Raw genomic sequence first — 71,278 nt, forward strand, 5'->3', positions numbered from 1 at the left:
TTTCAGCCCGTCACAGATAAACAATCCCGTTCTAGTGCGACCTCCCGTCACCGCCGCACATGCTACATTATAGGTCTGAAATTATGTAATAGTTGTCATTTCGATACTCTTCATATGCAAATGAACTTCTGAAATTAATAGTTACAAAAAAGTCTCTATGAAACTAGTACTAGTATATTAATATCTCTATAGAAAAACTGATGCAAATTGATTGGATATTGAGACAGTTACTTTCAGGGATAGCTATTTTATTGTTGTCTTATACCGTTAAAAAAAGTAAGTAGGATTATTGTAAAATATTTTGATGTTTTCTATTTTACTCCGTAGGAATTATGCATGGAGGCTCAAGACGGTAGTGGAATATCTTCGGCAACTCAACAGAAGCATCGTGTGTTGCAGGGACAGAATTCCCCACCAGCAAAGCAACTAAAGTCCCCAATTATTCCTATTGTCGGTTCCCCTGGGATACGGATGTTGATGGGAAAATGCTTCGTGTCGCGCGTCCGACGGGAAGACAAACATCGGACGCCAGCTTCCTCTATACTAGTCTAAAGTTGATTCACCTTTCCTGGTGTTTTTCCTGATTTCTCTTTCCCAGTTACTTTTCCTCAGCCGTATGCATGCACAACTTGCATGCAAGTATATAGGAACATGCAAATTGAGACATGATCTTTAAAACCATTTTTCTTCCAAACTAATTATGCGATTCATGATCCGATTACTGTGGTGTATTTGTTGTTATTAAATCTTTACAATGAGATCTTGCATGATTATATTATGACGAAAAAAATATATATGTTTCAATCGTTAAAATTCAGTGTTTGACTCAATGAGAAACAAATGTTTCAATTAGAATTGGACTATGTTGCACTTTAAAGTTTTTTTTTTGTTGCAATGGGTTTTTGAAATGTCACATATGGTACTACCTGTTGTTGCAATAAGCATTTCACGATGTTTCAGTAGTTTTTTTATATCGAAATATAGCCATCTGAGATCTTGTTATAAAGATTTTATTATAACAAATCCAATGATGTAATCAAATCACAGATCAAATATATATTTTAAGAGAAAAGAGTTCAAAGAATAAAAATATATGTGTACATTATAATACAGTACTAGTAGCCGTACATGCTGCATACATAGGCTAGCACATGTGGCTGCATGCTCTTGCGCTTTAAATATAGTGCTAGGTGCGCTGCTACTAAGGGCTATGAGAGGCGTCCGATATTTCGTTTTTTATCAGACGTCCGATGGCCTGGTAGCCTCCTCCATGTTGATGTCATCCAATCAGTAGCTAGCACGAGTAACAAGATCCACATCGACAACATTGCCAAAGTCTCCATCTGAGCAAACAACATTTCTCAGGGATATGGTAAGTGCAAATACATTTGGGGAAATTTAACTATTTGCCACTCTTGTGACATAGCAATTAACGATTTGCCACGCTCTGTCAATGACACGTGGGCCCTCATGTGTCTATGACATGTGGGCCTAGTGGCAAATCGTTAAGGTCCATTCGTAAGAGTGGCAAATAGTTAAAAGCCCCATACATCAGTGTCAATTTGATTTTGTCCTATGACATGACCCTAATCTTTTCCTAGGAAATTCCATGTCAATTTCATTTTATGGCAATATATAGGTCCATCTCGTAGATCTATAAAGAGAAAACTTACTTCGGAGATTTGGAAAGACTTTGAACCCATATATGATGGCATATTGGTGCTTGCAGCTAAGTGTATTCAATGCAACAAATTATTTAAAGCTGATAGGGATGTTGATGTTGAGATTATAGACATATAATGATTTAATCTATCCCATAAATAAATCATGACATTACAGATGAAAACTAGCATGAACGCATCATTAGATCTATACATGTAAACTACACAGTATAACATGAACAGATCAAATATGCGCAACATATTGAACACGTACCGAGGTGACGGAAAGATCGGCTGCTTGGTCGAAACTTTTCGCAGGTGTCTACGAAGGCACGAAACACGCGAGCGAAGAGGAAGGCGAGCCGTCGCGAACAAACAGGGAGCAGTCGCGCGAAGCGCTTCCCAAAAACCTTATTGCCGCCTTCTCCCGGTGCAGGACGTCGAAGGCAGAGGTTCCGGAGACCTGCTCTCCCGATCGACGGTGCACGCCGGCGAGCGGGATGGAGTAGTCTACGAGCGACGGCGCAGTACAGAGTAGGAGGCAAACCCTAGATTGATTTCGCTTGTGTTGCGTGAAGACGGCAGGTCGGTTTATATAGAGAAGAGTCGCTTGATCGGGGCGCCCGCACGATCTCTACTGCGCGTAACCGAACCGGATAAGTCGCGCGTAACTTATCCGGACTCCACGCCGTTTGCACGCACCGGATTTTTCGGAACGTTTCCAAAACAAAAACGAATCTGAATTTGCAGCAAAACAAAACTGCAAAAGGAAGCTGCATCTACGCAAGGGTGAGGAGCCAATTTTTCGGACCATTCGACGCGTACGTCGTGCACGCGCGCCGCCTGCCCGGCCCGGCCCGGCCCGGCCCGGCGAGGCGAGGCGAGGCGAGCGAGCGCGCGCGTGTGTTTCCCCTCTTCTCTCCACCACACATGCTTCAAGTGACTAGGAGGACATCCTCCCTTTTAAGGAGGTCCCCCTCTCCTAGAATAAGCAAGGTGGTACTAAACTCCACATGCATGCCATCCCATGAGGTGGGCTTTTGTGATTTTCCAAAGAATTAATCTTCGAGTGGGCTAAGGCCCATTCATTAATTCCAACAATCCCTCACCAAATCTCAAAATCCCACTAAGATTTGCCTTTTCCAATATACTGTTTATATACCAGCGGTTCGATGGAGACCAATTAAGGTTGAACATCCACCTAGAACTCCAAGCTACACTTACTCACAACTTGAACAATGGACTACGCCTTGAATTGCAAGTCTTGTGCAAGCAAGTTTCACTCAAAGTCTTATCTGGTACTAGACCGTCTGTAGACTACCCCTCGGGTGGAGCGTATAAGTCATACTCCTAGGTCTTTAGTAAGCTTCCTAGAAGATTCACCCAAAATCTTCATAGACTGCGACCAACAGTCAAGCTCACAAAGGTGAGTTCTTTCAAGAATGCTCTGCAGGACAACATCTTCGCTAATTAAAGCCAACAAAACTCATTAAGGCATAGCCAACCTGCCTTGCAGCTCACGAGAGTATATGCATCTTCACTTGGAGAGGGTATATATATTGGTACTCTCCTCTAGTTTATTAATGGTTTGTTCTTCCCAGGATCTAATTCACGGGATCTCCGATCACATAGACTGGGTTACCACCATAGTATAACTCACATGGGTCTCAAACCCATCTCCTTCGATGCATTGTCTATCACATTTCGTGATAGTCCCTTCGTGAAGGGATCTGCCAGGTTTCTCGCTGTTTGGATGTAATCCAACGTTATAACTCCGGAGTTTCTTAATTTCCTGACAGACTTCAATCGTCTTTTCACATGTCTAGACGATTTCATATTATCCTTAGAACTATTCACTTTGACAATTACCGTTTGATTGTCACAGTTCATAAGGATAGTCGGCACCGGTTTTTCAACAACAGGCAGATCCATTAATAGATCACGCAGCCATTCTGCCTCAACAGTAGCAGTATCCAGTGCCGTTAGCTCTGCTTCCATGGTTGACCTCGTCAAAATGGTCTGTTTGCAAGACCTCCATGAAACAGCACCACCACCCAGTGTGAAAACATATCCACTAGTGGCTTTGATCTCATCCACATCAGAGATCCAGTTAGAATCACTATAACCCTCCAGTACCGCAGGATACCCAGTATAGTGAAGCCCCAATTCCATAGTACCTTTCAGATAGCGCATTACTCGCTCAAACGCACGCCAGTGATCATCTCCCGGATTAGAGGTAAATCGGCTCAACTTGCTCACAGCAAAGGAAATATCAGGCCTAGTTGCACTAGCCAGGTACATCAACGAGCCAATGATTTGGGAGTATTCCAGTTGATTCCTAGCAATTCTCTTGTTCTTGCGAAGCAACAAGCTAGGATCATAAGGTGTTGGAGAAGGCTTACTATCAATGTAGCCAAACGATTCAAGATCTTCTCCACATAATGGGACTGCAAGAGTGTAATCCCATTCTCACCTCTAATTAGCTTAATGTTTAAGATAACATCAGCTACTCCCAAATCCTTCATATCAAAATTTTGAGACAAGAATGATTTAACCTCATTTATCACCTCAAGATTTGTCCCAAATATCAGTATGTCGTCAACATACAAGCACAAAATAACTCCCTCACCCCCACCATGGCGATAGTACACACATTTATCTGCCTCATTGACTGCAAAGCCTGCAGATGTCAATGTTTTGTCAAATTTCTCATGCCATTGCTTAGGAGCTTGTTTCAGACCATACAAAGACTTCAACAATTTGCACACTTTGCCTTCTTGACCTTCAACTACAAACCCATCAGGTTGATACATATAGATCTCCTCATCCAGCTCTCCATTAAGAAAAGCTGTCTTAACGTCCATTTGATGAACGAGAAGACCATGTGAGGCTGCTAGGGAAAGTAGCACACGAATTGTGGTCAATCTAGCAACAGGTGAGTAAGTGTCAAATAAATCTTCGCCTTCTTTCTGAGTATAGCCCTTAGCAACAAGCCGAGCCTTGTACTTTTCAATAGTACCGTCAGGCCTAAGCTTCTTCTTGAACACCCACTTGCACCCCACAGGTTTACACCCATAGGGTCGCTCTGTCACCTCCCAAGTCCCGTTAGCGATAATGGAATCCATTTCACTATGGACAACCTCCTTCCAGTAGTCTGCATCAGGAGATGCATATGCTTCTGAAATTGACTTAGGAGTGTCATCCACGAGGTACACAGTGAAATCATCACCAAAAGACTTAGCCGTCCTTTGTCTCTTACTCCTTCGAGGAGCTTCACTGACATCCTCCTCAGAGACAAGTTCATGTGTATGTTCAGTTTGTTCTGGTGGTGTGATTGAACTGGGAATTATTTCAAAGGGTTGGTTCGAACCACTATGTGTATCCTTCATTGGGAAAAAGCTCTCAAAGAAGGTAGCATCACGAGACTCCATAATTGTACCAACATGCATGTCCGGTACCTCGGATTTAACTATTAAAAATCTATAGGCAATGCTATGATGAGCATATCCCAGAAAAACACAGTCCACAGTCTTAGGTCCAAGTTTGCGCTTCTTCGTTATTGGTACATTGACTTTCGCCAAGCACCCCCATGTGCGCAAATAAGAAAGTGATGGTTTTCTACCAATCCATATCTCATATGGTGTTTTGTCCTTATTTCTGTTAGGAACTCTGTTTAACACATGATTTGAGGTCAACAATGCCTCCCCCCACCATGCCTTAGGCAGTCCCGCGGTGTCCAACATGGCATTCACCAAGTCAGTCAGTGTGCGGTTCTTCCTTTCAGCAATCCCATTAGACTCGGGAGAATAGGGAGGCGTCCTCTCATGTATGATGCCATGTTCCTCACAGAATAAGTCAAACTCGTTCGAGAAAAACTCTCCACCACGATCAGACCTAAGCCTTTTTATCTTTCTGTCAAGTTGATTTTCAACTTCTGCCTTATAAATTTTAAAATAGTCTAGAGCCTCGTCTTTCGTTTTCAACAAGTACACATAGCAAAATCTAGTAGCATCATCAATCAATGTCATGAAATATCGTTTTCCACCCTTCGTCAACACCCCATTCATTTCACAAAGATCTGAATGTAGGAGTTCTAGTGGTGCCAAGTTTCTCTCCTCGGCAGCCTTGTGAGGCTTGCGAGGTTGCTTCGATTGCACACAACTATGGCACTTAGAACCTTTGACAATGGAAAAATTAGGAATTAAACACATGCTGGAAAGCCGAGACATCAAGCCAAAATTAATATGACATAAACGTGAATGCCAAACATTAGCCTCATCATCCACACTGCCACAAATATGGTTCACAGACTTATTGCAGAAATCAGAAAGGGAAAAGCGGAACAGGCCTCCGCACTCATAACCTTTACCAATAAAATATCCATGTTTAGACACGACTACTTTATTAGACTCAAAAACCAACTTAAATCCGTCTCTAGTCAGACGGGAGCCACTAACAAGATTCCTGTCGATAGAAGGGACATGCTGCACGTTCTTCAGCTGCACGATCTTTCCCGAAGTAAACTTCAGATCTACCGTGCCAACACCATGAACAGAAGCATGTGACCCATTCCCCATTAGGACGGTGGAACCCCGTGCGACCTGATAAGAAGAAAACAATGAGATGTCAGCACAAACATATACATTGGCCCCAGTATCAACCCACCAATTAGTAGATTGATTAACTGAAAAAACAGTAGGTAAATTACCATACCCGCTTCCATCTCCAGTGTTGCCAATGGTCACTTTAGCAGACTTAGAAGTCTGCCCTGCAGGTGCCTTCATCCCCTTGCGCTGTGGACACTTTCTAGCCAGATGACCAACTTGGCCACACACAAAGCAAGTCCTCTCATCCTGATTAGGATTGTTGTTGTTCTTCTTCTGCTTCTTGAAGTTGGTGGTCTGCTGAGCTTTGTATTTCCCCTTGCTCTTGTTCTGGGCCTTGTGCACAACATTGGCACTGGACTGCCCACCATCGCCCTTAGACGCGGCATCTTTTTCCCGAGCTTTCTCCTCAACATCAAGAGACGCAATCAACCCCTCAACGGAGTATTCCTGTCTCTTGTGTTTGAGTGCAGTACCGAAACTTCTCCAAGATGGAGGTAGTTTTGCAATAATGCACCCGGCCACAAATTTGTCGGGTAAGACACACTTAAGGAGTTCGAGTTCCTTAGCCATCGTTTGTATCTCATGAGCCTGTTCGACTACAGAACGGTTGTCAGCCATCTTGTAGTCATGAAACTGCTCCATGATATACAGATCATTGCTAGCATCAGTAGCACCGAATTTAGTATTCAGTGCATCCCACAACTCCTTAGCGTCGGTCATATGCATATACACCTCGACCAGACGATCGCCAAGAACGCTAAGAATGCATCCCACAAAGAGAGTAGTGGCTTCCTCGAATTGCTTCTGCTGTTCAGCAGTAAGAACTCCTTCAGGTTTGCCAGTACTCACCCAGAAGCATTTCATAGCTGTCAGCCACAGAGTGACCCTGATCTGCCATCTCTTAAAATGCACACCGGTGAATTTATCCGGCCTCAGTGCATCGGCAAAACCAGCCATAGTAAAATCACAGTGCCTATAATAAGGTTTTTGGAATGTTGAGATTATAGACATATAATGATTTAATCTATCCCATAAATAAATCATGACATTACAGATGAAAACTAGCATGAACGCATCATTAGATCTATACATGTAAACTACACAGTATAACATGAACAGATCAAATATGCGTAACATATTGAACACGTACCGAGGTGACGGAAAGATCGGCTGCTTGGTCGAAACTTTTCGCAGGTGTCTACGAAGGCACGAAACACGCGAGCGAAGAGGAAGGCGAGCCGTCGCGAACAAACAGGGAGCAGTCGCGCGAAGCGCTTCCCAAAAACCTTATTGCCTCCTTCTCCCGGTGCAGGAAGTCGAAGGCAGAGGTTCCGGAGACCTGCTCTCCCGATCGACGGTGCACGCCGGCGAGCGGGATGGAGTAGTCTACGAGCGACGGCGCAGTACAGAGTAGGAGGCAAACCCTAGATTGATTTCGCTTGTGTTGCGTGAAGACGGCAGGTCGGTTTATATAGAGAAGGGTCGCTTGATCAGGGCGCCCGCACGATCTCTACTGCGCGTAACCGAACCGGATAAGTCGCGCGTACCTTATCCGGACTCCACGCCGTTTGCACACACCGGATTTTTCGGAACGTTTCCAAAACAAAAACGAATCCGAATTTGCAGCAAAACAAAACTGCAAAAGGAAGCTGCATCTGCGCAAGGGTGAGGAGCCAATTTTTCGGACCATTCGACGCGTACGTCGTGCACGCGCGCCGCCTCCCCGGCGAGGCGAGGCGAGCGAGCGCGTGTGTTTCCCCTCTTCTCTCCACCACACATGCTTCAAGTGACTAGGAGGACATCCTCCCTTTTAAGGAGGTCCCCCTCTCCTAGAATAAGCAAGGTGGTACTAAACTCCACATGCATGCCATCCCATGAGGTGGGCTTTTGTGATTTTCCAAAGAATTAATCTTCGAGTGGGCTAAGGCCCATTCATTAATTCCAACAGTTGATAGGAGCAATTGCCACAGACATTTGGATAGTTGTGATGGTAAAGCTAGATTGGGTCAAATGGTGGAAGTACTCGATCAGGTCATCTACTCATTCACATGCTGCTGCTCTTAAGGATTGGCAATTTGATCAAGAATTATGTAGAAAAGAACTTGTTAAATTGATTGTTGTGCATGAGCTGTCCTATAACTTTGTGGAATACCCTAGGTTTTAAGAGCTTTGTTGCTAGCTTGAATTCGTGCTTTAACTTATTTCTAAAACTACCATCAAGGGGGACTGCATTAGTGCATATGAGCAGCGAAAGCTAGGAGAATATTGCCCCCGGGTATCTAACAGTTGTGCACACCAAAATAAGAGAGTTGTTTGCTGAATATAGTTCACATATATATGAACAAAAGTGCTCATAATGATCAAACAAGTGAGAATGTGGAGTTTCAAGTTGACGATGATAACATCGACGACAACCCATGGGCTGACTGGGGACAGCATGTTGCTTTGAAGCTAAGAAGCAAAGCTAGTCATCTTGATATGTACTTGGAGGAAGAATGTCCCTGCTACTACTGATTTTGATATCTTGCAATACTGGAGGACATTCTAATATCACAACAAGAATCCTGTTAATCCGTGATGGAAAATTTCTGTCACGGATCGCTGAAAAACCATCACCAAACAACATCTGTGATGGTTTCAGAAATCATCATGGATTGAGCGTCATGGATTGACCTGCGTGACGGTTCGTCGAAAACCATCACAGATTAACAGAATCGATGACGGTTTTAAACCGTCACGATGGAGCCCGAGATCTAGTTAGTCTAGCCAAGCCCATTTCCTATGACGAAAAATAACCTTCATGAATAGCTGCCACGTAGACATTTTTCCATCACAGATTAGCTGCCACATAGGACTTTTTTTCCGTCACGGATTCAAATCGCCACATATGTGCCATGGGTACGCCAAGGTGGATGTTGATGTGTCATCAATGCCACGTAGGATTTAGCCCACGAGTTTTGTGGCCCAATTCGGGTTTCCAGGAGCTTTCGGCCCATTTATGCCCATTTATGACCAGCTAGATTTTTTTTGTTTTGGGCCGATTTGTTTTTTTGTGGGGTATTTTTTCGGCCTTTTAGTCATCATTCAACCCAGTTCAAATTGGGCTACTACTAGATTTAGCCCAAGTAAAATTCAGCTGCTGCTAAATTTAGCAAAATACAAATATTTCGTCCATAATTTTAGCAAAATTAATTACAGATCATTAATTTACATTCTCTCATCATCAGCAACAAAATAGTTACAGATCAGTAAAAACACATTCCAACCTTCACATCTCATACAACATTTTTTTTGAGCATATCTCATACAACATAATTAAAACCTGTTCAAAAGCACGTGACAATGCTGGAGCAGCCACCAAAGCATTTTGGCCACTCCTCCATCGAAGTTCGCATATGTTTGAGCCCAGCAACCTGATAGTACAGTACCATATGTTAGATTATTTTTTTATGCGCTAGAGAAACAACAAGAAACAATCCACATATACGATATTAGTTTTTGAATGATAGGTCTACTTTGTAGACCAATCTGATGTCCCCATAATATATTGCACTAACAAAACCCAATGTTCCCATCCCCAACCCACCTCATTTCATTGGCCAAGCAAACAAGCAACTGACGCTAGACTAATAGTATTTGATTAAACAATTATCCAAAAATATGAGAGCAAGTAAAGTGGTACAAGAAAGTGAACTAGAATGTATAGGAGTATAGCACTAAAATTTAGACACTAAAGTATACGAGTAACTTCCTATGCATGCTTCATTTCTACGGACTATAGGCATATAGCATTTAAACATACAGATTTGTATGCAGGACCGTAAAGTGTGGTGTAAAGTTATGGACGCCATTTAAACATGCTTCATTTCTACAAAGTACAGGCATACAGCAGCAGTTCCACGACAACATGGAGTGCAAATGCCAGGCAGGAACCAAAAATGCATCAAAAGAACATTTTCAAACTTCCAAACTTTATATCACCAGTGGCACAATGTGGCAGCAACATCACTAAGTAGATGAGCTTGACACTATGGTTCAAGTGACCATTCTTACCATTTGCTAACAGGAAATCAGAGCAAAAAATTGCCACCCAAAAATTTGTCCATCTTTCAAGCACACTAGGTATAAGGAGCGCTTTATGCGCCCTACCATCAGGCAAACAATATAAAAAAGAGATAATAAGATGCGCTTTGCGTGCCTTACCATCAGAAAAACAATTTAAAAAAGAAGAGAAGTCATGATGACAGGAAACCCACGGGCTACAACCTAGTAATTGTAATAAATTAAAATGTCAATGCCATGCATGCATGCAGCATGTCAACCTAGACATTTCACGCGCGTTGCTCAGGATACACAAAGAAAATCTCACCTAGTCACATGCCAACTATCGTAAATCAACAGACCATGCATGTGTAGTTGAAAACTTTTAAGATAGTTTCAGACTGTGCTAATAGGAAAATTAGCAAAACACCATAAAGGCAAGGCAACCAACTCACAAGCATAGCGCGTGACTTGTTAGCAGCCCCTGCTTCTACTGTAGCTTGAGAAAGTGCATTCTCCACTGCTGAGAGGGTCATAAGTGATTATAGAAGCAGGTTGACCAGTGAGACAATAGAGGCTTTAATCTGCTTGCAAGACTGGATTAGGGCAGAAGGCTTTAAGCTGGAGTGGACGGCGGCCGCTCCGCAGATTTCCGATCGATGAGTGGACACAAGTCGCGTGGTCCTCGCATTATGCTTAGTTTCAACCTCCTGGCCCGGCTTTAGATGGACTCGATGCTAGCCCACTCTCCTTGGTCGAATTTCTGCAAGTTTCTTGTTCAACATTAATTTTTGTTTGAAATTTCGTAATTTAACTAAACCCTGAAAATTTTCCACTTTCCGATGCATTGAACCCTGGCCGGAACCTATCAAAAGTATGTCGTCAGTTGATTGCAAAACCTCATAGATATCGATTTTCTTGCATGACATAGCATCAGGGCAATTTTGCGCAAAGATTATAGAATCTCACCAAAGACTCTTTCATATATATTTGAACACTTTTCTTTGGACGATGCAAGCGTGTGATGGTCCAGACATACTTATTAGCCTACTCCAGTTTAACAATTTGAACTAACATTACTTGCAGGAATCTTCATAGGTGTCGGTTTGGAACTAGTCATGCCTTCATAGGTGCTAGTTTCCCAACCAAAACAAATTTGGGGTAGCTATGCCCTCCGCATATGTTCCGATTCAAACACCGGCACCTATGAAGATGACAGGTGGCGGTTCTTACCCTATAACCGGCACTTATAACCAGTTCCATCAATAAAAAAAGCTCCATGCATTCGAGCCGATGCGTCGAGCATCTCCTGATCCACACCCAATAACCACCCCTATGATCCCCATCATCCCCCATCCAAGAACACATTCATGGAATCGATCAAAATTGCAACAGAAAATGAAAATAAACAGGGCAAGGAATGTAGTGTGGGGCAAGTTGGTAGTGATGGTAGAGGAGCGGGTCGAGGCAATGGAGGTGGATGTTGGATATATATACTACGAGCTTGTGGCTATGGAAGATGAAGCAGTGGCACAGATCGACGAGGGCGGCGCTACCACCAGTGCTCCTCAACCTTGCCACCATCACTCCTCCTCTGCCGCCACCACCAGCATCCTCATTGCATGCGGTCACTACTTGTCGTCGAGCTCGGCGCCAAAGTCAGTGAGCCTGGCCTGTGGCAGCTGCACCGGCACAGCCACGGTGACCACGTCCTCTCCCTCCACCTCCACCTATGGACTAGTGGTTTGGGGGCGGTGGGAGTTTGGAAGGTTCTTTAGAGGGGGTGGGGGTGCGGAGAGGATATGGATGGTGGGAAGTGGATAAGCTCAACTTGGCCGCACACTATAAGGATGTGGTTTGGATAACTGGATAAGGATATCATGTGGGTGCCGGTGTCTCGGCTCGGTTGGCTTTGGGTTTCGGTTTTTTCAAAAATGGATACATATACTAACACCTATAGTTGTTGGTTTTTTAATTAACCGGCACCTATAGTAAGATATTATTGTCGATTCTTTTAAAACAATACTAACACCTATAGTATAGGTGCTGGTCTTTCCTATACCTGCACCTATAGTGCTCAAAGCCGATGGTTCTATAATTTTTCAAAATGTGGAGGTGAGAAAATGCTTATCGGTATCGAGTCCTCTATAAGAGGTTTCGTAGTAGTGTAAATACTCCCTCCGTTTCAGGTTATAAGATATTTTAACTTTAGTCAAAGTCAAACTGCTTTAAGTTTGACTAAGTTTATAGACAAATATAGTACTCCCTCTATTCCAAATTGATTTACGTATAGTTTTTTTTTTGAGGTTATTCCTAAATGATCTACATATTTGTGTTCATTCATTAATTTTATTCGTTATTTGTGCATTGGAGTAAATGGACATTGATGCATGCATCCATGCACACAAGTATTTATAACCCACATGCAATATCTTGATTTGCTATTGGCTAGGAAATAGTGGAGATGGTACATGCATTGAGTTTGTTGCTAGAGTAAATATAGTGTGAGAGAGCTATTAGCTTTTCTTGGTCTTGGTGTACCTATGAAATATGTAGATCAATTTGGAATGGCGGGAGTAATATTTACATTACCAAATTAGTTTCATTAAATTAATAATTAGAGAGAATCCCTTATATGCCACTCCAAATTAACTGATTCCCTTATATGCCACTTCAAATTAGCCCTTCCCTTCTATCACACCGGTTCAAGTTTGTCCTCCCTTCTATGTCATTGCCGTCAATCCTCCGCCAGTTGACCCTTAACTTCATAGCAAAAAGATGCATTTGCCCTTGAGATTTGGTATACAACCAATGAGTTTTTTTTATTTGATAGAGAAGTTAGTCTATGTATATATATAGCATTTTAGTACTAATATAGCTAATGCATACGACATATGAAAATTGATTTTTTTTTGCATCACGTGCAATTTTAGCCATCACCATCACAAATGAATTTTCAATATAAGCACGAAACATGCAGCTTTCCAACAATATTTTTAATACAAAGAGCATTTTTCATTGGTTCCGACAAAATTATGTTCATTCAAAAAGGATTTAAAATAAGCTAGTTATGATTTTTTTAAGTTTACACATTTTTTAGTTGAGAGGGCATAATGGTCATTTAGAAAAAAAAACTAACATTGGACTAACAGTTAACAAACGTTATAGTGCTGGGAGTGGTATAAAAAGGTGGAAAAACTTAAACCAGTGACATAAAAGAGAGAAGCTAATTTTAAGTGGCATATAAGGGAACTAGTCAAATTTGATTGGCGTATAAGGGATTCTCTCAATTTTTTTTCCTCAAGATTAGTGTGACTTGCTTAGCTCTATCAGAGTATCACTACGGAATAATTATGGTAGTTCCAGAATCACGAGCTCTGGGGAGTCTGCATGAAAACTACGTAGAGGTATTAATAGTCACCGGGATGAGTTTAAGGTGTTCGAGGCCACAATGAACAACGGCGATCGGCATGAGAAAAAGGCAGAATTATTTTCTCAAACATAAAATTAGATTTCGTTTCAAATTACAAGCCGTGCGAATTATGTAGCAAAGACTGGGGACACTCTATTTATTCCTTAAGAATATCCTCTCACTTTTACATGTCGCTTGAAAATCATCCAAGAAAATTTGGAAAAAAAAGTACCATATTATTACGTGATATGTCACTCCATAAACATACATGTTTAAATTCAACTTATATAAGTGAAAAAATAACTAATTTGATTATGAATCAAAGACGTAATTCACGGTTAAATTTATTTTGTTATAAAATTGTATAAGTCGAATTTTAACTTACATGTTTGTGGAAAGATATATTATATACTCCCTCCATAAAAAAACGAATCTAAGACTAGATGTGATATATTCTAGTATAACGAATCTGAACAGAGGCATATCTAGATTCGTTATATCAGGAGATATCATATTCAGTATTAGATTGGTTTTTATGGGACGGAGGGAGTAGATGACATTTTAAATGCCTTACACAAAATAAAGGATGTCCTGGCACACACAAAAATCCGAAAATGCTCACACCCGGGCGACCGGCAGGGGTGGAGAAAAATCGAGCGCTGCTTTTGTGCCTGCCAGTGTACGTCTGCATGCAAAGAATTTTTTCTCACATGCAACCATCTCTTATTTCTTCAAAAGATTTTTTTCTCATAAACTATTTATCTAATCTACGATCTGATTGCATCACTAAATTCATTACAATTAAATCTTTACAACAAGACCACACATGATTATATTTCGACAAAAATATTCTAGATTTTTTATTATTTTTTTTAATATTGCATATGGTCTCTTTTGATGTTTCAACCAGTAGTTTTACAATGTTTCAACTAGTATACTTATGATGTTTCACTATGTACGGATCAAATGTTGCAGTGGATTTTGATATTATGGAACGCGCCGTTGCAACAAATCACCCATATATTTTAGAAACCCTCTATTAAGGGAATTTGGTTTATTTTTTGTTCCACCAAAAATGTTTCACCTAGTATACTCACAATATTTCACTATATATAGATTTAATGTTGCAGTGAACTGAAATATTTCATTGCAACAAAAAACCCACATATTTTGGAAACCTCCTATTAAGGGAATTCGTTTCTTTTTTTTCACCAAAAAATGTTTGACTTAATGTACTTATAATGTTTCACTATGTATAAATCTAATGTTGCAGTGAACTGAAACATTCTTTCGCTATTTGCTGAAACATTGTTTTCATATAAGTTGAAACAACACCCGATTTAAACGAGTGAAATATTTTTGATCTACTTAGTGAAACAATTCCGATATACCTGGTGAAACATCATGCAACATTTAAAAATAATTCAATAATAAGCTTTTTTTTCATCGGAATATATCCATGTGTGGTCTTATTTTGAAATTTTAATTACAACGAATTTAATGGTGTAATTGGATCATTAATTAGATAAGTAATTTAAGAGAAAAATCAGTTTAAAGTAGTTTTACACGTAAATCGGGTGCTGACGTCAGTTCAGCATCTGATTTTTCCCCAAAGGATCGAACATCCGACCTGTAGGCTTTTCCACAAAAATCTACTTCCCACTTATTCTTTTCTGATACGTTTATTTCAGTTTTCCCGTTTGGGTCTTGGACTCCTACAGTCCTAGTACTAGTTTTGACTTACTAAGACGTAACAAAGTCCCATTGTGTTTGGCATTATTTATCTCACGTTTAATTTCTCTTCCGTCGAGAGAAATCAGAGATGAAGACGATGACATCAGAGATGAAGCCGCCGTCATCGTCGTCATCGTCGTCGCTGTCGTCACGAGGTCTCCCGATTGACGTCATCGTGGAGATCGCCGAGCGCTCCGACCCGATCACGCTCCTCCGCTGCGCCGCCGCGTGCAGGCAGCTCCGCCGTGCCATCTCTGGCGAGGGCCTCCGCCGCGAGCTCCGCCTCCGCAACGCCGCCGGCTTCGTCCCGGTCCTCCTCCGGGGCTTCTACTACCAGCCTCTCCACGGCGCCCACGGTTTCCTCCAAGAGCCGGTCCGCTTCTTCGCCGCCGGCGCCGGCGCCGGCGACCACCATGGCCAGCTCCCGGCGGGCGACGACGCCGTTGAGTCGCTGGCCCTCGGGTTCGAACCCGTGGAGGCGCGCGGCGGCTTCGTCGTCGCTCGGACTGGCAGGTCCTCCGGCGAAGTGTGCAACCCCATGACGGGCTACGTGCTCCCCATCCCTCTGCCGAGGAAGGATTTGGTGACGTCATACCTGCTGCTCACCGCCGACGATGGCGTCGGACTCGGACCGAGCTCCGACGACGACTCCGAGCTCCACCGGTTCAGGCTCCTCGCCGTGCAGCTCTGCCAGCCGACGAACCAGGGGCGGCGGCTTCGACTGAAGATGCAGGCGTTAACCCCGGTCACTGGCAGATGGGGCCCCACCACCAAGATTCCCGTCCATGGCGTCGGCGGCGACATCCACCAACACCCGGGCGCCGAGCTACTCGGCCGGCATCCCGTCGTCGTCAATGGCGCCGCCTACTTCCTCGTCGTGTCCCACTCCTTCGACCGCCAGCGCCCGCACCCGCCGTCTCACTACTTCATCCTCCGCGTCGACGTCTCCGACCACGGCGGCGGCGACGGTAGAAACGGGACGACGAAGGCCGCGACGATCATCCCGGCGCCGGAGGGGCTGAAGCCGCCGTCGTGCTCGCGCTGCACCAGCAGCGAGGCGGCGGCGGCGGTCGTCACGTCGAAGCAGCTCCTGCTGACGCCGTCGCGCGACAGGAGGTCGGTGGCGCTGCTCGTCTGCCGGACCACCAGGGTGGAGATCCACACGCTGGACATGCTCGCGGCGCCGTCGGCGTGGGCGCGCGCGACGGAGGTGGTGGACACGGCGGCGGTTCGCCGGAGGCCGTGCGACCTGTCGGAGTCGGAGGTGGAGCTGCATTGGTCCGGCGAGGCGAGCGGCGCCGTGGTGCTCCGGCTCGGCGGCACGGTGTGCCAGCTGGACCGAGCGACCATGGCGATCCGCACGATCGACGAGGAGTTCCCCGAGTTTCGCTACAGGAGTCGCCATATGTTGCTGCCCTACGAAATGGGTTTGTCCAGTTGGGTTCCTTCGATATCTACATCTGCATAAAAAATTTTGGAACAAAATGTATAAATATATACAGTTATTTTCACCGATTTTATACAAATATACTACCATCATTGCAGAGCATATGATGCGAGTTCGCGATGGTGCGTGTGTTCGCTCGGTTGGTTTGGTTTGTAGAATGAAAATAGCTCGAAAACTAATGAAAACCACCTATACTGTTATCATTTTCTTTCAGAATCGAAATCGGAAACCTGCAAACGAAGCTAACACAAATCGGAGCAAATATCAAAAGATATTTATCAGAATATAAAAACCCCGAAAACTTAACTTTTGAAATCAACAAAAAGATATAGCCCATTATTTTTTCTAAAACAACAAATCAACATTTCTATTTTTTATTAGTTTTAGTAATAATACAACTAGTTGTATAGTTTACAATCCAGAAGAGCAAGAATTATATTAGTTGATCTATAACTCTAATTAGCATGACATGGCCTAAAATAATTCTAATTAGGCAAAAGAAAAACATATCTAACAGCGCTAAAATAAATCGGAGCGAATACAGTAACGGATATTTATCGGAATATAAAAATCTTTAAAACTGAACTTTTCAAATTAACTTCAAATTAACGAAGAGATATAGCCCATTATTTTTTCTAAAACAATAAATTAACGTTTCTAATTTTTATCTGTTTTATAGTATAATAAAATACAACTAGTTGTATACTTACGATCTAGAAGAACAATAATTATATAAGTCTATTACTGTATTTATTATATGGCATGGCCTAAAATAATTGTAATTAGGCAAAAGAAAAACATATCTAAAGCACCTTCTTAGACCTAAGGGTGGTAGTTTCCCCATTGGGGACAGGGCTCACCCCTACGAAGCTACAAACGGGGCATTATTTCCACCCGATGGTTGAACGGTGCGGGTCTCAAAGTTATGCGGGTCCCCTGTTACAGGAAACCTAGAAAAACAACTTATCATAGCCGAAAATGCTGGGGATCAGGTACCCTATCCGGCGGAAAAAAATCGGGCGCCCTCCCCCGCGCGCGCCTCCGCGAAGAAAACAGCGCCCTCTCCCCCACGTGCGCCTCCACCTGCCTCCCACGCGCTCCCACCACTTGCACCCCGTTGCAACAAATCTCCCACATATTACGGAAACCCCCATATTAAGTAAATCCGTTTCATTTTCTGTTTCACCAACAATGTTTTAGCTAGTGTAATTATAATGTTTCACTATGTATGGATGAAATGTTGTAGTGAATTGAAATATTCTTTTGTAACAAATTACCCATATATTTTGGAAACGCTCTATTAAGGAATCCGTTTTAATTTTTGTTCCACCAATAATGTTTCAGCAAGCGTACTCATAATGTTTCACTATATATAGATCAAATGTTGCAGTGAATTGAAACGTTCTTTCGCTATTTGCTTAAAATATTATTTTTTTATAAGGTGAAACAACGCTCGATTTTTTGAGAAGCTATTGTTTCATATGTTGTAGCAAAATGTTTCATGAGGTGATTTGGTTGTGTTTTAGCCTTTAAACAATTGAACATTTTTCGATCTACTTAGTGAAAAGTTTCGATCTACTTGGTAGAACAATGTGTAATATTTAAAAATAATTTAATAATAAGCTAAATATTTTTTTATCGGATTATATCCAAGTGTTGTCTTGTTTTAAAGATTTTATTGCGATGGATTAATGGTGCCATCGGATCATAATTTGGATAAATAATTTAAGAAAAAATAGTTTTAAAGTTTGCTTAGGAATTTTTGCTGGCATATGCAAGCATGATGACATATGATTATGTGGGCACCTGATTTATCTCAGAAAAAAATGGGCGCCCAAGTGCCTCAATTAACCTTTTAATTAGTTTCGGTTTCTCGTTTGGGCTTTGGACTTCCTAGCTACGTGCATGAGGTGCGTCAGAGTCATCAGCCGATAGAGATCAGATCGAGATGGAGGAGCCGCCGTCCTCGTTGTCGTCGCCGGCTCTGCCGCTGGACATCGTCGTGGAGATCGCGGAGCGCTCCGACCCCATCACGCTCCTCCGCTGCGCCGCCGCATGCAAGCACCTCCGCCGCGTCATCTCCGGCGAGGGCTTCCGCCGCGACCTCCGCCTCCGCAACGCGGACGGCTTCGTCCCGGGCCTCCTCCATGGCTTCTTCTTCCAGCCTCGCTGCCCCAGCCCCCATTACCACGGCTACAACTACGACCCGCTCCGCTTCGTCGCCGCCGGCCGCCATGATCAGCTTTCGGCGGCGGAGGACATCGCCAGCGGCGGCAGCGGCGGCGGCGGAGACACCTATCAGATACCGTCCTTCGTATCCGACTCCAACCGCGTCCACAAGAATAAACGTTCTCGGCGCATCGAACCCGTGGCGGCGCGCGGCGGCTTCGTCGTCCTCAGGACCGGCAAGTTCTCCGGGAAGGTGTGCAATCCTATGACGGGCTACACGCGGCCCATCGACATGCCGAGGAAGACGGCGAAGGGTGAGGGGTCGTCCTACCTACTGATCACCGCCGACGACGGCGGTGACGGCGTCGACGTCGGAGTGACCTCCGACGAATCCGAGCTCCACCGGTTCAGGCTCCTCGCCGTGCGCCTTTTTGCGAGGACGCGCGTGGAGGTGCAGGAGTTAACCCCGGACACTGGCACGTGGGGCCCAGTCACCACGCTCCCCGTCGTCGATGCCGATCACTACCTCCACCCGCACCCCGTGCTGGTCCGCCCACCCGTCGTCATCGCCGGCGTCGCCTACTTCCTCGGCGAGATGTCCGGGAGAGACGACCAGACATACCAACTCCTCCTTCGGATGTCCCTGGACCGGGAGAGCTTGGGCCGGCAATACCACCACTCGCCGCCGTCCTACAGCTACTTCATCCTCGCCGTCGACGTCTCCATCCGACGCGACGGCGAGACCGGAACAACAGCGGCGGCGACGATCATGCTGTTGCCTACCGAACTCCGTGCCCCGTCGTACACCGGCGAGGCAACCGTCACGCCGACGGCGGGGCAGCTCCTGCTTTCGCCGTCGTCGTGCGGCGGCGGCAGAAGGTCGTCGTTGGCGCTGCTCGTCGGCCGGAGAACCCACGTGGAGATCTGGACGATGAAGCTGATCCGCCGTGGGATGGCCTTGCTCCGGATGGCGTGCACAATGTTTGACGCCATTGACTTCTTAGCACATGTTTAACCGTTCGTTTTATTTAAAAAATTAAGTAATTATTAATTCTTTTCATATCATTTGATTCATTGTTAAATATATCTTTATGTAGGCATATAATTTTATATATTTCACAAAAGTTTTTGAATAAGACGAACGGTCAAACATCTGCTAAAAAGTCAACGGTGTCAAACATTTCGAAACGGAGGAGCGAGTATATTCCTGTGAAACCGATGAAAAAAAATATTTTTTTAATTGATTTCATAAGTCATCACTCTAGAAAGCATGAGTCTTCTCAAGTGAAGGCGGCGATAGTGGCAGCACGTATTGTATATTAGGGTTCAGGATTGGGGTAGAGATAATAACGGGTTGGCAGAGGAGGAATAACAAAAAGACGCTGTTAGTGACGTAGGAGACACCATGATAGAAGCGGATGCACACATATGCATCGATGGCCCGTGCAACACTACCAAAAAAAACCATTAACACTAGCAGTTCAGAAACCCTATCATATCACAGCTATTGTTTTATCGGACATTAATATTAGGCTAGCAACCTATTCAAGAATCGTACTAATGCCCATTTTAGGGCTAAAAATTGTAAATTTCTATAAATTGATAGTGATACTTGAGATTAGATACTACAATTATCTAAAAAATACAATTACTAAATTTCATGATCTCAAATTCCTATTACAATTAATTTCAGAATCTCAAAAATCAACAGATCACAAATTCATGCGTACAAATTCAACAAATCCACACATAATCACACAAATCACATTCATGAGGAACAATTAGGATCGGTCGACTAGGGGAGGTAGGAAAATCGATCGCTCCCCTCCCCCCACCACTACCAGAGAGTGGGAGACTACCGTGTACCTCAGTTGGTTACCGAGAGTGTTATATGGAACACGGTAACGTTTAAAGCATACCGTGTGTGTACAAGGAAAAACTCGGGAAGCGGCTAAAAATGCCGTGGGACGAATCGAGAAACACGGTAAGTGTGGGACCCATAGTTTCTGCCGTTAAGCGCGCGGAATATTTGGTCTGGCGCGCGGGATCGCCGTTGGCGCAGGCGGATGGCGCGCCAAGATTTCCGTTGGCGCGGCTGGCTGGCGCGCCTGATTTTCGTTGCCGCGCGAGTAACAGGAGAATCCCGTGCGAGTTACAGCCGAAGGCCCACATGTCAGCCCAAAATAGAGAACAACAAAACCCTAGCCCTTTTAATCGATCCCCTCACTTCCCCACCCCCTGCCGCCTCATTCTCCTCGCCACTTTTCCCCTTTCTGATTTTTCCCCTCTCTTCTTCGCACATGGCAGGATAGCTGTGCGCCCCAGCGTCAGTCCGCCGCACGGCCGCCGAGCAACGCTGTGCATTCCTGGCCGTACGTGCTCCCTGCATGTCCACGTCCATCTGCTAGGCTCCCCTTCGTTGTCCAGCTTGAGCACACCTCATCTTCCATCCAGCTGGTGGTATGTATATGTTGAGTTTTTTCTTGAATCGTATGTAAAGTTGGGTCTTGGTTCTAGAAAACCCATCCATTTTCTCCCAAGAACTAGAAATAGTTCGGTGTATGATTTCTAGGAACTGTATCTCATTTTAATTTCTTGTAATACCACAAGTACCATATGAATAAGTTGTTGTGCTTTGTAAATAAAAACAATATTAGACTACAAAATGATGTGGGTGAGAGTTCTTGCACTGTCAGAATAATGTGTTTTCATATTTGTGTACTTGTTGATGGATACATATTGGTTAGGCAAAACTTGCCCTCTTTTCAGAAAACATAATGGTTAGTATGAGTGTTTGCCACGGCCCTACTTGTTTAGATCGATGTTGAATGGTTGAATCGGGTTGGAATGACAGCACCATGTTGTGTGATGATCTGCAATGCTATGGTGTACTACATCTTTGTATCGACATTTTATAATAGGCATTATTATACCATGTTGCTACTATGTAGTTTTTGACCTGTTTAATATAATACTGCATATCTTAATTTTGTAGCAATATGCGGCGATTGAGCTTGGGCTGCAGGGAGGATTCCAATCCTTCAGATCAGGCTGTCAGCGCTGCTATCTTGCCGAGATGTAGAACAAGGTCCTCAGGTTCCCAACAACCTGATAATTCTTCTAATTTGGATGAGATATTGGCTGGCGAAGAAACAGATGAGGAAATGTTTTTTCGTGGTCCCACACGGATGCCACCACGACCTACCCGAGATGAGGACAAACCTGTGCTGACTCCAAAAGGAGATAGGTAAATAGGCTAATTTTGGTATGTTTCATTAGTTGAAATATGAAGGCTTGATCTGTTTGTTCATTGATTTGCACAGGCAATGGCAGGCTAATGATTTTGGGGGCAACATTAGGGTCCCCACTGGCATCCTGACCGTGATTATTAAGCATTTTTTCCCTGGCATTGTCAATTTTAAAGGAAGAGATGAGCCAGCATGGAGTTGGAAACATTACAGGATTGCACCGGACGATCCAGAAAGCGCTATACTGAATCGCTTGCCAAGCCGTCTCCATCGTGTTGAGGAAGATTTCTGGGTTTGTTTTAGAGCATTACCTTCTCCAAATATGAAGTACACTATGCATTTTATTGTGTCTTCAGTTTTCATAGTTTATGGCCAATTTGTGCTGTACAATACTAAAGTATCTTAATACCACACTTTTCAATGTCAAGCAGGCTAACTTTCTGTAGTTGCAGCTTTACTTCAGGTGGGCAGAGAGAACGGAACAAGATGCTAGAAAGGTTGTCCGCAATTGTATCAAGCACCTTTTTTCGGACCTGATTTATGAAACTCGTATCCTGGCCGTGCTCAATTACCAAAGGAAGATTTTAAAGGTAGAAACTTCTCGGGATATTGCTTGCAGGACATATCTAACAGAGGAAGAGTACCTACAGGTGCTATGGTTGTTCATTGATAATTTGTTGTGATCTACTGATCAGATTAGTAATTAATAAATCTGTGCTTCTCCTATAGGTAGAACCATGGTGGTTCCTAAAGGCAAAAAATGCGTGGCGGGAGTTGATACGATTGAAGTGGTGTAATCCTGAATGGCAGGCTAGCTCACATGCTCATAGGATACGGAGGGAGAAAATGACATGGCCATCTCACCGCCAAGGCAGTGCTAACTTGAGTCGTTTCCAAAAAAATTTGGTATGTGCATCTATGTTGAAACATGTAGCAGATCATGGTATAATATATATGGTACCCATGTTCTGTTTTTGGAGAAGAAGAAAAAGCGGGTAGTGTCTCAAATGGAGGCCTACACAGAAGGAAGGGGGGAATATGGAGAGGATGGACGATTCAGATGTAACACACATGCAACTGGGAAGCTTGTAAGTGCTGAATATTTAGTGGTAGTTTATCATTTGTGCATGAGTACTAATACACCATTTGATCTGACTGTAGGAGGCCTATAATGAAGCTTATGTTCAGCTGCATGGAGCAGGAAGTGATTGGCGCAATTCTCCCATTGATCCAATGGCTGTGCACATGGCTGGTGGTGGAAAGAAACATGGTCGATTCATGATCGGTGATGGGCACATTGACTCATCAGCAATCTTTGGTGACAGTTCACTTAACGATCCACGTCCTCGCAGGAGACTGCGGACAAATCCTGACAACACAAACCAAATTGAAGACCTTGAGCGGCAACTACAAGAGGAGCGCGAGGCAAGAGAACGAGAGCGTGAAGAAAGGGAGCGTGAGAAGGAGAGGGAGCGGCAGGAGTGGGAGCAGGAGAAGGAGCGTGAGTGTGAAGAGAGGGCACGAGAGAAGGAGCAAGATAGAAAGGAGAGGGAGCTAGAGCGCAAGGAAAGGGAGTTGGAAAAGATAGCGTTTGAACAGAAATCATCGTTCTTTGAAGTTGCTTTAAGAGTAAGTGGTTATAGGATCCATCTAGTAGTGTTTTCATTATTTGAGGGCTTGAATTCTGTGATGGTCGCACTAACTAGTGTACATGTGAAATGGATTGCAGGCTATACAACTTAAGCTGAACATTGACTTACCTTCAGCCTCAGGTCCTCCTCCCTTGCCTGTCATGTTGACTAACCCAGTAAGTATTTGATACATGGTAGTCTAGCTGTGCATGAAGTAATTGTTCCCCATATAACTTATGAGGACTAATATTAACCATTTTGTTTGTAACATAAAACAGGCTTTGTCTGTATCTTCGGCTCTGAATGGAAACCCATTCTGTGCTGACCATGGAGGGGCTGCTATTGTTTCTGGTGCAATTTAGATGGTTCAGCTTGACGCAGCGAGCGCAATCTGAAGATAATTATGACTTTGCTACTGCTGGAAAGAATGGACTAGTTCTACATGCCTGGAACATGTGGATGTGTTTTGTAATTAAACTGACCTAGATGGTCATGGCCATGAACCTGAGTAGCTGTTGGTTGTGGCTGTTGCCTTTAGTCTTTTGTTCTTAGTTATATACGTTTACTTTCCTAAGGGCTTGCATGAACCTGAGTCCATATTCGGACTCTAGTAGCTATTTCGGTGTGCATGTTGCCTTAGGTACTTTTGGTCATAGATGTTGCTGTGCTCTGGAGTTTGTGAACCGGAAGTTTGGTACTTTTGATTGGAAATGTTGGCATACAGTGGAACTTATCAACTTGGAACTTATGTGGTGTGGCAGTGGCCACTGTCCAGATATAACTCACGCGTTCAACAAAACTGATGACTGATATTATTTCATATTTTGGAGTGAATATCTGGCAACTTATGGAAGGGTCGCACAAATTAGTAACAAACTAGGCTCGGTTAGTGCTTTCCGGTACTATTGTCTTTTGTTCATTGTCAACCAAATTATCACTAAAAGATGTTTATATATTATGAATGCTTTCAAATTAATGCCATTTGAAATTTTTTTAAATAGGAGTCCCAATCTCAATAGCATGACAACAAGCTGATATCTTTTTTAGTTGAAAGTTAGAAATGTTCATTGTTTAAAAACATTTTAAGATATAAAGCTAAACATTTCCTAAGAAAAACAGGTTTGAATATTTGGATAGCTTGTTGAAAAATTAAAGATAAACGAAAGTTTTTTCTTGAAATGAACGCAAATAAATTCTGAGATAGACATCTGAACAACACTTTTAATCAAAATTATAAATTTGAATAAATTTGATTAAATTAATTGAAGAAATAAATTCTTATTATATACAGCAAACCAAAGTTTAATTCTTAACGAAGTTAAAAAGGAAATAGTTTTTGTTTAGCAAAGGCACTTAATGCAAGGATCAATCAAAATTTAGTTCAAAAATTCTACAAATCATAACAGAATCAAAGGAATTGTTAACTAATTTTAATAACACGCACTCCCTCCGATTCGTATTATATCTCGCTTTGACTATTTTGTAGTCAAAATTTTTTAGGTGTTGAATAAGTTTGTAGAAAAATTTAGCTACATCTACAAAAACAAATTTGTTTGATAATATGTTGGTTTTAAGTAAAAAAAAATGTTGCTATGTTTTTTATAATCTTATTTAAAACTTATCTACTTTTTTTAATCACCTCATATTTTTCTCATCGTCACACGGGTCGTCCTGCGTGACGTGGTACTTGCGGTGCGCCGGGTGGTGAAGGCGAGGACGGGACGGGCGTCAGCGAGGTGGACGGGATGCCACGGCGAGGGAGACGGGATGCCGCGGCGAGGGAGACGGGGTGCGCGGCGAGGGCATAGCTTGCGTCCACGGCGAGGAACCGTATGTTGTTCACTGACTGCTCCACCACCTCCGCCGCCGGTGGCTACTGCGCGCGGAGGGCAGTCGGCTGTCGGCGGCCGACGGCGAGGCATTTTTGACATGAAACAATGGCGACGTTCGCATGCTCGACTACGTCCGTTCCTCTTCTTCTTCCTTGGTTAAGGCCAAGTAGGCAGAGGACGAGCGGGCACGCGGCATCAATCTTTAGAATATGAGTGGAAGCGAAAATCATGGAATTTAGATGAAAGCATGTTCATTTTGCTAGTTTAAAAAAATTGACCAACAAAAAAGTCAAGTCGAGTAATATAAAACGTAGTGAGTATTTTTTTTTAGCTATTTCACATTGTATTGGGACCAAACGAAATTTAGTACAAAATTTCAGTTTGCAATCCACACGTAAATAGTTCAGTTTGCAGATTTGTTGAGAAAAAAGGACGAACAGGGTAGTTTGCATTCCTAATCTTATCGTGTGTTTTGGTTAGAAAACAATACAGTAACGCTCGTGGTCCACATGTCAGAAATAAATCGCGGCAAAATTCTCGCAGGCGCGCGGCAAGGTCGCCAAAAATCTGGTGGGTGTGGCCAAGTCACCAAAATCCCCAATCTCTCTGTCCTCCTCTCATCCCAATCAACCCACCACATCGCGCCGCCGTCCAAGGCCGCCGCCGCCGCGCCGCGTCCAGTCCAGGCCGCCGCCGCTGCGCCGCGTCCCGTCAAGGCCACATCACCGCGCCGCAGCCAGTCCAGGCCGCCGCCACCGCGCACCCCATCCAAACCCACGACGTCGCCCCGCGCCCATCCATCTGGTGTCGGTCGAGTACGAGACCCCAGCCCGCACGTGCACCGCCGTGCCGACGCCACCAGTCGCCACGCACGGAAGAGGATTGGCTGCTCGTCCAGCAACCCTCCCTAGGACTGATTCGTCTCAGGTGTTGTTGTCTTGCTCCTGGAATCCTCATTCGGCCTTCATGTTTCATCATCTTTTTTATTAGTGACCAGTTCTAGAATTTACTAGTCAGGTTGCGGTTGTACTAAGGGATTGCAGAACTAGGTTGTTATGCCATGTGAAAGTTTGTGTGATTGATGATCTGAACTAATGTTTGATATTTTATTTCTTAGTCATACAAACTAAACTAGGCCTTTATTATTCTTGAACCTTTCATGAATAGAAGGACATTTCCTAACATCAATTTATTCTATCACTTTGTCATAACTAGGTACAATGGAAACTGATCGCAGTTGGATGTACAAGGGCCGTCGAAAGTGTGGCGAAGTTACTGCTGAGTGGATATCGAAGACTACAGAATTTCTTGACAAGGCATTCAACAGGGAGACAGGACGTGCTGGTGTGTTGTGTCCTTGTAACTACTGCAACAACACACGTCCTCAAACAAGAGATATGATGATGAAACACCTTTGCAAATTTGGTTTCAGGCCAGCATATACTGTGTGGGTGTATCATGGTGATACATATCCTGCACGTGAAAGCGATATATGCCAAAGCACTGAAGATGAAGATAGGGTGGCAGAGATTGATCGGATGGATGAGATGATAGATGATGTCCATGATGCTTATGTCTCAGTTGAGGAGGAAGATCCGGAGCCTACAGCGCAAGCTTTCTTTCAAATGCTGTCTGCAGCAACTCAACCTCTCCACGAACACACACAGGTATCACAACTTGATGCTATCACACGACTACTAGCTGTCAAGTCTCAGTATGCTATATCAATTGCTGGATTTGATGCACTTTTAAATGTGATATGTGCTCTCCTCCCACAAGGGCACAAACTACCAGCAAACTTGTATGAGGCAAAGAAAGTTCTTAGTGCATTGAACATGCCATATGAGAAGATAGATGCATGCCTTAAAAATTGCATGCTCTTTAGGAAAGAGAATGCGCAGAAGATGCACTGTGATAAGTGTGGAGAGAGTAGGTATGTGGAGGTTGAAGACAGTAATGGTCACAAGAAACAATTAACTGTTGCCAGGAAGGTACTTCGTTATCTTCCATTCATCCCAAGAATTCAGCGGCTATACATGTCTGAATCGCAGGCCAAGCAAATGACATGGCACAAGAATGGTCATCGGTACCATCCTGACAAGATTGTACACCCAGCTGATGGTGAGGCTTGGAAGAAATTTGATAGAGACTTCACAGGCTTTTCAATGGAAGCCCGCAATGTTAGAATAGCAATAGCAACAGATGGGTTCTGTCCATTTGGTATGGGTTTTTCTTCGTACACTTGCTGGCCTATGTTTGTCATTCCTCTAAACCTTCCACCTGGTGTTTGCATGCGGCAGCACAACATGTTCCTTACCTTGATAATTCCTGGGCCAAATTATCCTGGCAAACACATTAGTGTATTCATGGAACCCTTAGTTGATGAACTTATACATGCTTGGCAGCAAGGTGTGTTGACATATGATCGTGCCACCAAGACGAATTTCATCATGCGAGTCTCCTTTCTTTATTCTATCCATGACCTTCCAGCATATGGTATATTTTCCGGTTGGTGTGTGCATGGAAAGATGCCATGCCCAACATGTATGGAGGCACTCCAAGGAAAAAGGTTGAAGTTTGGTGGAAAGTACTCATTCTTTGATTGTCATCGCCAGTTCCTCCCAATTGATCATAGTTTTAGAAGTGATTCAAATTCTTTTCTATCAAACACTACAGTTAGCAATGAACCACCTCTTCGTCTCTCAGGTCAAGAGATCCGTGCCCGGTTAGATAACCTTGTCCCTGCTGCTAATGGAGATAAGTTTGTAGGCTATGGCAAGGATCACCATTGGACACATATATCTAGTTTGTGGAGACTCCCGTACTTTCACAAACTAGTACTTCCTCATAACATCGATGTCATGCACAATGAGAAGAATGTCGCTGAGGCAATTTTCAATACTTGCTTTGACATTCCAGACCAAACGAAGGACAATATCAAGGCTCGCCTTGATCAAGCAGCACTTTGTAATAGACCTGAATTGAACCTCATCCAAAAACATGCATCTAGTCAGTGGGTAAAGCCAAGAGCTGACTTTTGCTTGAATAGAGCTCAGAAGAAGGAAGTATTAGAATGGTTTCAAACATTGAAATTCCCTGATGGCTATGGGTCGAACCTAAGGAGAGGAGTGAATTTGAAAACCATGCGGATCAATGGGTTAAAAAGCCATGATTACCACATAATGATGGAACGTATCTTTCCAGTCATGTTCCGTGGATACTTGCCAACTCATGTGTGGGAAGTGCTAGCAGAGGTGAGCTTCTTTTATCGCAAACTTTGCGCAAAACAGTTTGATCCTATAGAGATGGCAAACATGCAGTCTCAAGTAATTGTTTTGGTTTGCAAATTAGAAAAGATCTTTCCACCTGGATTTTTTAATCCAATGCAACACTTAATGATTCACTTACCATATGAAGCTAGCATGGGTGGACCTGTGCAATTTAGATGGAATTACCCCGTTGAAAGAGGCCAAAAGTATCTTAAGAGCAAGGTTAGAAACCGAGCACGTGTTGAAGCTTCCATAGCAGAGGTTTACATACTAGATGAAATCTCAAACTTCACATCCATATACTTTCCTGATCAAGTGCAGACAATTCACAATCCTGTTCCTCGATACAATGTTGCTACTCAGTCTACTGATTGTTCCCTAAGTCTATTCTCTATTAGGGGGATTCTACTAGTCGTGGAGTCCCTCGACACCTAACTCGTGAAGAGTGGAATGCTGCCATGTTGTATGTGCTTACAAACCTTACTGAAGTGGATGACTACATTGGGTATTAACTATGAAATTGATATGAGTTACTTCTAGTTCATAGCTGCATATAATTTTACTTTAAATCAGTGTGTGCATTTTTATCTTGCAGGAAATTCATAGATGAGGAATGGACTAGACGAGGTGTCCCAACAAGGCAACAACAAGAGAATATCTTACGGAATGGTGCTGGGAGAGATCGTCCTAATTTCGTATCTTGGTTCTATCAACAAGTAATTTCTTTAGCCCAGACTTTACTTATATTATACGCGTAGCAATGCATATCCTTTCAGATCAGATTAGGAAATCTAGCTAGCTTACTTCGATGTAATATCTTGCATGTGTATACATACTTTCCTAACTGTTGAACATTAAGTTCTTTCATGAATGTTCCTGCAACTAACCTAGGTAATCCCCATCAAACCAATAAAGTATTACTGCTAAAACTCTAAATTTGGTGACTTCTTATATCAGTGCTATAAATTTGGTCCTACAATAGTAAAGCACATTTGGATTAGTGCAAGTTCCTAGTATGCATATGGCTTTTTCATACTACAATCTGAGTTAATTTTTTTACAAGCATTATGAAAATAGTACTGAACATGTATGTACATGTCATTAATATGGAGACACTTCTCAATTGATCATCTGTTAGGTCGGAAATCTGGAAAGAATAAAATCCTTGCCAATTTCTACTAACAAAAAGAACCTAGCCAATTAATAACTTGATAACTTCAGTTTTGAAATTCAAGACCTCAATAATTAATAGTGCCTTCTTCCATTTTCTTTCTGTTTTCATTAGTTTGCAGTTTAACGCCTCTTAATTGCATTTGTGTCAATAACCTAATAATACTTATGTTTTTCTATAACATAACCTTCAATATTGCCATAATAGAACATTATGCCACAATTTATTGACACATTATTTCCTTTCATTTCACTGCTAGAGTATGTTAGATGAAACTATGAGTGATGATTTGAGGCAAGTAGCTAAAGGATGCCACACTCGAGTCTTGCTATATAATATGTATGATGTGAATGGGTATCGATTCCGAATACACAAATATGAACATGAGAGGCCAAATGCAACTACAATAAATAGTGGTTTGGTGACTATAGGACAGGGAGAAAATAGTGACACAACTGAGTATTATGGTTACATCAAAGAAATAGTAGAAATTAGCTTTGATGGCAGAAAACCTCTCACACTTGTGCTCTTCAATTGCCATTGGTTTGACCCAAGCAAAGTGAGGTATACACCAAGATATGGTCTGGTTGAGGTTGCTCATGCGTCAATCCTTCCAAAATTCGAACCATTTGTTTTGTCTCATCAAGCGACACAGGTGTATTACATGCCGTACCCATGTAAATCTGTGCAAGACCTCACTAATTGGTGGGTTGTGTATAAGGTGCAGCCAATTGGTAGACTACAAGTACCCAATGATCAAGATTACAATTTTGTTCCTAATAGCAATGTTGTCCACTATTTCCAAGAAGATGGTCTGTCCGGCAGTTTTGTAATTGATCTTGGTCAAGAACTCAACAATGATCCTGAGCAAGTTGCCATTAGCAGGGATACTGAAGATATTTGCAATGACAAGGACTTGAAGCTTCTCAATGGATCATCTATTCAAGATGAAGATGATGATGACGAGGATGATGAATCTTATTGCACTTCCTCATCTGCTGAAGATGATGAGGTTCCCACTAGTAGGGATATCTTATTTGACGAGTATTTCTAAGGTACATGGTTCATTTTTTTGATGGAGACTATAATGCCAATTTTTTATATCCTGTGCCTCCCCAAATGAATATTTCCTTTGTCAACTATGCACAAGAATTAACCTTTCATAAACTAGTTGCGTGCTGTAATAATATTTGGCAGTCATCTTACTTTCGTAAAATTTCAGGCATACAATTGGATCATTGCAAAGGATTGCAGTTGATTGGTGCTGTCAATACACAAATTTGGAGTTGGTTACTCACTAGCCTCTAACATTTCTCTATTGCCTCCCTGGGAGAGGTTGTAAGAACTCAGACTCACCTTGTTACTATTGCATTATAGCCACTTCAGACAGCCATTTATATTGTGTTCTTGTATCATTGTATTCAAAAATTCATACTGGGATAATATACAGTTAATGTTCACCTGACATTTGTGTGGTTCCATATGTGATGCTTGTCTGTCATGTTTGGATGATATGTATATGCATACATGTTAGTTGCCTGCCTACTGTATCAGTGCAGTACAATCGTGAATGTGTGAAACCCTGTACAATGAGCTACATAATCTTACCGTGTATTCATCTCAAATGTCACCATGTGCTAAATCTCACGGGAAGAATTTCAACCTTCCCGGGTCACTAAAAACTCTCGGTAAGGTGTTTCATGTTCCTGTGTTTTATGGATTTCTTCCCGTGAGTTCCAACCACCCCGTTTCACTCCGTTCCATGCATGACGTGTCGTTAACTGGAAAGTTACCGGCAGGGTGTTTTCACACGGTAAGCTTTCAGCACATCCTAAGTTCGCAAGCAGTTTCTCACGGGAAGAGTGACACGGTAAAGGTGAAAGGCTGCCGAGTACACCTTCCCGAGAGTTTGCTCACAGGAACGACCTTACCGTGAGTTTTAGCCCTGTTACCGAGTTGTTTAGGCACACGGTAGACTTCCATTCCCTGGTAGTGCATGTGCGCACCTCCACTGGACCCACCCACTTGTCCCTCCCCATGTTACACAAAAGATGTTTTACCTAGTGTAATTATAATGTTTCACTATATATAGATCTAATATTACAGTGAATTAAAATATTCTTTTGCAACAAATCACCCACATTTTGGAAACTCTCTATTAAGGTAATTTGGTTTATTTTTTGTTCCACCAAAAATATTTCACCCAGTGTACTCGCAATGTTTCACTATGTATAGTTCTAATGTTGCAGTGAACTGAAATATTCCATTGCAATAAAAAACCCACATATTTTGGATACCTTCTATTAAGGGAATTCGTTTCATTTTCTCTGTTCCACCAAAAAATGTTTCACCTAGTGTACTTATAATGTTTCACTATGTATGAACCAAATGTTGCAGTAAACTGAAACATTCTTTTGCTATTTACAGAAACATTATTTTTATATAAGGTAAAACAACATCCGATTTAAACGAGTAAAACATTTTCGATCTACTTAGTGAAACAATTCCGATATACCTGGTGAAACATCATGCAACATTTAAAAATAATTTAATAATAGGCTAAATTTTTTTCGTCGGAATATATCCATATGTGGTCTTGTTTTGATGATTTAATTGCAAACGAATTTAATGGTGCAATCGGGTTATGATTTGGATAAGTAATTTAAGAGAAAAATCAGTTTAAAGTAATTTTGTACGTAAATCGTACACCATTTTTTAACCTCCTCCCATCGGGCGTGTGCGCTAGAGCCGGAGTCGCGTCCCACATACATTCATACATCTTGTAGCGCACAGGTTATTTTTCGATCCGTTTTATTTCGCTTTTGTCGATAGTTTCGGTATTGGACTTAGTAGTTACGAGGTACGACCAAAACCTTATTGGTAATTAACGTCGGACTCATCAGCCGAGATAGATCAGATCGATATGGAGGAGCCGCCGTCCTCGTCGTCGTCGCCGGCTCTGCCGCTCGACATCGTCGTGGAGATCGCGGAGCGCTCCGACCCCATCACGCTACTCCGATGCGCCGCCGCATGCAAGCACCTCCGCCGCGTCATCTCCGGCGAGGGCTTCCGCCGCGACCTCCGCCTCCGCAACGCGGACGGCTTCGTCCCGGGCCTCCTCCATGGCTTCTTCTTCCAGCCTCGCTGCCCCAGCCCCCATGACCACGGCTACAACTACGAGCCCCTCCGCTTCGTCGCCGCCGGCCGCCACGATCACATCGCCAGCGGAGACAACTGTCAGATACCGTCCTTCGTGTCGGACTCCGACGAGAATAATCCTTGTCGGCGCATCGAACCCGTGGCGGCGCGCGGCGGCTTCGTCGTCCTCCGGACCGGCGAGTTTTCCGGGAAGGTGTGCAACCCTATGACGGGCTACGTGCGGGCCATCGACATGCCGAGGAAGACAAGCAAGGGTGAGGGGTCGTCCTACCTAGTGCTCACCGCCGACGACGGCGGCGATGGCGTCGACGTCGGAGTGACCTCCGACGACTCCGAGCTCCACCCGTTCAGGCTCCTCGCCGTGCGCCTTTTCGCGAGGACACGCGTGGAGATGCAGGCGTTGACCACGGACACTGGCACGTGGGGCCCAGCCACCACGCTCGCCGTCGTCAATACCGGCTGCCTCGGCCCGCGCCCCGTGCTGGTCCGCCCGCCCGTCGTCGTCGCCGGCGTCGCCTACTTCCTCGGCGAGATGTCCGGGAGAGACGACCGGACATACCAACTCCAACGCCGGATGTCCCGGGTGAGCTTCGACCCACCATACCAGCACTCGCCGCCGCCGTCCTACACCTACTTCGTCCTCGCCGTCGACGTCTCCATCCGCCGCCGCGACGGCGAGACCGGGGGAACAACAGCGGCGGCGACGATCATGCCGTTGCCCACCACCGAACTCCGTGCCCCGTCGTGCACCGGCGAGGCAACCGTCACGCCGGGGCAGCTCCTGCTGGCGCCGTCGTCGTGGCGCGGCGGCGACAGGAGGTCGTCGTCGTTGGCGCTGCTCGTCGGCCGAAGCACCCAGGTGGAGATATGGACGATGAAGCTGACCTGCCACGGGATGGCCTTGCTCCGGATGGCGTGCACCAAGGTCGTCGACTTGATGGGAGTACCCCGGAGTCCCTGCTCGCCGCCGGTGTCGGAGTCGGAGGTGGCGCTCCTGTGGTCCGGCGACGCGAGCGGCGCCGTGGTGCTCCGGCTCGGGGGGACGGTCTGCCTGCTGGACCGGCGGCGGCGCGCCATTGTGGTCCGCGCGCTCGGCGAGGAGTTCGTCGAGTTTCGCTCTGGGCGTCGCCATGTGTTGCTGCCGTATGAGGTCGGTTTGTCCAGTTGGGTTCCCTCGATTTCTCCATGATTAGTTTCGTGGGGGAACTTGAAGTCACCATCTGCGCACCTGTACCGTTGGTTGGTGCTAGTACATAAGCGCCCAAAATAAGCGCAACCATTTGTTTCATGTGCCCAACTTTAATCTTTTGTTACGGATAAAGTATTATTCATATTTTATAATCTAATAACAGTAAAAATACTAATCATAAAAAATTTTAAATAAGATGGACGAAACAAGATGAACAAAGTTGGGCATGAAAACTCATTGTTACGTTTATTTTGGGACGGTGAGAGTATGTGGTGAGTCTACTTCCTTTTACGAAAACAAAATAAGTTTAATCAAGTTAATTCCTGAAATGATGTTTGTGGTGTTCTGTAGGGCGTGGAAAATTTTGAAAAAAAAATTCGTAACCATGATTTTTAAAGGAAATTCTATTTCCCACATTGATTCACTTCATAAATTGCTTGAAATTTTAATAAAATTTCTAGAAATAATTTATTAATTGAACTTTAATCACGAAAGAAAATGGCGGCGTGATAGAGCAAGCAAAGGGGTGGCAAATGACAATAGAGGGGTGCAGTGAGTGGGCCATAAAGAAGCATTATGTCGACGGCTGATGGGATATCTACAAACTATAAAACATAATACTAATGACTATTAGGATCGATATTTTAGAATTACAATGACGATAAAGAGTAATATTTAAGGGTAGGCCATAAAAGAGTAATAACTCCGTCAAGGAATAGGCACGCGGCAGCGAGCGGCTCCGGCTTCACCGGCTGAGAGGCACACCTAAGGGCGGCGCCAAGCCAAGCCACAGCGTCGGCGGTCCGACGAAGCGGGCGTGCAAGCGGTGACGGGCACCGAGAGCGGCCGGGCTTCGTCGGCGGGGGGTGGGGGCGGGGGAGGGGGTGCCAAGCCAACTCGCACGCATGGGACGGTGGAGGAACTCCAAGACGGCGCGCGCACAGGGTGACCAACGCGACCTTTGTGGAGGTAAAGGTGCGGTGGTGTCGCTTCCTAGCAGTGGGGTTTCCCGGTAGAATTAGGGCTTCAAATCCGGTAAGAATCTGAACTCGAGCTTAGTTTTCTTAATTTGATTTGGACTAGAGAAAATGCCCGTGCGTTGCAACGGGTAAAAACGTTTTTGGATCGTATGCATTATACTATTTGTTTTGGACCAAAAGCTCATTTATTCGTTCCATTTCAGTCCTAGGCCAGCCCGCTACCTCTCTTTGCTTGGCCTGTCTCTCTTTGATCTAGCCCACAGGTAAAGTTGTAGGCCCAACTAGCATAGCCCACTGCTGTCTTCAACAATGGATAACATAGCAATACCTCCTCCTCCGGCCACCTCCCGCCGTCGACAACAACCTCCCCTTCTCTTGCGTCGCTGGCCGGCGCCGCCGGCATCCGAACCTCTCGTGACCTGTGGGCTGTGGCTCCGTGCTCGTTCGCCGTCCGCTCTGCCCGTCGTCGTGCTCGCCCACCACTAGCCGCCGCTCCACTGCCGCGCTCGCCCACCGCCGCTCCGCCGGTGAAGAGAAAAGTGAAGAGGAGAAGAAGAAAAGTGAAGAGAAGGAGAAAAAAAGATATGTGAAGCTGACATGTGGGCCCCACTTAATTTTTTTATTTTTTTTGCTAACTAGGATGCCACGTCAGCAAAACAGGGCAAAAATACTGCCAAGGGACCTCCAGTGAACGGTTTGAATGAGTTTAGTAGCGAACATTTCTGGTTTTGTGGTTGAGGGATCTTAAAAAATCTCGCTATTATGTTGAGGGACCACCGGTGAACTTATTCCTATTTGGATCGCTATACATTATACACTTCATTATACTCCTTGGTTTTGGGTCAAAACCCAGCCCAGTGCCTTATCTCTTTTACTTGACCTAGCTTTCTTTCACATAGCCCACAAGGGGAGATATAGGCTCAACTCGCATAGCTAGTTGATTGACGTCTTCAATCTTCAAACACCGGAAGAGTGTCTTTTTTTGTTGTCATTGTTCCTTTTTTTGGTCAGTCTTTTTTCTCTCCGTATTTTTTTCCCATCACATTTGATCTGCCTCTAATGCGTTCCCTCCTCATTAAAAAATCGATTCCCCACTACTACTCTATCATTTTTCCCATGATTTTTCTTTTCATTTTTCCGCTTTAATTTATGGGATCTAATATCTATTTAAAAGTCACTGTTTATATTCCGAGTTTTACCAATTTGCTCAGATTTTGATAAAAAGGGAAATAGTAGATCAAGTGTATAAAAACCCTCAACCAAATTTAGGAGATCGAATAGAAAAACTCATTTATTCTTCATTTTCGATCCCAGCCTAGTACGTTATTTCTGTGCTTGACCTACCTCTCTTTGACATAGCCCACAAGGGGAGCTATAGGCTCAACTCGTATAGCTAGCTGACTGCCTTCAAACCCTTCAAACCCTTTTTTTTCGTTGGTCCTTTTTCTATCCTTTTTTCTTTTTTGGCCGTCACGTTAGATCAGCCTCCTAGCATGTGTTTGGTTTGGGGATGGGATGGGATGGGTTGGTTCCATCCCTGTTTTTTGGAATGGGATGGTTCTGTTTTTTTGTTTGGTTGAAGGGATAGAACGAACCCTGTTTTTAGTTTGGTTTGAGGGATATGATGGGTTGGAATGATCCTATCTTTTGTTTGGATGGAGGGATGAACATGGGATGCTTGGATACAATTACCTCCACACATTAGTTGGTGAGGTTACCTCTCATAGTCTACAAACTACAAAATAATATTTCTACATGATGACCACACTATATAAAAAATTAAAATACCCTCCATATCACTATTTTTGAAAATAAGCTCCAGCAACTTCATTTCAGCATATTGGACAAGCTACAGAATAATGACAAGCTACCCAATAATGAACAATACTAGCAGTTCCATAATCAACCCCTCAAAAAACAATCACACATAATTAGCTCACATCTGATCCCATTTCAACCCATACATAGAGTCCAAGCCAAACATAATAAGAAGTTTCAAGTCGTGCACATAATAGCAAATTAAGGTCTTACACATAATAGCAAATTTAAGTCTTGCACCTAAGAATTCTCGGCCTTAAACATATTGGCAGTACAAAGTCATACATGATCATGGGCCCACCGGCAACACATAATACCAAAAGAACTACCCAACTCATCTAACAACGCTACATTGATCCAGAAAACTTCTCATTAATGAACAAGTGGACCCAATGTATCTTGTTTTCGAAAGGAAGTCCATCAAAAGCTCTAGCAATGTGAGGGTTGGCAACCAAATGAGCATAGTAAACAGATACATGGATCTCCTCAAACCCAGGAAGGCTTTTCAAGGTTTGAAATAAACCATCTGGCAGTTTATTGTCTGGCTCAGCGACCTTTAGTATAGCAGAAGCTAACTTGTCACCAACACTGGTGAATGCACCAATCAGCCCATCATCTTCAATTTCTTGTGTTCTGGCTTTCTTTGGCTTGCTTGCAGATGATGCCTCCCCACGATCATCAGTAGTGGCAGGGCCATCATTTTCCTCTTCATCATTTTCAGTTTGGACATCCTCTGTTCCTAGGACTGAATTTGAGTCCTTTGCATACTTTCCCGTAGCCATGGTGCTACCAAATATTGTAAGCATCTCACCATAGTGTGCAAGAGGTTTGTTAAAATAATCAGCATCAGCCTTGTGATCCTTCGGTGAAACAAAATTTTTTTAAGTAAATGCAATAAAACAAATGAATGGAATAAAGCACTAGGTCAAGACATTTACCTCAATATAGCCATTGTAGTGCTCATCATCAAGAGTAATGATGATATTTTTCTCATCCCAACCAGCGGCACTCACTTTCCTAAGCCTATTTATCTTTGTAAACTTTCTTTGCCATGTCTTCAAATGATTCTTAATTTGCTCACCCGTGAGAGTGCTGTTAAACCTTTCATTCACAGCCCTAGCACATGCATTGAGATGCACTGCCTTGAAGCCAGATGAGGTCCTTGTGCCTCCGGCCACAAGATTGGCAAGGTGTTTGAGCATGAAAGATGACATAGCTGAGGTCCATGAAGCATGGGTGCTTCCTCCCTTGCCACTATTGTTGTCCATTTTCTACCTGCTGTCAAATGAACCAGAAAATATCCATTTAGCAATATGTAAACCTAGAAAGTGTCCATTCAGCAATATAGTAAACAGAAATTGACCATTCACCAATATAGTAAACAGAAATTGTCCATTCAGCAATATAGTAAACAGAAATTGTCCATTCAGCAATATGTTAACCCAGAAATTCACCATTCAGCAATAAATCAACCCAAAAAAATTCAGCATTCAACTATCAACCAATGAAATGACCATTCAACAATATGTCAACCAACTCAGCATTCATCAAACCATAATTCAGCATACAACAATAGATTTATCCATACAAATGCAATTTAGCAAATGGACTACAACAAGCTGTCCATACAAATGAAATACATAAAAATGTTCATTGACTAATGAAATATTGTAAATAAGGTAGAAATACAAGTAGCCCAGCTACATATTACATTCCATGATGGCTATTACGGTCAGCCCACATCTGATCAGCTAAGCCCTGCCTGAACTGAACCATCAATGCATGGTCATTTGCTTGGCCGGTTAACGATTCATCAATGTCCTCACTTGACCAATCAGGCGGAGCTATAAGCTCATCAATTCCGTCATTTACGACCCAATTATGAATAATACAACAAGCTACAACAATATCTACTTGAGTTCGAAATGGGAAGAATGGAGTGGCATCATCAAGCACTTTGAACCTCCTCTTTAGTGACCCAAATGCACGTTCAACCGTCACACGGAGGGATGAGTGTCTAAGGTTGAACAACTCCTTCTCATTTTGTACCGGATTATTCCCCCATTCATTTAGATGGTACCGAACAGCACGAAAAGGAGGCAAGAATCCTTGTTTGGCTCCATATCCAGCATCAACTAGATAGTATTTGCCTATTATATGATCGACAAGTTGGTCACATTCCTAAATATCAACATTTGTCATGGATAATTTGATAAACTATTACCTTGTAATCTATTACCTTGTGGGACACGGAGGCCATTTTCACGTTCCAAAGCATCTCTTAAAACTACAGCATCATGTGCTGTCCCCTCCCAACCAGCCAAGACATAAGTAAACCGAAGATCAAAATCTACGGCTGCCATTACATTTTGAGTGGCATGGGACTTCCTACCACGAAAAGAAGACTCCACATTCTTACGAACCGAGGCTCTAATATGTGTGCCATCAATAGCTCCAATACAATCCTATTTTGTGTTCAACAACATTAAAAATTAGGGACCATATATCAATGTTCACATAAAGATAAATTTAGATAGGGATGAATCTCAGACCTTAAAGTAAGGATCCCATCTAGGGTTTCCTGCTATTTTAGTTGGAGTGTCCAATGAGGGGGGCCTGATTAGTTCATCTCGTAGCTCACCGATTGCATGAAGGACTTTGTTGAAATAACGGCTAACTGTTTCTCCAGACCTATCAAAATTAGTACGAACTAATCTATTTCTAAGGTTATGCCCCACTGTATGCAAAAACATAGCCACTTGTTCCTCAATACACATGTGAATGGTATCTTCAAGTAAACCACGATCCCTAAAAAGCTTACAAAAACGAAAGAAACTTGCCCTTCTAAGTCTAAGCATGTTGATACAAGTTGTATCGTTCCACCAAATTTTCGTTTCTAGGTACTCAATTCTTTTTCTATCCCTTTCAACCATTGGGCCATATCTAATACCTTCTCTCCTTGAACACCTCTTTCTTTTTCTAGACCTAATAATCATGGCCATCATCGACAACAATAAATTTGTAGCTGCAATACAAACTAAAAGCTTGGTCCTCTTGTCCATCTACAATACAACAAAAAAAAACACATGGACAACATCTACTGTCAAGCAATTGATAAAGGGATTTCACACATTCTTCAACAAAAACAGATATGCACAGATCTGAAAACGAAATCCTCATCCAAGGTTTAGGGTCTTTTTACCGTGGAGATTGGGAACCCCGATCTGCAGTTGGTGGCTACGAACACTTCGAATTGAAGGTGATGAGGTCCAGCGCCGCCGTGTCCTGCTCGCGCGCCGGCTTGAGCTCCCGAGAGCGTCGCCGTGCCCCTGCTCACGCGAGCGCCGCTGCAGCCGCGCGCGCCTCCGCAGCCCACGCCCGCGGCGCTGCTGCAGCCGCGCGCCGCGCCGCCTCACCGCAGTCCGACCCGCGCCGCCTAACCGCAGCCCCTGCTCGCGCGCCGGCTCGAGCTCCCGCTAGCGCCGCTGCAGCCGCGCGTGCCTCCGCAGCCCACGCCCGCGCCGCCACAGCCGCGACCCGCCGCCGCCTTGCCCCTGTGCGCCGGCTCACCCAGGCCAAGCACGCGCCGCCGCCACCCTTGCAAACCCTAGGAAGGAATAGACAGAGAAGAGATAAGAAGAAGGGGAAAAAAGAGAGGTGAAGCGCTTCTGCTCTTACCGCGCGCGTGTCGCGAGTCACAGGTGCGAGGTGGGATCGTTTCGTCCGCCACTTTTTTCCGGATGGGGTTGTCCCGAATATTGAAGGAATATTCTCTTTTGGAACCATCCTATCCCTCCTAGTCCCTCAACCAAACAGCCATAAAAATGGGATGATCCCATCCCATCCCGGGATATCCTCCCAACCAAACACATGCCTAATGCGTTCCGTCCTCCAATTGATTGAAAAATCGATTCTCCACTACTACTCCATCATTTTTCTCAATGTTTTTTTCCTTTCAATTCTGCTTTAATTTATGGAATCTAATCTCTATTTAAAAGTCAATGTTTGTATCCCGAGTTTTATAGATTCGCTTAGATTTTGATTCAAAGGAAAGAAAACGGAAAAATGAGGAGGAATGGAAAAAAAGAAAAAAAGGGCGAAAATAGCCAAAAAAAAAAGAAAAAAACGCAAAAAAAGTGACGGACAAAAAAATACTGGAATCATTACATATTTTTTAATTAGGTATATATATAGGTATATAGATATAGATATAAATATAGATATAGATTTGGATTTGATTTGGATTTTGCAGCTCAGGGTTCTATTCAATTTGGGGATTTCGGCAAAATTGAAACCGATTGATCTCATTATTTCCTTCCCTTCAATTTCTTAATTCCACTGCTAAGTGAAGGTTAATTGGACGTAAAACTTGAAACTTAAAATAAGTCTAAACATAGAAGTGCATAATGAACTCAAACTCAATCTTATTAACTTAAATTGAACTTGAACAAGAGAAAATCTTCACTAAGCAGTAAAGATAAGAATCTAAATAGATTAGATTAAACTAGATTATATTAAACTTATTTAATTCAAAATTGTTCATGTCGAATCAAGATGGCTCCGACTGCTTCTAATCACTAGGATGATGTGAATAAGTAATTGAGTAGGCTAAAGTTAAGCTATGATACCACAATATTGAAGTTCTAATTCAAGACCATATTGCTTTAGCCTATAAACAATCACATTAAATTACGAAAATTAATTCTCTGACCTGAGATGAAGCAATTGAAGCCGATGTCTGGTTTTGCTACTGGTTCGTCACCTCTTCTCGACGCCTTTTCACCTTTTTATTTGCAGCTGGTGGGGCTCGGGGGCAATCCAAATAGAATTCTTAGTTTCTTACAACCGATCACGGTATATTTAAATCTAGCTCTTATTTTCTTATTTGATTCGGTCTCTGATGTCTGTGTTTTTTTTTCTTTAGCCAGCGTTACATATGATATGAATAAAGTTACACCGGCCCGTTACTACATATCATAGAGTACTATTCATCTTACGTGCATCCGCCGATAGACAGAGATCATCAGATCGAGATGGAGGAGCCGCCGTCCTCGTTGTCATCGCCGGCTCTGCCGCTCGACATGGTCGTGGAGATCGCCGAGCGCTCCGACCCCATCACGCTCCTCCGCTGCGCCGCCGCGTGCAGGCACCTCCGCCGCGTCATCTGCGGCGCCGCCGGCTTCTCCCGCAACCTCCGCCTCCGCAACGCCGACGGCTTCGTCCCTGGCCTCCTCCGCGGCTTCTTCCTCCAGCCTCGCCGCCCCTCCCCCGACCCCGACTACCAGCCGCTACGTTTCGTCGCGGCTGGCCATGCCATCGTCGGCGGCGGCGGTGGCGCCGATCAGATACGGTCCTTCGTGTCCAGCTCCGACCACGTGTATGGTTCTATCCATTGGCGCATCGAACCCGTGGCGGCGCGCGGTGGCTTCGTCGTCCTCCGGACCGGCGACTCCTCCGGCAAAGTGTGCAACCCTATGACGGGCTACGTGCGCTGCATCGACATGCCGAGGCCGTGGTCGTCCGGGTCCTACCTCCTGCTCACCGGCGACGACGCCGGAGTCACCTCCGAGCTCCACCCGTACCGGCTTCTCTCCGTGAGCCTTCACCTGACCGGGACGGGGCGCGAGCGGCGGCGGATTCACGTAGAGATGGAGGCCTTATCCCCGGACGCTGGCTCGTGGGGCCCAACCACCGCGATCCCTGTCGAGATCGCCGGCGGCGGCGAGTACGGCAGCCCGCGCGCCTTGCTGATCCGCACGCCCGCCGTCGTCGACGGCGTCGCCTACTTCCTCGGCGGCCACCCATCGCTTGTCTTCGACCTCCAATACCAGCGCCGCCAGTTGCCCTACGACTACTTCATCCTCTGCGTCGACGTCTCCGGCGAAACCGAGATCGGGAGTGCAACATCTCCGGCGACGATCACGCGGTTGCCGACCGAACTCCGGCTGCTATCGTCGTGCACGGGCGAGGCAGACGTCTCGCCGGGGCAGCTCCTGCTGGTGCCGCCGTCGTCGTGCGGCGGCGGCGACAGGAAGTCGTTGGCGCTGCTCGTCGGCCGGAGGACGCAGGTGGAGATCTGGGCGATGAACTTCGGCGGCGGCTGCGGCGCCAGCGCCAGGTCGGCCCCGCGTCTCTTGTCGGTGTCGTGCACGAGGGTCGTCGACTTGACGACGACGGGAGTGCACCGGAGTCCATGCTCCCCGCCGCTGCCGGTGCCGGAGTCGGACGAGGTGTTCGTGTGGTCCGGCGAGGCGAGCGGCGCCGTGGTGCTCCGGCTCAGGGGGACGCTCTGCTTGCTGGACCGGCGGACGATGGCGGTCCGTGCGCTCGGCGAGGACTTCAGCGAGTTCCGTGATGGGCCTAACGGTGTGTTCCTGCCGTACGAGATTGGTGTTTCCAGTTGGGTTCCTTCGATATCTCCATGATTTTGTGAGAAACGTGGGATTACCGGAAGTCGCAACTCGCAAGCAACACCAAATTAACATGCGTGTGCTCAATTATACTCCCTCCGTTTCTAAATATTTGGCGCCGTTGACATTTTTAAATATGTTTGACCGTTCGGCTTATATTAAAAAATTTAAGTAATTATTAATTATTTTCCTATCATTTGATTTATTGTTAAATATATTTACACGTAAACATATAGTTGTACATATTTCACAAAAGTTTTTAATAAAACGAACGGTCAAACATGTGCTACAAAGTCAACGGTGTTAAATATTTAGAAACGAAGGAAGTAGTACGGAATTGCTATCCTTTTGTCAATAGAAAATCTATCTTCCAATCTTACAGATTTTGGGCCACTGGATGAACTTCGAGATTCGTGCTCCAAGCCTTCTCCAATTTCAGCGACCTCCTATTCTTCTTTGACGCCGGCGAGACCCTAGACTCCAGCAGAGGACCCTACGGGTTAGGGTCGCAGGATAATTAAGGTGAGGATGGGAGGGGTGGGGTGGGGGAGGGAGAAGACGGGAGAGTTCTCTAGCTTTAGAGGGATGGCCATGGAAGGTGGCAGCGCAGCAGTGGGCAGCGAATCGGATGGGCGGAGAGACGGCGACGACAACGCCAAAGCTGTAGGATCGGAAGCTGGCGGTGGGCTGTTGTAGGCGGCGGGGGCAAAGCAGAAGGGCTGTTAGGAGGAGGTGGTTAGTGGTGGTGCCCTGTTGTCAGAGACAGGGAAGACGGCGGTGCGTCTATGAGGGGGGAGGGGAGCAAGGGCCGGCCAGGGGGTAGGGGGCTCGCTGGCTTCGTTGACACCTTCTGGTTAGACGTCGAGGCGGGCGGAAGGGCGGAATGCGCGAGAGGAACGTTAGATATACTTTAAGATTCATGCAGAACCGCTTTTACCCTAGGTAAAGAGGGTTCTACATGAATCTTAAAGTATATCTAACGGTCCATTATTCGAAAGATAGAAGGTAGAATTTTATGTCAACAGATACATTATAGTATGTGCACTATTGTTATCAATTGTATTGTTTTCCCGATGAAGGACAAGGGTTTTGGGCCGTTTTTCAGGGACATGGAGTGGTCGATCATGTGCATGCGATGGGGCTGTCTAATTGTTAGTTCCTAAAATTAAAAATAAGAAAGATCAGGGAAGTTTGGATGGCTTAGATTGCTCAAGACTTATGTGCTACAGTAATCAACATTATATATTCTTCCCTCCTCCCATTACTCACACAACACCTACATAAGCCTGTACTCCTCTATCTTCCTCCGTCCTACAACATTTTTCTTCTTCAAGTCCGGCAACATCAAGCTCCTATCCCCGCTGGTCCTTCCTCATCTCTGGCAGCTTGTGCCATCTGCTTCCACCACCACTGTATCTTTAACCATTATTGTTGCCCCTAACCTTGCCCATCGCCAGCTTCCCGTCCCACAGCTACAATGCTGCGCTGCCTCGTTCACACCGCCACCAATGGTCATTCCTCTATGTGCCAGAAAAACCTCCTTCTTCTCTTGTACCAAGTACCACCTCCTACCCTGATCTAAACCCCAAGCCTCAATCCGTATGTTCTCTATTGGAGCTGGATGTGTCACTGTCACTAGAGAAGAGGAGGAGCTTGCCATCGCTGGAAATGACGCCGTCATCGTTGGGAAGCTGCCTATCCTGCCTCTCTCTTGACTGCCTCCAAAGCGGGGTGCTAGGTTGAAGGTGATTCACCTGAAATCTAGTATTTCGTGCACGTGATGGGTGGGAGGCAAGATAAAAACGTGGCTCTTGCGTAGACATAGAGGACAATGTTGGCTATGTTACTGATATACTTTATCATGGTTTTGGTCTAACCATTTTCATTAGCCTTATGATATTTGATGGGCCAACATATTAAGCTTAGGGCCCGTTCGGTAGGGTTCTAACTCCTAAATTTAACTTCAAGAGTTGGGTCTGGAGTAAAGTTGTGGAACAGCCTAAACCCACATCCACCTTTATGGTTCATTTTATGAGAGCACTCCTGCCAGCTGCACTTCCTTTTACGGTGGACTCGACCCTTAGTGACGCGCGGCTGAGGGTCCACGCGTGCAGACACGGTGGTGATGAAGGCTCGCGCACGTGGATCCAATGATGACGGCGGGCGCCCTCGACCCTTCTCCTTCCCTGGCCCTCCCTCTCGACTGATTCTCTCTTGGCAGCATTGACTCGCGTGCGGATCCAGCGGTGGCGGATGCCCTCCTTTGGGTGGATCCAACGGCGGCGGGCATCCTCATTCGCGAGCGATGGCTACACAACCTCTCCATTAGCTTCCCACGCCGACACCACTGGCACTGTGCCTTCTCCCCTCCTGAGTTCTTGATTTCTTCCCTGGGGTGGGGGTATGGTTGATTTTAAGATTCGGTTGTGGCTTGTTCGGGATGTTTTTTATATTGTTGAAATCTCATACTGTTGTTTCTGGGATTCAGTTCTTGGCGCAAGGCATCGGATTAGTGAAACCTCAAAGGTGACGGTTCTTAAACCGGCACCTTTGATTCCTCCTCATGTGTGCCTCATGCATGGTGCCAGTTTATGTGGGATTCTCAACCGGTATATATCTATTTATGTTTCTGTAGTAGTGTTGGTTTCTGTAGTAGTGTTGGTTGAGCTCTAACTCCAGAAGAGAAAGAGCTAGAGCTAGAGCCATATCAAATAGGTTCTTAGTGGGCCAATTTGCCATATCTTTTGATATTATTGCAAATATAACTTACTTTCTTTTTATGCCGATTTATAATGGGTAGGATTTCTTTTTCTATTTTGGAGTTGTTTTTTTTAATTAAAGATGGGTGGTTTTTGATGGAGCTAGCGGTTTTTTTTTTTTGTTGAAGGGAGGAATGAAGATGGCTTTGATTTTAAATTTAAAGTAGTTAAAGATAACGCATGGTATCCACATCAAATTCTGCTAGTAGACCGTAATTTTAGGGGAGTTGGGGATTTGTCCCATCACCTTATTTCTCATTTTGATTTACTTTTATCTTACCTTTTTATTACTATTAAACGTATGGTTGTTTGTCTTATGACAGAAGTTAGAAGATGTAATCCATTTCCATTATCTAAAAAAAGAACGTAATTTATTAATAACCTCATTAAAGAAAATCAATGCAACTGCTATAAGTCAAAATAATCAGACTTCAATCCGTAGTAAGAAAAGTAAGTTATTGTGCGAGATACATTGATATGGCATTTGTTTTCGTTTGCCATGTCATGGGAATTTGGAGCCGTACGTAACTGAACTCATGCAAGGCTAAGTTGCTAATCACCAAATAGTTCGTGTTCACAAACTCAGCATTTGTACATTTGTACGCACGCGAGAGTCGAAGAGGTGCGCCGAGGCTTGGAATGCAAATTCGCGCACACGTGCTAGTTAGCAAAGTAGCGAACACTAGACCCATAAGGCCCATTAACATCCTCTCACTTTTATCCGTTTCTCTAGCTGACGATGCTTCTTCCTTCTCCTTCGACAAGAACCCAGCGAGGTTGGGATCATCTTTTCCTCCACCTCTGTCGAATGCTGCTCCAACTGCTGCTCTTCCTCCGCCCTAGTGAGACATCGGTGAGTTATCGGCTTCTTATTGACAAATTCAAATCTAGAAAACTTGTACCTATTTGTGTGGGAAGTTTTGAATTTTTGAGTTAAAGTTTTTGGATACTATGATATGGAAGTTTAGGGATTTTGGTATGAAGTTTCGGAATTCTTAGCAGAAAGTTTTAGATTTTGAATCGAAAGTTGTGTGATTCAAGTTGAAATTTTTAGTGTATACGTAGAAAGTTTTAGTCTATCAGTTAAAAGTCTTATATTTTGGATTCAAAGTTTTACAATTCGAATTGAAAATTTCAGAACATGAGTACAAAGTTTTAGATTATGAATCCAATTTTTTTTTTGTAACTTTTGGTTTGATGTTTTGAGATTTCTAAATTCAAAGTTGCAGAATTGAATCGAAAGTTCTGTAATCGGAGTTGAAAGGTTTCACCACGATAGAGACGCATCGAAAAAAAACTCTCAAATCAAACGTGATGCTTAGTGTCAGGGGTGACGCGCTGTCGTGATGCAGTTGTGCACGTCAGTAATGGTTTCATGTGGGCTGCACTACTTGCTGTCACAGCGCATATGCACTAGCAAGCAGCCCTCCTGCCAAGCAGCCCATGCGACTGCTGGGGCAGGGTATGGCTAGGGATGATAATGGGTTAAGGCCCATGAGTTTTTTTTTTCAAAAATACTTCTTATAATCCTTAAACACTTTTGACTAAAAATATATAGAAATTAAGCTCACCCTTTTACATTTTGTACGCTGAAATGTTATTGGACCCATTGCATGACCGGTCGAGACAGCAAATCGGCCCAGGTAGATGAGCCGGCCCTGTGCAGAGGGCCCAACCGGCGAAGGTAGTCAGTAATAAGTGAGCTGACGGTCTGTTTGTTGGACGGAGTTTTTAGGAGGGATTTAGAGTCTAGAGGGATGTGGCTATTAACTGTTTTGTTTAGATGGGGGACATAGGAATTTTGGTGGGATGAGGATGGGGAATTGAGGAATGAACTCCCTCCTTTTCAATATCTGGGTAGGGGCAGGTAATTGGGAGGGAATTCCTCCTTTACTTCGCGTAAACAAATCTCAGCCATCCGTTTTCTTTAATGATCTAATCTCCAACTAAACTCCCTATCAATTTCTATCACCTCTACCAAACAAGAGACTGGGATGAAAAATCAAATTCCCATCTTAATCTCACCGTCAATTCCCTCGTGTAAACTCCCAATCCTCTTCCCTCAAGTTGCCAAACAAGCCGTGAGTGTGAGATCTGCCAACATATACGTTCTCTCTCTTCGCTTACGCCTACTCCCTCCGTCCCAAAATATAGCAACCTAGGAAGGAATGACAGTCCACATACATCAACTTAGAAGGGTCACATTCCCTCCTAGGTTGCTATATTTTGGGACGGAGGTTGTAATTTACAAGTTCAGGGGGTGTTTAGATCATAGTGTAAAGTTTTAGCGTGTCACATTAAAATCATGGAGCAATTAGACTTTAAAAGATTCGTCTCGCAAATTAGTCTAAACCTATATAATTAGTTATTTTTTAAATCTATATTTAATATTTTATATAGGTATTTAAACGTTCGATGTGATATGGCGAAAAATTTTAGGTGGAATCTATACAGGGCCTCAGATGCAAAGGATGAGGACAAATTAAGCCGGCTTCATGCGTGGAGCAAGCCAACCAAAGCGCTCCCGCTGCCCTCCACGTCTCAGCACGCACCACCCCTACGTGTCCCCAAGCCGAGCAACCTCCTATCCATGCAAAATACTAGAGCGGCAATGCAAATCTTTGCTCTCTCTCTGCCAAACTTGTGTTCTTGCGACCCTGCTCTGCTCTGATACGTGTCTGAAGCTGAAAACGATCGAAGAGAAGATCGGTCGAGGTTGCCGAGGAGGAAGGAAGGAAGGAAGGAAGAAGGCGACGATGGTGGATTTGGTGAACGGCGTGCTCAACTGGGTGGCGACGCCGGCCATGGTGGCCAGCCTGCTGCTCTTCTACCCGCCCTACTACCTCTTCAAGACCGTCCACTCCTTCCTCTCCTACCTCTTCCCCGACGACCTCGCCCGCAAGGTCGTCCTCATCACCGGCGCCTCCTCCGGCATCGGCGAGGTGAGGCGACTGACGGCCACGGGCTCTGCTCTGTGTATCAGCTTTTTGCAGGCTGACTGTTTTTCTTTGAATTAATTGCTCTGATTTTTGTGTGTTTGGTCATGTTTTGCCATTGTGTTCGTGTGCCTGCTTTGTAGTATCGCATCTTTGTTCTATTATTTTTTTCCAAAACTATGATAACTGTCTGACAGTTTCAGAGTAAAATAGTTTGAGCATGTTGTTACTTTGAAGATCCCAAATTAGGCGCGTTGCGTACAATTTGTAAAAGTTCGAAGGATATATAGTACCACCATATGTTTGTGCATAGTTCAACTTTAGGTTGTTGTAATTCTCTGTTTATTTCTGTATGCCGAGATGAAGATTTATTTGCGTATGTCACGTGATGATTTTTGCAGCAATTAGCATACAACTATGCTCTGAACCGGGCATCATTGGTCCTTGTTGCAAGAAGAGAATGGAGCCTGCGTAAAGTTGCCGATCAAGCGTTCGAGCTTGGAGCACCTGATGTGATCATTCTTCCGGGCGACGTTGCGAATCCTGAAGACTGCAAAAGATTTGTTCAGACCGCAATCGATCACTACGGGCGATGCAAGTCTCCAATATCACTGATTTGTTCAGTAAATTTCTTCAGCAAAAGTATCATTTCAGTACTTCATTGAGCTTTACACTTGTTTTTCAGTGGACCATCTTGTGTGCAACGCTGGCATCGCAAGTGTTGGCGCGTTTCAGGAGATTCCAGATGTTACTAACTACAGCTCTCAATTTGTAAGAGCAACATAATTCTTGATGAGTTCTTATCAGTTCAGTGTGTAGTTTATTCAAGATCCGTAAATTAACCACTGGTATGAACTACTTCATTTTCAGGATGTGAACTTCTGGGGTTCAGTTCAGTCAACTTTTGAAGCTCTCCCTCATCTGAAAAGGAGCCGAGGAAGAATCGTTGTTACTGCGTCGGCAACCGGATGGAATCCTGTTCCAAGAATGACCTTCTACAATGTAAATTAATGTCCTGCAGTCTTAGTGAAAATGCATATGTGACAGTATTGAGACTGATGTTTGTCTTTTGCTCCTCTGCTTAGGCTGCCAATGCTGCACTGATAAACTTCTACGAGACGCTGCGGACAGAGCTTGGTAGCCAAGTTGGAATCACAATTGTAACACCTGGGTGGATCGAGTCTGAGATGTCAAAAGGGAAATTTCTCAAGGATCATGGTGAAATGGAGGTCGATCAAGAAATGCGAGATGTAAGAACACCCACTTGTCAATTTCACAAGTCCTTCTGAAATCACACTAGGCTCCTTGATCACAACATAAGATTCAGACTTCAGTACCACTGCTTTGAACATTTTTTCATACAAAGTTCTAGACTATAAGGGGGCATACAAAGAAATCTAAACTTAGGCTTCATTCGTTCCTGGGCAATCTGGGGGATTGAGAGAGAAAAGCATCTCGTTTTCCGTGCGCACGCTTACCAAACTGCTAAACGGTGCGTTTTTTACAAAAAAATTCTATAGGAAAGTTGCTTTAAAAAATCATATTAATCCATTTTTGAAGTTTAAAATAGTTAATATTCAATTAATCATGTGCTAATGGCTCACCTCGTTTTGCGTATCTTTCCAATCTCCCCAATCCCCTTCTCCTCAAACACACCCTTAGTTCAGCTGGAATGAAATATTTTACAATATATATATATTTTCAGGCTCAAATTGGTTTATTTCCCGTGGAGTACGCGAAGAATTGCGCAAAAGCCATGGTACAAGCGGTTCGGCAAGGGAAGCGTTGTCTCACCGTGCCACCATGGTTCAGCACAATGTACCTGTGGAGGGTATTCGCACCGGAGGTCGTCGAGTTCTGCTACCGCCTCCTGTACATGCACCGCCATGGTGGTAGCCAAGCTGATGCGCCGAGCAAGAAGATGGCTGAGGCTGGTGGAAAGAAGCTCTTGTATCCAACGTCGCTGCGCTCTGATGACATCAAGGATGAGTGAATGCCCAGTTCTTCTGAGCATGAACTTCAGTATATTCCTCTGAAGAACTCTGCAGGTCTGAACCTTCCATGAAATGGGCCAAATAGATAAAATCTTAGTATGAACTGTGGCTATGATCATGGAAAAATATGTATGTGCTACTATTCTGTGTATGAATAAGTTGTGTTCTAATAGTGCTGTGTTCTTAACTGGTATGAATTATGCATCCTATTTACCACTAAAAACGAGTTGCTCTGGAGTGGTAGATATGTGTGATTCAGAAGGAAAAGAAACTGGGAGCTGTGTTCCTAAGGCTATAAAACTAAGAGTAACTGTGGTAAGGATGAGTTTATTAAAAAAAATAACCTATTTAAGGTCCCGTTCCTTTTTAAGTTAAGACAGATTTTTCATTGGTTTTCGTTAGGGCACCTTTTAATCGGATAATGATACGAATCGGTCGACCAGGCGGGGGAGCAAAAATCGGCCGCTCCCCCGCCCCTGCCCCTGCATGCCGCTGGACCCATCACAGTGCTTGTCCCCACATGCAACAAATTAACCACAATACATATTTTAGAAACTCTGTTAAGGGTATTTGGTTTTTTTTTCCAGCAAAAATATTTCACTTAGTGTGGTCATAATGTTTCACTATGTATAGATTTAATGTTACAGTGAACGAAACATTCCATTGCAACAAAAAAAACCCACATATTTTGGAAACCCCCTATTAAGGAAATTTAGTTTATTTTTTTATTTCACTAAAAAACCTAGTGTACTCACAATGTTTCACTATGTATAGATCTAATGTTACAGTGAACTGAAACATTCTTTCGCTATTTGCTGAAACATTATTTTTATATAAGGTGAAACAACACCCGATTTAAATGAGTGAAACATTTTCGATCTACTTAGTGAAACAATTCCGACATACCTGGTGGAACATCGTGCAACATTTAAAAATAATTCAATAATAAGCTAAATTTTTTTTCGTCGGAATATATCCATATGTGGTCTTGTTTTGAAGATTTAATTACAACGAATTTAATGGTGCAATCGAATTATGATTTGGATAAGTAATTTAAGAGAAAAATCAGTTTAAAGTAATTTTGCACGTAAATAGAATGACGTCAGTGCTCGATTTTACCACTCCCGATCGGGCGCCCGACCGAGAGTCGTTCCCCTTTTAATCTACTAAACCATGTATTTTGAGCGAAATTTTTATAAACAAGTTACTTAAATTCATTTTTCTAAATATGAAATAATTAAAACATGATAATACGAGATTCTTGTTTGGCGTTCCCTTATTTAATCATTGGTGACTACTAATAGTGTAGGATTGCGCAGCAGAAACTAAACTAACCAAGGGGATGAATGGTCGAAGTACCCAAAAACCAAAATTTTTAGCGAAACTAAAAGTTATTCTCAAATCGATGAAGCTCGGTCTCACCACAAGTCTTTTGCCGGTCTGACCACGTCTGTGCAACCGATCTGATCGAGTCGCGTTGCCTCCTCATGTCGTCGCCGCCACTGATCTGACCGTCGTGCACTGACCGATGTGATCGTCGAACTCGAGCAAACACAAATCGATGATTTATTAAAATATAATGAAACTTTATTACCTCTATTCGTGTTTAGAAAGTTCCACAATAGCACTCCTCTCGAAAACCTCGACTAAACTCAAAACCTTAACTTTTCTATAAACTCAAGTCTCACACAATCGATACCGGAAGACCTCATCCTCCCTCTTTCAATATATACCCAAGGTAGACAGCCTAAATACACAACTCGAACTTGCACAAGAAGTCCCAACCCCTAGGAAACAATCTCTTACAAGAAATAAACTTGACAAACTTTAATCATATCGAATTTGGACTTTTTCCAAATTTGACTTTGCATCTACACAATATCTCCATCGTATATATGCCATAAGGAATTTTCACCAATCATATGCATTGATCATTAGCCGAAGCATCCCGCATAATATGCTAATCGTCCAGTTGTCATCTTCTTCCAAGTTGAATCCCTATCTATCACCAGCAACGCTGTCCCAACGCATAGACTCACCTACAAATGAATAAACAACGAAACCATATCTCTGCAACTTGACTCAAAATTAGCATACAGTAGTATTACATACATATAGTATCCATCTATAAGTCATAAACATGAATTAATCAAGAGTATCCAAATAAGCAACTTGAAACCAAAACTGACACAGAGCCGCTAGGTCAGACCGTCGGGCTAGCTAGTCCGACTGCGCAACACATGCTGGCCTGATCATGACCGGACCAAACAGTCAACAAAATCCTGTCCATCATCTGAAAAAACACACATATCTACAAACCACTTTGCCAAATAATATCCAAATATCAAAAGTAATTATCTCGCATGCCTATCGATCAAACATACTTTCATTTTACAATTTCCCCTTAATAAACATATTAGCAAACTTATCAAAAATGTTGTTTTGGTGTTTGGAAAAATAAAAACAAAGAAGTGGTAAAAAGCATCAAGTGCTCAAAATTTCAAAAGGAAATTTGTCTCACTTTTGAAAAGAAAGAAATGTCCCCACAACTTAAGATATGCACATTTTGTATCTTTTCTCCTCCTTTTGAAAATAATTTCATCGATCATTAGCATTATGATCATCAAAGTTTCGTTATTTAACTTTTGTAGACGTAATCTACCCTTCATCCTTCACTGATTTGCTTGGTTATTTCTATTCGGTCCAACAAATATTAGTAGTTATTACTGTAAAATTGTTGAATGAGTGCAAATATCAAGGGCAATAAAACTCTCATTTTACACCTTTCGATCGAAGATGTGCTGTTTGTAGGATCGAATAGCAATAACTAAGCCAACCAGGGGGTGAATGGTTGTGTTACCCGAAAACCGTAACTTTTAGTGGAATTAAAAGTTACCCTCTAATTCGATGGTGGTCGATCTAATCGGAGTTGATCTGCTAGTCTGATCGCGCCTCTGCCGTCAGTCTGATCGGTATAGATCACCCAGTCCAACTGCTAGCGTCTCCTCCTCCTACTGTCGCCGCCGCCAGTCTAACTGCAATGGTGCAATTCATGCACTCACTGGTGTGACCACCGAAACCCGGAGAAACACAAATGGAAGATGTCCCTAAGTAGATTGGAATTTTATTACTTCTCTCGGTGCTTACAAAGTGCGACAACAGTACTCCTCACAAAAATCTCGACTAAACTCGAAAGCCTAACTTTTCTCTAAACTCCACTCTCTCAAAAATGATACCGGGAGGCTACATCCTTTCTCTCTCTATTTATTCCCGAGGTAGGCAGCCTAAACACTACACCATGACCTAGTATTCCCTTCATTGCAACTGCCCTAGATAAGTGCATTGAATGGCAATTCATCTGCCGGGAAAACTATTCCCGGCACTTAAAAACTGCCCTATAAAGTCCTGTAGCAAAAGAGAATTCCCGGCAGATAATTTTTTCCTGGCAATTAACTGCCCTAGAATCACTAGAGTATTCCCGGCAGATAGTTGTATCCGTGGCAATTAACTGCCCTTGATGCTTAGAGCATCCCTGGCATATAGCCTGACAGTTAGTAGTTTTACTGGCACTTGGTTGTTTCAATCATGGACCAAATCAGTACGAATGGGTCCAATATACACAAATTCAGATCGGTACCAAATCAGCCCACAAAATCAGTACAAACTCCATAGGCATTCAACACACATTCAGCAATTCAATACCCCATAGGCTTTCAATGTGCATTCAACAACTCAGGTTTAACATACTGACTTTAAGTTGCATCAAAAAAACATACTGACTTTAAGATTCCACAAGATCAAAAGTAGTTATATCCAACACAGCAGAGTGTGCAAACACTTGCTTCAGTGTACATATATACGAGTACATTTTCTTAGCATTCATACAAAACAAGTCTATTTAATTAGCAAAAATTCCCAAGACTCTTGTATGATGATGGTCCACCGATGTGTAGATGAAATAATTCAACCAACAAGCGACCACCTTCAACATGCAACTCTTCATGTCCAGGATAGCATCAGTAGCTCTAACAAAAAGCTAGCCATTTGTACTCTCCTGTTCAACCAATACAAATTGTTGGCCAAAAGTAATGAAACGGAAACAGGCACTGATCATCTAGAATAGAACTGTATTCATCGCATTATTTACCTCATTTAAGTTGTTGAAGAAGTTGACATGACTAAGGGATTTACATTGACTTGTTGTCCATCTCGAGAATTAGCAAGTAATTCAGTCAACTTTTCCACTTCCTCACCAAGTGACTCAATTTTTCTAATAGCAGTTCTAACAAAAATCTAGCAATTCTGTAAAACAACAGAAAAGTAAAAGATTGCGTCTGAGAAGAGGGTGAAATGGCTTTCTCTTTTCATTTGCATTAACAATTATTCCATTTATACCTGATCTAACAGGAGAAACATATGTTGGATCAATAGTAATGTTTGTGCCGCCACCTAAATCAGGACATTGGTCTACATATTCAATTTCATTGTCAGGTTAAATTGTGCCTAGGAAGGTCCATCCATCTCCTATCCAAAGCTGATATTGACAATCAAATTTCAGAGGCCACTTAAAATTAGTTTGTTTCAGTGGTGTTTTTTGTGCGTGAAGTACAAGTACTCACCAGTGTGCCCATGGGAAAAAGATAAAAAACATTGCACAAGAAAAATATAACATGAGGATATAACATTTCAGCCTTTTAGCACAGTACTCATGGCAAGCAGGAGGATACTAACGGTTGTACATTTGTTGTTCGGGACTTCTGTTCGGTAGATGCTCAGCAACGTACACCTTGGATGATATCTAGGTTGATTGCAGCAAAATCGGTAGTGGACGACTAAACTGCACCATAGAGCCAAATAGTTCAAACTTGGAAATAGATTATAATGTCACTTAAAATAAATATTTGACCAAACAGGCTCAACATATACTGTTTCTCACACATGTCTAGCTCAACAATATAACTGACCAAACAGGCTCAGAGACAAGATTCCTCCACATAAAAAAAGTTGGTTTGCACACTGCTGCATATGCAACATTGACATTGCAATGCTATATATCCAAAGCCTCTAATTATCTATCCCTGATGATGAACTCTGCAATTTTTTGTGAGCAGGACGATAATAATAAGTGTATCATGGTACTACTAGGAAGAAAAGTGACAGACTGACAATGCATAGGATCTAACTGTCACAGCCAAGCAGGTAGATAATCTCTCGTTCGCTATTTTCTCCTTGTTTATTTTGTCCATTCATTCACTTATAATTTAACACATGAAACAATCCATACATACATGCATACATTCACTCATTTCAGACCAAACAAATCATGGATCTGGTATAACAGGGAGATTTTTTACCTGAACAAGTGGATATCCGTGGTCATTCCTTGATCTCAATGCAGAGGGTGGTGGTGAACTGGTGAAGAAGGAAAAGGGCAGAAAAGCATCTGAGGAGGAAGAAGACGAGGCGGATGCGGGTAGGCAGCATCGGAGGAGGACGGTGGAGGCGGTAGCAACGGAGAAGTAGAGGAGGAGGACGAGGAGTGGACGCCGGCGCATGGAGTCGAGGGTTTCGGAGGTGGAACGGATGGAGTCGAGGCTTTGGTGCGGAGGCGAGGGGCGCAGGAGGAGGAATCGGTGGCCGCGTAGAGGAGTGGAGCTCGTCGGGGAGAGAGTGCGGCTGCGGGCCTGCGGCGGCGATGGGGAGGCGTTGGGCAGCGACAGCGGAAGCCGGCGGGCGGAGTCGACGGCGGCGTGTGGGTCGAGTCGGAGGCGATGGGGAGGCGGCGGAGGAGGTGGGGAAGAGGGTGGAGTCAACTGCAGCGATGGGAAGGCGTTGGGCGGAAGAGGAGCCGACAGCGGAAGCCGGCCGGCGGAATCGAAGGAGAAGTAGAGGAGGATGGCGAGGCGTGGAGTCGGCGCAGATGGAGCATGCGCGGATCTGTGGGAGGCGTCGGGGTCGGGCTCGCCGGAGGAGGGGAGGCGTCGGGGTGGGGCTCCGGCGGTGGAGGGGAGGCGTCAGCAGGAGGAGGACGGCGGCGCAGGAAGAGGAGGCGCACAGATGGGGAATCACGATGAATTTTTGTGCGGGAACAACACCTCCAGCACTTGGCGCTTTGCTGGGCCCACCAATATTTTTAGCCGCTAAAAATTTACTCAAAATTTGTTTTCCCGTAACAAAATTCCCGGCAGATTATGTGTTATCTTAAATTATCTATGGCAGATCAATTGACATGTTATACTAGTTTATCACCGGCACTTAATTTGCTATCCTATTTTTTAATTGCCGGCAAATGATATGATGTCCAAAATTATTTCCGGCACTTGATATATTCTCGGCAAATAGTTTGCCACTAACTTTATTTTATTGCCGGCAGTTAAGTGCCATGAATACTATGTTATGGTGTAGTGAAAGTTAAAGAACCAACCTTGTACAAGAAGTCCTAATCCCCAAGCAAACATTCCCGTACAAGAAACAAGCTTTACAAACTCCAATTTTAAAAAAATTGGACTCGCTCCAAAATCAACTCCGCATCCTTTACGCACACAATATCTCCATCGTATGCCATATAGAATCTTCACCAACCACGTGCATTGATCTTTAGTCTAAGTATCCTAAACATGAATTATCCACAGAAATCGAAAGAGTTAACCCTAGACCGAAACTGACACGGAGTCGGCCGGGCAGACCATGGGCAGACCGGTTTAACCGCACGCCATACTCCGGTCTGACCGGCTACCACAGCCCGGTCTGACCGGTATAAACCTGTCAACACCAATCCTATTTAACACTAGAAAATTTCAATCATTTACAAAACTACTTTGTCAATAATCTCCAAATATTAAAACCGATAATCTCATATGCTAATTGTTCATCACAAAATAAGAATCAAACCACCTTCTGACCGCACACATTTTTTAAAAGAATGCATGCCTCCAATATATTTTTTGCATGTCAGTCCCTGGATGTTCACCCCTCCACTACTAGAGAACTGATCTTTACTCGCATGCCAAAAATCACATTTGTCCCGTTCGAATAGGAACCAGGACTAAAGATCATTTTTAGCCACACTTCAATACTCCCTCCGTCCCACAATATAAAGGATTTTGAGTTTTTGATTGCAATGTTTGACCACTCGTCTTATTCAAATTCTTTTTGCAAATATAAAAAACGTAAAGTTGTGCTTAAAGTACTGTAGATAACAAAGTAAGTCACAAATAAAATAAATAATAATTTCAAAAAATTTTAAATAAGACGAGTGGTCAAACGTTGCAAACAAAAACTCAAAATCCCTTATATTATGAGACGGAGGGAGTAGCTGTTAGGCCATATCAGGCCCCAAATATCTTTAGTCTCGGTTGGTATTACCAACCCGGATAAAAGATGTCTCTTGGGTTAGTTTAAAAAGAAAACATCTCTATCCAAGTTAGATGTGTGTAGTAGGTGGGATGGTACCAATAGGGACAAAAGATCCTCCATCTTCAGTCCGGGTTAGTATCACCAACCGGGACTAAAAATCGATCTTTAGTCCTGGTTGGTGACACCAACTCAGACTAAAGATATTTTTAGTCCCGGTTGTTGTTACCAACCCGACTAAAGATGCCTCCAGGGTTAGTTTAACAAGAAAGAATCTCTATCCAAGCTAGATGTGTGTAGTAGGTGGGATGGTAATGTGCGTGAGGGCTGAGGTGAGATCTTGAGTTTGAATCCCGCATCCCACATATTTTTTTTTGACTTGGTATGCATTTTAGTCTCGGTTATTTCAATGGAATTAAAGATGGACATCTTTAGCCTCGGATTGTACATCCTGGTTGCATAACCGGGACTACAAACGGTTGTGATATTTCAACAGAACTAAAGATGGACATCTGTAGTCCCAGATTATACGTCGCGGTTGTATAATTGGGACTAAAGTCCATTTCTCCAGCCGTGCTCTCTTCCTCTGTTGCTCCCTCTGAGTAAAAACATCCCATCTTGAGTAAAAGAAAAATACTCATAGTTAAACCAATTCCTCGCCTTTAAATATAGGAATTACTCATCTGTAAAATCGAAGAGAAATAATTACTCATAGATAAATCTAAAATAAAAGGAATTACTCTTAGTTAAAATCCAAGAGTAAAAAAGTTACTTGTAGTAAAATATAGAGTATTTCTTTTATAAATTGTTGAATCTGAGTAAAAAAAAACTACTCCCGGTTTTAAGTGTGAGTAAATATTTTACTCTTAAACTCCAAAAAAGTAAATATTTTACTCCCAGTTTTACTATGAGTAAATCTATTACTCAATTAGGAGAAAGGGATGAGACTAGATAAAGAGACAGGAAGAGGAGCTAACGGATCAAAACACAGTAAACAATGAGAGGCGAGCAGTTATTTGCAGAATGGTGTGGTGAGATGAGGTGCTTGATCTAACCAGCTATCTTGAACAGTGATTGGAATTTCCAAAGGAAATTTCGGAAATTCGCCCCCCACCGGCAAGCAGATATCTCACCTGAATTTTGGTTTGTTTTTCCTTTATTTTGAATTTGGTCAAATTTTATTCAAAATTCATGAAAGTTTCAAAAAATTTCAGCAAAAAAGTACTGAAATTTTCGAAATTTCGGTTCTGTCGGCCATGTCGGCCACCCCTGGCAAAAATCACAATTTCAAGATTGCTAACCCTGATCTTGAATCCAATGATACACAATGGATTGCATGATTATACTGGAATGGAGGGTTTGCGCCTAATTACTCCTCGTTGATTAAAGGTTTTCTGCTATTAATTATCTTTTTTTCTCGAGCACGAAGGAGACCTACTTCTTGACATCTCAAGTATAAGATTAGCTTACGAGATATTTCTGGAAAATTGCACAGTCAGATTAGCTATTTGGTTCTTCCCTAATCTCTATAGTCAAATAAAAGTAGCTTGACATAATTCTTATTAGCCCAAAGGGTAAATCCTGAGATAATACGCATTAACTAACTACTGTACTTCTGCTAACCAAATTTCCCTTTATTTCAACTTTTGCGTCCTGTGATATCAGCAGATCGTGGCATCCGATTTAGCTACTAAGCCCACCAGAAACCAGTTAAGCCTCTGCAGTATACATTCTTCCTGAAAAACAAGTTGCCTTTTTTTTTTCTTTTTTCTATCTGGACAAGTACAGTAGCGTCTACGAAATTGGAAGGCGACTTCGAAATGACCTCGTAGATAGTTCAGTGGAACCAGTCATATGTTTACTTGACTTGCTATGGATACTTTTTTGTTTGACTAATGATTTCTTGACTCTACGACGACCAACGTCAACATGTTCAGTTGTCTTTCCGTTATGTTTGTGTGCAGGAAAGTAAATCATTGCTACTATGTATATGCCGTTATCTTTAGATAATCAAGGGGCAGGGCTCTAGAGTTTGATCAGGTCTAATCACTGGTCCTTTCGGTTCCACAATAATTAACATTTTAGACAATCTTATTTTGACTATATTTATTTATTACTATATATATAAGAAATAAATATATTTTTATTTTTGTTATTATTAATTGTAGTTGTTACTATATATATAACAAATTTATATGTGTTGTTCTAGTGCTTTTAAATTAAATATTTTAAAGCCATTAATTGTCAAAGTTGTAAATGTTCGACGTCAAACTTTTGCAAAACGTCAACAATTACGAAACAAGAGAGGGTTCTGTACGTCATGTGTATAGGGATCCGCTACTCAAGGAAGACGATAACGGCGAGGGAGATCAATGACGACCACAGGTCGGGGGAGATGGCGGTAGCGAGTGAGGTCGATGATGGTGTTGGGGGCTCTGCTGGGATGGAGTCGGTGAATCCGATGTAGGTTTTTCAATATGTACTCCTTGATCGATTGAGTTGAATCCAAATGTCAGTTCATTGTTATCCATTAATTCTTATAATGGGATTCTTGGAATGGGATTGAAATAGTGCTCTTGGGATCTGTTCTTGCGATCAGGATGATATGTGGATTAATTAGGGGTATGGATCTGGGGATGATCTGGGGATTAATAATTAGGTGAGCAGACCTCCATTTCTTTTTACTCGTGTAACACACAATAAATGAAAGTTACATCCTATATTCGAGCCTTATGTGTGTTAAGACACTGAAGCAATCTATACTATAGATGCCCACTAACTCCTAAACCACAACATGAAAATGTGACACATCATCATTCACGAGTAATTATTATCTAAAGTATTTTAAATATCATATAAAGTTTACAATTTTACAATTTTATTATATTTTTAGAACTCAATATGCAAGAAATGTCAAATCATTATCTCCACATCATTTTTACGTTATTTAAACATATACAAACTATCATTTCTATAATATATAACATGCATGCGTCCACATATCACATAGCGAAGCGCCAGGTATCAACTAGTTGAATGATCAAAGTTCACCCCTGGATGTTGTTGGGTGCCCATCAAATTCGGTAATCTAGCCATGTAGTCACACAGAGTTGTATGATTTTATGTCCCACGTGCGTTTTCGATTCTAAATACGTTCACACATTTATCAAATTGTTCGGCACAAAGTTTCTGCTTGTTTATTTCAGCGTCTTTTTGGTGTGTTTGAGGAGAAGGGGATTGAGGAGGTTGGAAAGATACGCAAAACGAGGTGAGCTATTAGCTCATGATTAATTGAGTATTAACTATTTTAAATTTTAAAAATGGATTAATATGATTTTTTAAAGCAACTTTCATATAGAAAATTTTTGCAAAAAACACACCGTTTAGTAGTTTGGGAAACGTGCACGCGGAAAACGAAACAAACAAACTCACTCTCTCACCCTCTCGAACGCTGCCTTTGTTATGTATTGCCTTCATTCAAGAACAATTTTATTTTTAAGGAGACTAGAGACAGATTAGCAACAAACAAAAATTAGCCCAATAACCCTATTTAATTCTATTTAATGATCACACCACATACATATTGTATACTTAAAAGATAAGGTTAGAAATGAGGATAAAAAGATAAGAGGTTAGAAAGCGATATACTCGCTCCATACTCGTAAAGGAAGTCGTTTAGGACAATGTTTAAGTCAAACCTTGAGAATATAAATAATGAATAACTCTCAAGTTGTTGAGTTTGAAAATGTAAAAATTATATGAATATATTTGTCTTGAAAAATACTTTCATAAAAGTATACATATATCACATTTCAATAAATATTTTTATAGAAACAAGGAGTCAAAATTGTATTTTGGAGACCGTGTCGCTGTCCTAAACAACTTCCTTCACGAGTACGGATAGAGTGCGTTCTCCCCTGCTCATTTCTTCGAACCGGTTGGCAGCTTAGCTTTGCCGCAGAACATATTGAATAACAGAATAGTTAAGTTTTTTTTTCCTTATGTATGTACATGTAAATAAAAACTATATTTTAATATGGAGGGAGTTTATTGTACTACTCTCCATATACCTTCTCCATATCCTAAAAGACTAATATGTCCTATATTGATGTGGAAAATCAAACGAGAATAAGGAGAAAATTAGAAAGAAGAGGGAATACTACTGGATCAAGGATTGAAATGAGAATAAAAGAATAAGATAGTATTTAAAAGCTCCAGTGGATCCATCTAAAAAATAACGTGTCCGTTGGATATAAAATCCTAAACTAAAAGCTTAAAACTACATTATTTTAGGACCGAGGAATAGTATATATCTAACTTTATCTCCCGTTTGTTACAACGTTGTTGGACGGAAGGAACGCATGGCCAAGCCCTAATTAAGCTAGACCCGGCCGATTTGAGACTATATACATAGAATAGTAAAACTTCCGGTCCCGGTGATGATTATTTTAAGACAATTTCAGAAACGAAAAGGGTCATACAACTTGCACCGGTCCTTTGCTTTCCGTGCAGTGCAATCACTTTGATAAAGCTAGCAGTAAGAATATAGTAAATCGGTTGGCTTAACAGCAGTTTTTTTTTTTGAAAAGTCGGTAAAATTTAAACAAACGCGTATGTATCCCTATAGTTTCTGCGCCATTTCGCAATGCACATCTTTCACACGGCGTGCATGCATGCATATGCCCCTATACGGCCCTATAAATGCCCTTACATCGGCAACAGCCCCGATCCAACAATTCGAGTTCAAAGTGTAAGAGGGAAATAAGTAGAGTACGAGAGCTCAAACAATGGCGAAGATCACGAAGCCGCAACTCATGATTCCCTTTACAATCCTTATGCTCCTCATGGCCGTACAAGGTAATAGCAGTTAACAAAATCCCATTTCAATCACTTTCAATGTTACTCCCTCCGTACTAAATTATACGACACCATTAAATTTTCACATCACGTTTGACTACTCGTCTGATTCAAAAATTTAGTATAAATATTATTTATTTTGTTGTGATTTGTTTGTCATCAAGAATATTCAGGGGCGGATCTACAGTATAATCATCGGTGTCAGGCGACACCGACGACTTTCGGCAAAACCTATAGTAAAACTGCTTATCCATATACTATAACATCATGTTCTAAGCATAATTAGCATACTATTACACCGATAGACACGTTATGACACCAACGAACCAATTTTCTGGATCCGCCACTGAGAATACTATAATCATAACCTCTACTTTTACATATTTATGTTAAACTTTTGAATAAGATGAATGGTTAAAATGCTATACGAAAAATCAACGACGTGTATTTTAAGATGGAGCTAGTAGAGTTTATTTCTATGGAGGTTATAAGCCGGTCATGATGTCAATCGCCGTACGTCGTATAGGGGCCGAGTCCCAGCGGTGCACCCCATCGAGCATCGACATCCAGCAGACTAACACCGGGAAGAAGGTCGGCGCGCTCGACACGATGTTCCAAGTGTCGGTGACTAACAGGTGCACGTGCACGGTGAGGACCGTCTTCCTCAGGGCCGACGGTTTCACGAGCGCGGTGGCCGTTGACCCCAAGCTGTTCCGACAGGCGGGGTCTGCCGGCTACCTCGTCGGCGATGGCCGGCGCATCCCGAGCGCCAAATCGGTCACGTTTCAATACGCTTGGGACCACTACTTCAAGATGACTCCCGCTAGCATTCAGGCTGAATGCTAGATTAGGGCATACACATATTCTTCATCATTGGAACATTGTTGCTTTTAGCTAGTCTCATATATATATTTGTCTTTGAGGGTGCTATTTATTATATATGGTGGTGCATGCTCATTGCTACATTCGGTTTAGAGGAATAATATATAGCGTCGTGTCGTAAGGCCACTTAGTATGTAATCTTTGCTGTATGTGTTGCATTAAAGAAAACAAAAAAAGCTGCGCTTGTACAGGCAGCACCAAAATCTCCAAGTCGCCTGCTCTGTTTTTCCCCCTGGTATACTTTATAAAATAATAATTAACTTATGTACGTACAAGCCCTATAATAAAATGAAGGGCCAAGTGCTAGTATATTTGTTTCGGAGATTTTCGAAAATATTTTTGATATATAATGTTTGTTAAAGCAGTTTTCTTAATAAACTGATTTAATTCGAATAATATAGTGGAGTTCACGATCAGCAATGTTGTACTATGACGAAATCCTTACCTGCAGAAGAGAAGTTCCATACTAATTACGGTCTTTTCAGAAAAGTATCTACGAAACGCCATCTGTTTATAAATTCCTTGTTTCCTCGTTCTCCTCGTGCGATGTTCTTCCCACATGTAGTTAACAGCGACACGCACGAAGTACGCTTTCTTTACTGGAAAAATAAAAGATCGTGCCACTACACTCGTATTCGTATGGTACTACTGCCTACATACTCTCTTTATCCCAAAATAAATAAATTTAAAATAGGATATAATATTTTATAGAACAGCGAACGTAGAAATATCTCTGTATAGATCCGTTATATTAGAAAAAATACGACATCTGATTTTTAGATTGGTTTATTCTAAGACGGAAGAAGTACAGGCCTATGTGCCCCTGTCATAGAAAAAACAAATTTCTGGTTATTCCATATTTGGACAAGCTCATGTCCATTTTTTTTTAAGTCAGAAGTTTCTTCTGGAAGTAAGCTCTCACTAACAAATTAATTAGCATGATGAGTCATTGTGCTTGTCGTGTGTAGCCGTACGTGCTTCACACTGTCGATGTTTATCGAAATGATGTCAGGATTGCTATATATATAGTCGCTTGAGGAGATTGAGAGTAATAATACCTTTGTGAAGATCTTAATTGATGCCCCTAGGCCTTTTGACATATTGCATATATAATACAGGAGTAATTAACTAATTTTGTTATGGACGTTATGCTGAACATGTTCGGCCACTCGGCTTCCACTAAGTGGTGGAAATGATTGTTTGTTGTTTATCAAGTATCCCCACTTAACATGGTTTAGGGAAAATCTGATATAGAGATTTATTTTTGTTTTTTCAACCTTTTCACATTAGAAAAATCAATTTCTCCTAACGGCCAAAATAGATTATTTTTTGTATGTGGACCTCCGCCCCATATGCCTGGAGGTGTCTGCAAAATTTGCTATGTTTGCGTGCGGTGGTGCACCCACACGTGCTTATGTCATCTGCATGCAAAAATAAAAATCACAAAAAAATAAAAATTCAAAAATCACGAAACCCTAACCCTAGAAGCCGCCACCGCCGCCATCTACAACGTGGCCGTCGTTGCTCGAATCCGCTGCCACCATCCTCATCCTGGTCGGCGCATAGGGCCATCGGGATCCGTGCGAGAGAGGAAGGGGGCACCAAGTCCGCTGCTCATCATCGTTGTCGTCGCCACGCGAGAGGGGTAGTTGGATCTACCATCGTCGTGGCGTCTCCCACCCACCACCACCGAATCTGCCTCCCCTAACACCGCTGCCGCTGGATCCACCTCTCTCGAGGCCAACCGGCGGTAGATCCACAAGGGAGGCGGAGAGGCTCACTCAGTCGCCGTCGCCACCATTGCTAAACTTAACTGCTGCCGCCGCTCCTCCGCCACCACCGCTGTGAGAGAGAGGGAGAGAGAGGGCTAGGTGTTGACGCTTTTTCGTGGCCAACACAAGATCACCTAACGATTTACGGTGTAATCAACGGAGTCGCCAAAATTGATAGATCAAAATCAGCTAGCAGAGCCGATTTCGAGATCAATTCACTTTCGCGGAATCACACGACTAATTTACAAGCAAATTACCAAAGAAGATAAATATCGTACTTACGTGACGACGAACGACTAGTTTCCGAGCAAACTAGCAAAGGATAACCTTCTCGCTTTCGTGGAGAAGCATGACCGTTTTTCAGCGCAAAATGGCAAAGATTAACTAAATTCTAGGGTTGTTAGAACTCAGCCATGAAAACGAGATAGAAAAGAACATAAAGGTAAAAAAGATGAATGGTAGAATGAAATTGTTCAGGGTTTCTTCTAATCTGCCGTCACCAGTATATATACTGGTTACTCTAATCGATCTTTAACAATCCTAATTGGTCCCATAAAAGTATGGAAAAGTTTAATCGGAAAGGGAAACAAACTAACCGGCTGATCTGTTTCTATCTATCTTGCCGCAGCACGCGCTAACCGGCTTCATCGGCTCTAACAAGCCACGCCAGCATCAGCAGCCGGCCTGATCACCACATCCATCCATCCACTTGCCTCTGTCTAATCACCGTCCTGAACATGGCTAAGAGGTCTCCTGCAGTACAGCTTCCACACCATCGAGCAGCAAGCTAACACCTTGCATTCCTTCCAGTTAACAGCTCAAACCAACCATCAAGCAACAGCTCCATGTACATAATCTCCAACTGGGTTAAATACCACAGTCACCAAGTAACTCACAGATTTAATCTTCCAATGCACCAAATATTTCTGCACATATAAAATGTGGTAATCTTATAATTAAACCACTAACCAATCACACCAACTATTCTCCATAATTTGGCCTGCCTAAATGCACTAACTATAAGCCAAATTATCGTACAAACACTGGGAAAGAGCAGAAATGAGTGGTAGAGCCGGAGGACATGGGGGAGAGAGAGAGAATGGAGGAGAAAACATGATAAGGTTGAGTGGCCGGGTAAATTTTTTAAGATGGACGGAGGTCGGCTGGACTTTTTGCAGGCATGATTCTTAACAGAACCGCATGCAAAAATAGGTTTATTTTCGCATGACATCTCTATTAAGAAGACGTTGCGAAAATACGGGTCGATTTTTGCAAACGCGACCAAATACGGTCCACCTGCAAACTAAACGGTTTTTTGTCTAGAAAAATTGTTTTTTATAATGTCAATAATAAACCCTTCTAAAACTTATTTCCAAATTTGGATGGTCATGCCACAATTTTGGATGTAAGAGTTTTTGGGTTTGTATGTTTTTAAAATTAAAAACTAAAGTGTTCATCGAATAAAAAATTCAAATCTAAATGGGATACTATACACGTCAGTTTTGCGTTTTTTAGATGATGATATGGCAGTTGTGTAATACTGCCAAATAATAAGTACATGTAGTTAATTTCACAATAAAATAAATGACACCTACGGCTATATGAATATATGTGGATGATGTGACAGTGTGTTAAATTTTTTTGGCAAAAAATTGCTCCTGGAATCTTAAAAATTTGTGGTGTTTCCTCTAGAATTGAGGATCAACTTAAAACAGGACAGTTTAGCTATTGGTATTTTGCAAGAAGAAAACACAATAACCGTTATTTTAGTATGTCGTCTTGGGATATTACATTGTAAAATATTAGCACACACACAACTAGTCAAACTTGACTCCGAATAGCACTCCAGGCAAAAATGCAAAATGCAAACATATATATATGACGCATTACAACAATAATTTAACTGACAATATAAATTGATATTATATAGTGATCATATGTCATAAACAGCAGTTATTATACTTTGTATAAGAATTCAAAAATAAAAATGATTCTATTTTATTTATAGTACTAATATTTCTTCTGTTACTTCAATTTGATAGTTTTACAATTCAAAATTAGAAAGTACTGATCTGCACTCATGCTGGAGTAACAACATATTTAGTATTTGGTGTAATATAACTTAGAAACTTGGAACAATTGTGAATAATTTGTAAAGTTAAATTTAATCATATAAGTCGCTGAATAAAATTAAATTTAATCATATATGTTGGTTGAATGTTTTTTTCTCGAAAATCCGTGTAAATGATGGCATTATGAGAATTGAAAAACTAATTAGTTGAACTTAATATTCAACTTCTAAATCACTTATATCATTGTCACAAATCTTAAAAACAGCAGTATATATTAAACCATTGTGCAAGATATTAAATAATAAAAATATTATTTTGAAATTCCAATGGAATTGATGGTATTTATATTTTCATTGTTGGGTCCACACATCATTATATTATTTTCATTTTTTGTTTTAAGGAAAGTGTTTAAATATTTCTGACGTTGATCAAAACTCGTCACAACAGTTGAATTTTCCCGATAGGAGACTTTACGTCAAGAAAATTAATGGCCGTTAGGGCTAGCCGTGTTTCTGGTAGTGAGTTGAGCTCCGCTCTTTTACGGTGCTCCCTCTTTCTCATTTTTGTTGTACTTTCCATAAAATAATAGTAAAATAAAATTTCACTTTTTTTCTGAAAAGAGGAAAGTTCACCGTATTAAGTACAGTTCATATGAATATCCGGCTTCCGATCAACACGATCCCAATCGTAGCACCCCATCTTATCTGGTTATCAACCGTGCTGAAACTTGATTGACCTCGCCAAGAGGACTAATCCGTACGTGTGAATCCAAGAACACAAGAAAGAACAAGAAGACAACAACTCAATTGCAGATGAATGTTTAATGAAGAACTCGAAGTTGGGGTTCCACAAACTGAACTAGCGGCGAAACTATAATGGCGGAAATAATCTAAGTAAAATCCAACCCTAAATTAACAACAGCTATTGAATATATAGGTTATAGGGTCGACCTTGGACCCCTGAACTGAGTCCCTATCGGACTCTGACATGATACTTGTCCAATAGTCCAAAGATGATGGCGCAGCACCCGGACAGATTCTAGACCCTTTCTTGTTTTGACTATTCTCGTCAGCTTGGAAGGAATTTTGACGTGAGACCATATTCATTTTAAATGTGATCTCATTAGCTTTCATACATATGTAGAACGTTGAAATCGGAGTCCGAATACAATATTCTAGGCAATGATTTTAGTATGGACTGGTCCTGGAGCCCGAGATGGACTTGAACTTGATATGAGTTGGTTATCCATCTTGGTTGAACACCCATGACGACCTTATGCAGGGGTGGAGTTAGAGCGAAACAGAGGGTGGTGCCACTTGCTTAATTTACTCTATTTTTGATCCAGTTTAAGCTGATACGGGTGCCTAAATTTGTATTGAGGGGGTGCATACATGGTCAAAATAGATGAGATATAGCTCATAGCGCGCCTCTTTTCAAGTGTTACATGGTCCTCTCAATAATTCCTAATCATAATTAAAATATTAGGTAGTAATCTATTCTTAAAATCAATATCACATAAAGAAATAAATACGGACGACTTCACCTGTAATTTCAATTGTCGGACACGAGCTATAATGATTGGACGTTGTATAGCAACTTGAGTATTGTGTGTATACAAAGGAGAACGGAGGAATGCCATGTTTAAGATGACACGGAATTAACTGAAACATGTATAAACAGTTCGCCAGTACAGCGTGGGAGATGAGTAATCAAGCCCATTGGTTTTGATCGGTAAATTGTTCCTATGCATCGCATCGCATCGCGCAAGTCGGCCGGGTCCACCTCTGTCGAAACAAGAATTCGGCAATAATAAAAGGGGTAGCGCACGAGACCTAAAAGTGGATAGATACGGAGACAAGGATTTAGACAGGTTCAGACCCTCTCGATGAGAGGTAATACCCTACTCCTGTTTGGGGATTTGAATCCGCCGGGTGTATTATAGATCTGACGATCTAGTTGTGTTTTGTGCCCCCTAGAGGGCCTCTTGCCCACCTTATATAGGATGGGAGGCAGGATTACAAGATAGAAACCTTAACCAATACGGTATCGGTTTTCCTAAATCTACTTTACAATATTATCAAACTAGGACTTTAGGCCGTTTGATAATATATAAGGAAACGTAATACCCAAGTCATGATCCGTTACATATTTCATAGATATAAGTTATCCCCTATAACCAGTCGGATAACCATGCCGTATGGGTATGGGGTACCCATAATCTCCACAGTAGGCCCTGAGACCTTCACAGTCGAAAAGATAATCTTCTCTCGAACTAGATTACTCCGAAGCCGAGTGCTTCAATCATCTTTGCTATGATCCCCCGAGTACTTTTACCAAATCTGAACACTGTGGAGGGCTGAAAAAAAATATTTGTAAACTTAGGTGCATCGACTAGATGCACCTAATAGGTGTAGCCCCCGACTATATGGTTAGTTGAGCAAACTGAACATATAGTGAAGGAGTAAATAATCTAATCAACTGAATGGTTTTTGATAATTATAGTCAACTAAGTGACTTGATAGCATATGCGGTGTGAATCCCCGAATAACATGATCCAAGTGATATACCGACTACTTTGTAAAATATGACGTGCAACCTAAAGTTGACTTCATCATTGAAAATCCACGTAGCAAAATAGCTATAAAGAAGCTTGTATGTTGGGAATAAAAAAATTTCTAAAGTATTGGGCACACACCATGTGCACACTGCTTTAATAGAAGTGCTTAAATCCCTAAAAGACACACGGTTTCACCACACCTGGAAATTTATGGCATATGTGGTGTAACATCCGAGTAAATAAACTCATAAAGGATTTACCAACCGCCTGGAAAGAGACCACAATATATAATCAGCCTAAGCTATAATATTGGTCAAT

The 71,278-nt window shown here is 42.8% G+C and overlaps 7 protein-coding genes and 1 long non-coding RNA gene across 11 annotated transcripts; 6 read left to right on the forward strand and 2 right to left on the reverse strand.

The window, feature by feature from the left end:
* Nucleotides 1-15,543: 15,543 nt before the first annotated feature.
* LOC112937319 (uncharacterized) lies at nt 15,544-16,923 on the forward strand. Its single transcript, XM_026021791.2, has one exon. The coding sequence runs from the start codon at nt 15,544-15,546 to the stop codon at nt 16,921-16,923; it is 1,380 nt and encodes a 459-aa protein (XP_025877576.1).
* Nucleotides 16,924-18,850: 1,927 nt separating this feature from the next.
* LOC136354704 (uncharacterized) lies at nt 18,851-20,086 on the forward strand. The gene has a single exon (XM_066306239.1). It carries the CDS (start codon nt 18,851-18,853, stop codon nt 20,084-20,086), a length of 1,236 nt encoding a protein of 411 aa, XP_066162336.1.
* Nucleotides 20,087-27,002: 6,916 nt separating this feature from the next.
* Nucleotides 27,003-31,276, forward strand: LOC136354563 (uncharacterized). Its single transcript, XM_066306066.1, has 2 exons — nt 27,003-27,962; nt 30,944-31,276. The coding sequence occupies exons 1-2, from the start codon at nt 27,003-27,005 to the stop codon at nt 31,274-31,276; spliced, it is 1,293 nt and encodes a 430-aa protein (XP_066162163.1).
* A 1,869-nt stretch (nt 31,277-33,145) lies between these two features.
* LOC107275369 (uncharacterized) lies at nt 33,146-34,657 on the forward strand. The gene has a single exon (XM_015763749.3). The coding sequence runs from the start codon at nt 33,146-33,148 to the stop codon at nt 34,568-34,570; it is 1,425 nt and encodes a 474-aa protein (XP_015619235.1). The 3' UTR covers nt 34,571-34,657.
* A 2,824-nt stretch (nt 34,658-37,481) lies between these two features.
* LOC107279566 (uncharacterized) lies at nt 37,482-41,025 on the reverse strand. Of its 3 annotated transcripts, XM_015763130.3 has the most exons (4): nt 40,571-41,025; nt 39,921-40,430; nt 39,608-39,833; nt 38,895-39,518 (listed from the first exon to the last, which is right to left on the reverse strand). In XM_015763130.3, the coding sequence occupies exons 2-4, from the start codon at nt 40,428-40,430 to the stop codon at nt 39,076-39,078; spliced, it is 1,179 nt and encodes a 392-aa protein (XP_015618616.2). In that variant the 5' UTR covers nt 40,571-41,025; the 3' UTR covers nt 38,895-39,075. The 3 variants fall into 3 exon arrangements, with proteins under 3 accessions (XP_015618618.1, XP_015618617.1, XP_015618616.2); XM_015763132.3 differs by lacking the exons at nt 38,895-39,518; nt 39,608-39,833; nt 39,921-40,430 and adding exons at nt 37,482-38,228; nt 38,307-38,643 and having other exon boundaries at nt 40,571-41,023; XM_015763131.3 differs by lacking the exons at nt 38,895-39,518; nt 39,608-39,833; nt 39,921-40,430 and adding exons at nt 37,482-38,228; nt 38,307-38,646 and having other exon boundaries at nt 40,571-41,023.
* Nucleotides 41,026-42,343: 1,318 nt separating this feature from the next.
* Nucleotides 42,344-43,878, forward strand: LOC9267625 (uncharacterized). Its single transcript, XM_015764191.1, has one exon. It carries the CDS (start codon nt 42,402-42,404, stop codon nt 43,791-43,793), a length of 1,392 nt encoding a protein of 463 aa, XP_015619677.1. The 5' UTR covers nt 42,344-42,401; the 3' UTR covers nt 43,794-43,878.
* Nucleotides 43,879-49,160: 5,282 nt separating this feature from the next.
* On the forward strand, nt 49,161-51,660 carry LOC4352184 (11-beta-hydroxysteroid dehydrogenase A). The gene is made up of 6 exons (XM_015763404.3): nt 49,161-49,479; nt 49,875-50,067; nt 50,159-50,244; nt 50,344-50,475; nt 50,559-50,723; nt 51,179-51,660. The coding sequence occupies exons 1-6, from the start codon at nt 49,294-49,296 to the stop codon at nt 51,464-51,466; spliced, it is 1,050 nt and encodes a 349-aa protein (XP_015618890.1). The 5' UTR covers nt 49,161-49,293; the 3' UTR covers nt 51,467-51,660.
* A 3,493-nt stretch (nt 51,661-55,153) lies between these two features.
* LOC136354863 (uncharacterized) lies at nt 55,154-57,569 on the reverse strand. 2 transcript variants are annotated; one of them, XR_010738731.1, is made up of 4 exons: nt 56,822-57,569; nt 55,863-56,304; nt 55,615-55,769; nt 55,154-55,521 (listed from the first exon to the last, which is right to left on the reverse strand). It is a non-coding gene; the product is annotated as an uncharacterized lncRNA (long non-coding RNA). The 2 variants fall into 2 exon arrangements; XR_010738730.1 differs by having other exon boundaries at nt 55,615-56,304.
* Nucleotides 57,570-71,278: the final 13,709 nt, after the last annotated feature.

The sequence above is a fragment of the Oryza sativa genome, chromosome 12 (genome assembly GCF_034140825.1).
Source record: "Oryza sativa Japonica Group chromosome 12, ASM3414082v1".
NCBI lineage: Eukaryota > Viridiplantae > Streptophyta > Magnoliopsida > Poales > Poaceae > Oryza > Oryza sativa.

Coding starts and splice junctions, on each gene's coding strand:
- LOC107275369 (XM_015763749.3), top strand. CDS start 33,146: ATGGAGGAGCCGCCGTCCTCGTCGTCGTCGCCGGCTCTGCCGCTCGAC.
- LOC136354563 (XM_066306066.1), top strand. CDS start 27,003: ATGGAAACTGATCGCAGTTGGATGTACAAGGGCCGTCGAAAGTGTGGC. Junction 27,963..30,943: donor TTTCAATGGAAGCCCGCAAT/GTTAGAATAGCA, acceptor GTTGTGTATAAG/GTGCAGCCAATTGGTAGACT.
- LOC107279566 (XM_015763130.3), bottom strand. CDS start 40,430: ATGGACAAGAGGACCAAGCTTTTAGTTTGTATTGCAGCTACAAATTTA. Junction 39,834..39,920: donor GATGGGATCCTTACTTTAAG/GTCTGAGATTCA, acceptor AACACAAAATAG/GATTGTATTGGAGCTATTGA. Junction 39,519..39,607: donor TGGCCTCCGTGTCCCACAAG/GTAATAGATTAC, acceptor ATCATATAATAG/GCAAATACTATCTAGTTGAT.
- LOC136354704 (XM_066306239.1), top strand. CDS start 18,851: ATGGAGGAGCCGCCGTCCTCGTTGTCGTCGCCGGCTCTGCCGCTGGAC.
- LOC4352184 (XM_015763404.3), top strand. CDS start 49,294: ATGGTGGATTTGGTGAACGGCGTGCTCAACTGGGTGGCGACGCCGGCC. Junction 50,068..50,158: donor AATCGATCACTACGGGCGAT/GCAAGTCTCCAA, acceptor CTTGTTTTTCAG/TGGACCATCTTGTGTGCAAC. Junction 50,476..50,558: donor CAAGAATGACCTTCTACAAT/GTAAATTAATGT, acceptor TCCTCTGCTTAG/GCTGCCAATGCTGCACTGAT.
- LOC9267625 (XM_015764191.1), top strand. CDS start 42,402: ATGGAGGAGCCGCCGTCCTCGTTGTCATCGCCGGCTCTGCCGCTCGAC.
- LOC112937319 (XM_026021791.2), top strand. CDS start 15,544: ATGAAGACGATGACATCAGAGATGAAGCCGCCGTCATCGTCGTCATCG.